The sequence below is a fragment of the Gymnoscopelus microlampas genome, assembly GCF_963454915.1.
Source record: "Gymnoscopelus microlampas genome assembly, chromosome: 8".
In the NCBI taxonomy this organism is placed as follows: Eukaryota; Metazoa; Chordata; class Actinopteri; order Myctophiformes; family Myctophidae; genus Gymnoscopelus; species Gymnoscopelus microlampas.
Window position 1 is genome coordinate 22042728 of NC_139945.1, and position 72089 is coordinate 22114816.

General features: G+C 42.2%; 6 protein-coding genes across 6 annotated transcripts in view; 5 read left to right on the plus strand and 1 right to left on the minus strand.

The window, feature by feature from the left end:
- LOC311049977 (retinol-binding protein 2-like) overlaps positions 1-2240 on the plus strand; it is a gene marked incomplete at both ends in the record, with an annotated part of 2971 nt that extends 731 nt beyond the window's left edge. Inside the window, 3 exon segments of the mRNA XM_084063943.1 lie at positions 555-733; positions 1066-1167; positions 2190-2240. Of these exon segments, the coding sequence (XP_083920069.1) occupies positions 555-733; positions 1066-1167; positions 2190-2240 (332 nt within the window).
- A 4917-nt stretch (positions 2241-7157) lies between these two features.
- LOC311049821 (coatomer subunit beta'-like) lies at positions 7158-30664 on the plus strand. The gene is made up of 22 exons (XM_084063684.1): positions 7158-7281; positions 8854-8991; positions 9488-9574; positions 9869-9995; positions 10211-10359; positions 11529-11675; positions 12302-12401; positions 12615-12757; positions 13894-14093; positions 14845-14955; positions 15212-15300; positions 15977-16083; positions 16709-16852; positions 17056-17186; positions 18585-18792; positions 21167-21277; positions 23105-23319; positions 23968-24060; positions 25610-25790; positions 26876-26941; positions 28114-29334; positions 30011-30664. Exons 1-22 carry the CDS (start codon positions 7279-7281, stop codon positions 30101-30103), a joined length of 3864 nt encoding a protein of 1287 aa, XP_083919810.1. The 5' UTR covers positions 7158-7278; the 3' UTR covers positions 30104-30664.
- Positions 30665-33267: 2603 nt separating this feature from the next.
- LOC311050512 (uncharacterized protein) lies at positions 33268-33828 on the plus strand (the record flags this gene model as incomplete). The annotated part of the gene is made up of 1 exon (XM_084064597.1): positions 33268-33828. The coding sequence occupies one exon, from the start codon at positions 33268-33270 to the stop codon at positions 33826-33828; it is 561 nt and encodes a 186-aa protein (XP_083920723.1).
- A 4171-nt stretch (positions 33829-37999) lies between these two features.
- On the plus strand, positions 38000-38740 carry LOC311051159 (proteasome subunit alpha type-6-like; the record flags this gene model as incomplete). The annotated part of the gene is made up of 1 exon (XM_084065577.1): positions 38000-38740. One exon carries the CDS (start codon positions 38000-38002, stop codon positions 38738-38740), a length of 741 nt encoding a protein of 246 aa, XP_083921703.1.
- Positions 38741-43098: 4358 nt separating this feature from the next.
- On the minus strand, positions 43099-49493 carry mrps22 (mitochondrial ribosomal protein S22). The gene is made up of 8 exons (XM_084064496.1): positions 49362-49493; positions 48219-48379; positions 47754-47918; positions 47522-47665; positions 47005-47088; positions 46319-46464; positions 45983-46091; positions 43099-43802 (listed from the first exon to the last, which is right to left on the minus strand). Exons 1-8 carry the CDS (start codon positions 49489-49491, stop codon positions 43710-43712), a joined length of 1032 nt encoding a protein of 343 aa, XP_083920622.1. The 5' UTR covers positions 49492-49493; the 3' UTR covers positions 43099-43709.
- A 17228-nt stretch (positions 49494-66721) lies between these two features.
- The window catches only part of LOC311050513 (uncharacterized protein), a gene marked incomplete at both ends in the record, with an annotated part of 11647 nt that continues 6279 nt past the window's right edge, over positions 66722-72089 (plus strand). Inside the window, 9 exons of the mRNA XM_084064598.1 lie at positions 66722-66777; positions 67375-67486; positions 68091-68202; positions 68973-69091; positions 69202-69389; positions 69540-69656; positions 69774-69909; positions 70564-70662; positions 71145-71269. Of these exons, the coding sequence (XP_083920724.1) occupies positions 66722-66777; positions 67375-67486; positions 68091-68202; positions 68973-69091; positions 69202-69389; positions 69540-69656; positions 69774-69909; positions 70564-70662; positions 71145-71269 (1064 nt within the window). The remainder of the gene's footprint in view (positions 66778-67374; positions 67487-68090; positions 68203-68972; positions 69092-69201; positions 69390-69539; positions 69657-69773; positions 69910-70563; positions 70663-71144; positions 71270-72089) is intronic.

Consider the following 72089-nt stretch of genomic DNA (forward strand, 5'->3'; position numbering starts at 1 on the left):
ATCGGGCGAATTGGAAAATGACATCCGTATGGAAATGGGTTAAAAAATACCATTTGGATGGATAAATAAAGAAGCTTCATTTAAAAGAGCGATGGAAAGAAATTGAATTTTCACATTAGGACAAATGGGATGTGAATATCTAAGCGGGGCAGTGGTGGGTGGTTTCTCTTTGGTTGAATGGGGCGGAGAAACCCATTTGGCCCATTCTGGCTGCAAGCGAGGTCATTTTTAAAGGCTAAATGAGACTGTCATCTGGGCAGTTGGAGAGGAATAGTAATAAGTAGCCAGCGGTGGCATATGCCAGCGTGTGTGTATGTGTTTCTGTCTGTGTGAATAATATAAAGCTAGAAGGGTTTCACTCATTAGGCAGTGAGTAAACCAGTGGGACATTTGAAAAGGCAGATGATACAGTGTCTGCAGCGAAACTACACGCCTAATGTGCTGTTGCGATTTTAATGACGTTCCCGCAAATTATTCATCATAATACCACTGTGATATGATCGTTAAACTCCATCCCTTCGTGTGTATGTGTGTTTGTATGTGTCTGCGTTTAGACATTGACTTTGCCACCAGGAAGATAGCTTCCCACCTGACCCAGACAAAGGTGCTCGTCCAGAACGGAGACAAGTTCGAGACCAAAACCCTGAGCACCTTCAGAAACTACGAAGTCAACTTCACGATTGGAGAGGAGTTTGACGAGTACACCAAGGGCCTGGACAACCGCAACGTCAAGGTGGGACCAGAGCCACACCCTTACAACAAATCCTAATTATGAACGGCTCCTTAGCGCCCAGTTCTGACGATGAAGCGGTTGCACGCCATCATTGCCCTATTTGCACGATACGGGGCCAACGCGGGCATAGGCCCTATGCCCGCGTTGGCCCCGTATCATGCAAATATTTGCCTTCAATCATCTGATGTTGTCTATGCATGTGTGTGTGTGTGTGTGTGTGTGTGTGTGTGTGTGTGTGTGTGTGTGTGTGTGTGTGTGTGTGTGTGTGTGTGTGTGTGTGTGTGTGTGTGTGTGTGTGTGTGTGTGTGTGTGTGTGTGTGTGTCTCCTACAGACTACAGTGGTCTGGGATGGGGACAAACTGGTGTGTACCCAGAAGGGGGAGAAGGAAAACAGAGGCTGGACACATTGGATCGAGGGAGATATGCTGCACTTTGTAAGAGACTAAGACATAATTATATCTGAATAGATACAGTATAATTGAATTGAAACTAACAGTTGACAGTAAGACAAAGGGGGTGGATTCGTATGGTGGTGATATGTATATGTATACTGTATATTAGGGTTGGGTGATTTGTCCAGTGGTGGAAAAAGTACTCAAATGTTTTGCTTAAGTAAAAGTATCAATACTGCAATGTAGAAGTACTCTGTTACAAGCAAAAGTCCGGAATTCAAAATGTACTTGAGTAAAAGTACAAAATTATTGGTATCAAAATGTACTTCAAGTACCAAAAGTAAAAGTACTAAAGTGTTTGAAAATAGCAGATCTACAAGCTCACAACGCGTCGCGATGCGACGCGTTGTGAGCTTGTAGATCGGCTATTTTCAAATAGCCTATAGGTATAATAGGGCTAAAGTTGTTGATGTATGTTTTATAATGTAATAATTTATATCTGCAAAGTAACTAGTAACTAAAGTTTCCAAATAATTGTAGTGGAGTAAAAGTACAATATTTGCCTCTGAGATGTAGTGGAGTAGAAGTAAAAGTACTGAAAATTGGAAATACTCCAGTAAAGTAAAAGTACCTCAAAATTGTACTTAAGTACAGTACTTGAGTAAATGTACTTAGTTACTTTACATTACTGGGTATGTCAAATTATTCCCATCGGCCACCGTCAGCCCAAATATCAGCGATTGCCAATTCAAGACACATTGCTGTAAATGCCGGCTTCAAAGGTTTCACAAGAATCAAATATTCATGTTTAACAATCATGAACCAATATTTGCATTATATTTCTGACCCAACCATAATTAGCTTAATAGTGTCTTATTCTACATTTATAGCCCATAACTGGCCTATCTATGAGATAGGCCACATTATGGCGTCATAAAGAACTGATAAGACCCAAGTGACAGTAGTAAAGTACAACTCGATGATGTAACTCAGCAAATAGAAGATTGAACCTGACGTTGGGCTTCGTATTTTGTAGTCTGAAGACGACTCCTTTTTTCTTTCAGGAAATGAGAGTTCTGGACAAAGTGTGCACCCAAGTCTTTAAGAAGAAATAATAAGACGGGACCGTTTTTACTGAAGCATATTTCTGTTCTATGATGATATCTATTTATAATGAAATTGTAAATAACTGTAATATTTTTTTCCTTTCTTTTGTGAGTTAATGTACCATAACAAAACTGATAAACCAGTTAATGGTCTAATCAAGGGCGGTGTCAACTTATTGTAAAAGCATCTGAGTCTCTCTGATCAGGGTTTTGTGGGTCAACATTATCTATCAAACAAGGTAATATTTAAGTGACTATTAACTACTTTGACAAACCTTTGATCAATGGGAGAACCGGCTATGTGCTGAGTTCTCTAAATACTCTGTATCAGTGGTTCTCAATCGTCTTCAGGTCAAAGACCCCCAAATTGATATAGGCCAAAAGGACTTTATGCCAGGGACCAACTATCGTCTATATACTGCAGGGAGGCAGATAACAGTGGAGAGAATTAAACCAGTGACCTGAATAGTCATTCTTATACCTTCTCTCACTGGGCTATCTTCTACCTGGTGAAACAATAGGGAAATTAAACTTCCTCATTTTTCTGGGGACCCTCTAGAACTCCCTCATGGACTCTTGGGGGTCCACAGACCCCACTTTCAAAACCACTGCTCTATATAGTATATGATGATACTTTCACTGTATGCCACTGTATCTGTGCTTTCAATAACTGACAGCTGTGCTGTGCTAATGACCAGGGCAGGCCTCTGAGCCACAGTCAGCACTGACATGAGAGAGAGGTCTGCAGACTGAGATCAATAACACATCCACAGCCTTTGCACAAACAGGCTTTCTGAATTAGCTCAGTAGTCGACATTCTGGTGCTCGTGCGGGTAGTCTCGCGTGGCCAGACTGTTGCCTCCCACAATTTTCAAATGTTTCCGGTCATACAGTCTGGGACTCGGAAGCTCTGATCATGATTAGAATATAAACCGGATGTGAAGCCTCCTCCTCACTTCCCTTTTGTCTTTACAGTCGCGCAAATGTATCCTAATATAAATACAAATCATCTAAGTATATTTAGCTTGCTGCTTAGCAGAAATAGAAATAAAATAATAAAATGTAAAGATATTTTAAAATATATTTCCGTGAACGGAAGTGCCAGCTTCCTCTCTCGGATTTCGGGAGTTGTAGTTCCAGACTCTATATAGCATTCAGAGATTGTGGAATAGTTGTCTGGCTACGTAAGACTATCGCACGGGGGACCTGGCTTCAAATCCTGGGTAGGACATGAAAGAGGGATAATAATGAATTTTCCTTGATATCATATCAAAAAATGCTGTAAACATCTTACCAGGCAGTCTTGTGTAATACTGGATAGATTATGATGGACTGGACATCAGCCAACTTGGTGCCATTCTGAATCTGACAACCCCTGTTATGAAACAAAATGGCAGTATTATATGGTAAATGGTGCATACTGTGCATAGCGCCTTTCTACAAAGCGCTTTATATGTGAGATGGGAACAATGATTTTGTGGTATTAAAGGTTTGCATAGTTTAAGTGGTTAAGATTTAGAGTGCACCTATTGAACCATCTCATTGTAGAGACCCAAACTGGCCCTTACTTCTTCTTAGGGTCAGACCAGTCAGGAGACAAGCTGTACAGCCAGTAGGTAGGTCATGTCAGCTTCCATGTGCTGTGAAGAAAAATACAAAATAAAATCAAGTGGTAAACTTTGGTTTAGATGTATCTGCAAGACAGACAAAACTAGGACGAACTGGCTTTGGAATTGTCACAACACAAGAAAACACCTTTTAAATAGCTGTTGAAAACCGTAGTGCAGTAAACCTATTTAGGCCAAATGTCAAGTTTAAAACTGGCTGATGTTTAAAAATCACACCTGTGTGAAGGTAGCGGCGCCTTTGATATATTTTGTCATAGATATGTGTTTCTACTAGAGAAACAATATTAAATCTCTGTAAATTTATTTCAAGGCTTCCAGTGGCACTAAATAGTGCCATTGGAAGCGAATCACATAATCAAATAAACTTTGTGTGTGCGTGTGTATACATTCATGACATCATAGTGATGTCATGAATAGTAACATAGTGATGTCATGAATAGTAACATAGTGATGTCATGAATAGTGACCAATCAGAACGTTGACGGACCTGACCAATCAGAACGTTGACGGACCTGACCAATCAGAACCTTGGCGAACCTGACCAATCAGAACGTTGACGGACCTGACCAATCAGAACCTTGGCGAGCCTGACCAATCAGAACGTTGACGCAAAAGCCAGGTATAGAGGGCTAATATCCGCTCTATACCTAAAGGTATAGAGCGGCTAGCGCCGCTAAAAAAAGAACAAAGGAAAATGAGAGAATCTAAAAACAAGTGACAGGTGAATAATGGGATATTCTAATCCTATTTAAAAGACCTTTTGGCAAATATGGTACATAGCCTAAATATTGAAATACACAGAGGGTAAATTAGGCCGTTTTTCCAGGGGGGCTTTGCAAATTGCACGCAAAACCTTTAAAGTCTCATTTTTTATATACTGATATTTACAAGGGCCCAAGAAACACATTACATTAATTATTCTGAACAATTAAAAAATACATTTGTGTGATGCCAGGTAGGCTGAAGATCACATTTGACACCATTATGATTAGCTATCATGCTTGTTGTTATTGCATTAGCAATCTGGGGGAATCCATCGTCAAATAAAAAGGAAAAACAGCGTCCTCTGCTGTTTTTCTATGAATCTGTTCTTGAGAGATTATTACATTACTGCCAACAGCCACCACCACACACACACACTCACATGAGAGTGTTTGTCACACTGTATAGCTATACATCCACATTAAACAAAACAATAGACCTTTTTCATGACAGCCATATTGACAAATAGTAGTGTAATGTTACTTGAGATCAATAACACAACCTCAGCCTTTGCCCAAACAGGCATTACTGAATAGGCTCTATGCACAGCAACCATATTGGATGGAATTTGGGCCCCTTCCTTACTTCCTTCACAGGTGTTACCAATGATACTAATGAAGGCTGTGTTCCATGTAGCACAGTGGTTCTCAAACCTTTTAATTTCTAGGACCCCCATGGTTCCATTTGTACACTCTCAGAGTTACACACCCACAATGGATCCCCCTCAAGTGTTTCCAGTGAGCCAACATGCACAATGTCAACACAGACTCTGTTTGACCAGAATGGAACGGAGCCTTAATTAGTAGCATTGGTAACACCTGTGAAGGAAGTAAGGAAGAGGCCCAATTTCTTTCCAATATGGCTGCTGTGCATAGAGCCTAGTAGTTCAGTAGTAGAAATGTTGGGTGTTTACACAGGGGGGAAACATGGAACAGAGGATAGGAGAGCCTAATCAGTAGCTATCATTGGTGACATGACACCTGTGAAGGAAGTAACATATTACACCACTATTTATGTCAACAGAGCTGCTGTGGAAAAGCTCTAGTGGCTTGTAGGTCAACTTTTTCTAAAATATTTGTGTTTATCTATTATAATTATGCCCAAAAATAGGACCTCCAGGTTGAAAGTGGTGACAGACAGGTAAAGGTTTTTGTTCGAACACTGGACCAACTTCTGAATTATTTATTTTCTGCAAGTACCCAGTGGTGGAGAAAGTACTACATTTCTTAACTTAAGTAAATGTATCAATAGTGCAATGTAAATATACTCTAGAAGTCCTGTATTCAAAATGTACTTGAGTAAAAGTACAAAAGTATTGGCATCAAAATAGGCTATACCAGAAGTAAAATAACGCATTATGCAGAAATGTCACAAGTTTTCAAATGTATAAAATGTTTGAAAATAGCAGATCTACAAGCTCACAATGCTTCTCCAGGCATCTTAGATCAGCTCTTTTCAAATGGTCGAAATGTATAGGGTTGAGTATGTTTTGTAATAATAATCAAAGTAACTAGTAAATAAATATTTCAAATAATTGTAGTGGAGTAAAAAATATAAAATATTTAATTTGCCTCTGAGATGTAGTGGAGAAGAAGTAAAAGTATTGAAAATTGGAAATACTCCAGTAAAAGTAAAAAAAATAAATTAAAAAAAACTCAAAATTGTACTAAACAACTAAAGTGCAGTACTTGAGTAAACGTATTTAGTTACTTTACACCACTGCAAGTACCGCGGTTCACCTGCGTGTGTCGTCCATTCCATTACTGTACTGTGTGTTTGTTTTACTGTAATAAACGGGATGGTACAGCATGTTCTAGTTCTCACTCACCTCGTCACCACCAGGCTTGGTGGCAGCACCCGTGGAAAGCCTGGTTTCTATTCTGCATTAACTAGTGTAATCCGGTCTAGAGCCCGCCCACTTAATCCATTTATTTGCATAGACTCCATACATGCAAGTACCGTTTCCGTATCCGCTCTGGAACCAGACCGGATCTGTGACACGCAACGTGAACCGATCCCAAGTCTAGTTCTCCACCGGATCTTGCGAAGGGCTCCCGCAGGAAGCTCCACAAGATTAGCGTTGCCATGTCTGCTTGTTATAAGGGACCTTGGGGTTTTCTGTAAAATTGCTTGTTGTGGCCTGCGGGTTGCGTTTATTTGGGGCTTGTTTTAAAGTGTAGTTGATTATTTGGGCTTGTTGCCTAATGCTGTTTACACAAGTGGTTCTCCAACATTTTCAAGTCAAGGACCCCCAAATGAATATGTATTTGTCTGCGGACCCCCATCTGAAAACATGTTATGCCAGGCCAGGGACCAGATTTGTGTTGTTAAAATGTTTCAAAAATATTTATAATTTTTTTTAAAAAATCTTCCAATATTTATTTGAAAATAGCAGATATGTGAGCTTGTAGATCGGCTATTTTCAAATAGCCGATGAGTTTAAAGGTCTCATGTGGCCCAGTCGCTTCTTTTGGGCTCGTTTTCCTAGACCCGGTAGCTACGCTTATTTCTCTCTCAAAACCTGGCAACACTCCATAGGATCATCCACGATTCCACGTCGCCAAAATATTGCCTCCGCAGAGATCGAGTAGATCAGGCCGACGTGTGAAGCAGGGAGGTCGGGCACTTCTATAAACACCACCCGCCAACGTGGAATCATGGTAGGTTCAACGAAAAGAACACAAACAATTGAGTCAAAACAGCTATAATCGCGTGAACTTCTGTCACGATCAGTGCATACACCCCGATTCTGACAGTGGAAAGGGGCTTTGATTGAGTGATTGATTGAAGACTTTATTAACAGTTTGCCCAGAAAAAGCACAGAAAGTACAGTTCTTTTTTAAACAATATATTTATTGGCATTTTCAGGTATATAACACAACAATATAGCATTGTAGTAAATGTCTATAAGAAATCAACAAACAAAAACAGAGCCAAAAGACATCACATAGCAATCATACATAACATACAGTTCTATACAAAATGATGCTAAAAGGATTAAACCCAAGAAAGCGCTATGGCTTGTTTCCATTTGGGGTCCTGTGTTCAATTCATCGAAACATTTAGTGATTGTTGTGTAGATAAACTGTTATACCTATCAGTCAGAAACAGGTTATTACGATTACATCGTGGCATAAGACGTATGGTAGCCTGTTCACAACAGCACAATACTATCAATGGTCATTTTGCAGTTGTATATCATGGGAAAAGTTACTTTTAAAGCACAAACAAACAGGCTTTGAATGTTTTGCTTGTCTTGAAAGATTGCAAATAATCAATGGTCATCTAGATCTGATCATTTGGGGATCTCATCTTAAACAAGCTCAGTGCTTAATGAGTCTCCCAGTTTAGTAGACCTTGTATTGTGAATGTGTACTTCCATGTACTGTTGTTCTCATGTCTTACTAAATAAAGTACATCAATCAATCAATCAGATGACCATTAGTTATTTGCAATCTTTCAACAATCTATTAAACACAGCTGCATTCAGGCAGCTCAAATGGTGAATGAATGAATAGTATAAACAGACACACCCCCTCAATTAACTATCTCCAGAAGAAGTTGCATAACATGAATTATATTATTTTCTTCTAGTTTGTCATTGCCCTCAAAAGGAATTCTTACAGAGACATTCCACACGTCCTTCCTAACACAACAGACCCTCAATGTGGACAAGTTACCGTGATTGTTGTAGGTGATGGATGAATAGGCTCTAGGCACAGCAGCCATATTGGAAAGAAATGGGCCCTCTTCCTTACTTCCTTCACAGGTTTTACCAATGATACTAATGAAGGCTCTGTTCCAGTTCATGTAGCACAGTGGTTCTCACTTCTAAAACCTTTTCAATTCAAGGACCCCCATAACTCTGAGAGTGTACAAATGGAACGGGTCCATTTGGTTCCAGACATTCTCTCAGAGTTATGTTACACACCTTTTTAAGGGGGCATTTGGAACCCCCTCGAGGAACCATGAGGGTCCCTGGACAACACTTTGAGACCCACTGGTGTAGCAGTGTTTCCAGTGAGACAAAATGCACAATATCAGCACCCTGACTCTGTTTGACCAGAATGGAACAGAACCTTCCTTAGTATCACTATCATTGATAACACCTGTCAAGGAAGTAAGAAGAGGCCCAATTTCTCTCCAAAGTGGCTGCTGTGCACAGAACCTATTCACTTTCGCCCTGTTTCCCCTCGCTCTTGTCTCATTCTCGGCCTGTCTCTGCCTGTCAGCCTCTGCGGCTGGACATCAAGCGGAAGCTGACAGCTCGGTCAGACCGCGTGAAGAGCGTAGACTTGCACCCCACGGAGCCATGGATGGTGGCCAGCCTGTACAACGGCAGCGTGGTGGTCTGGAACCACGAATCACAGGTGACTCAAAACAACACACATTCAGTCAGGCAGGTCAGCAAGGCAGCTGGCCCGAAGCTGTCCATGCATATCAGTCAGTGCACTCATGCACTGATATGCAGTCATTCGTGCACCCACGTCCCACATCACAAACACTCACATTCAGGCAGGCAGTTATTCTGTCTATTCATGCTGCATAATCTCATGCATGCATTCACGCTCACTGCACAAACTCGACTTTCTCACTCCTTCATTTATTCATTCACTCACTCACTCACTCACTCACTCACTCACTCACTCACTCACTCACTCACTCACTCACTCACTCACTCACCCACTCACTTCATTCATTTACTATCTCAAACATGCATTATTAGTAACTCATTTGCTCTCCATTCGGTCATTCACTCATCTCACTCATCTTCATCCATTTGTTCATGTCTTGAAGATTACCTGAGTCAGGGTGAAATGCATTCCTTCTGATGTTAATCCTGTGTGGATCCTCCTGTGTTTGTAGACCCTGGTGAAAACCTTTGAAGTGTGTGACCTGCCCGTCAGAGTGGCCAAGTTTGTGGCAAGGAAACACTGGGTGGTCGCTGGAGCGGTAAGCTTCATAAAAGCCTCAAGACCATGAGTACAGTCTGGATGTATCTCTGTACAGTCATGTTTTTGCTTCAGTCAGTTTCTAATGTGGTTTCAGTTGGTTCTAATGTAGCTGGCGTTCTATGTTGTACCAGCCTGATCTATATTCCAGTGATAAAAATAAAAACGTGTTGGCCATCAGTCCATCAGCAGTATGTTTTATATCAGTACATTACTAAATACTTGGACACAAAAAGCAAAAGTATGAACATCAATATAATTAATCTTTTCTCTGTGTCTCATTATCTGATCACAGGATGACATGCAAATCCGTGTGTTCAACTACAACACCCTGGAGAGATCTCACATGTTTGAGGCCCACTCTGACTACATCCGCTGTATCGCTGTCCACCCCATACAGCCCTACATCCTCACTAGCAGTGGTACAGGAAACAATCATCAACAGTACACAACTCGCCCTACAAACACTGTCTTTTTGAAAATCCACAGATTTGAGATGAGTTGTATGTGTATTTTTCATATTGTTACCCCAACTGTGTGTGTGTGTGTGTGTGTGTGTGTGTGTGTGTGTGTGTGTGTGTGTGTGTGTGTGTGTGTGTGTGTGTGTGTGTGTGTGTGTGTGCGTGCGTGCGAGTAGATGACATGCTGATCAAGCTGTGGGACTGGGACAGGAAGTGGACGTGCAGCCAGGTGTTTGAGGGACACACTCACTATGTCATGCAGATTGTCATCAATCCCAAAGACACCAACCAGTTTGCCAGTGCTTCCCTGGACAGGACGATCAAGGTACAGTGTACACACACACACACATTCAGGTACATTCCAATGCTCACAATTACACCTACACCCCTAAACTTTTTTCAATTTTTCAACAAACACACGTCACCTACTCAGTTGCATGCAACTATTCACGAGTAAAGACATTCTTATTAAGGCATGCGAAAGGCAAGTAACTAAGGGACAATCCACAACCAGGTGTGCGTTAAAGGATTTTAATGTGCGAGGTGGAGGCGACCAATAACCCAATGCAAAGTGGAGGGTGGCTGCCTCTGCAGAGTCATTCTAGTAAGTAGGTCGCTGGCTACGACCGAGCAGCCAAGGAATGATTCTAGGCCCTTTCAAAATGGGTGAGGTAAGCGATGGCTATACTACTGGAGCATCGCTGTCACATGTTATAAAGTATTAAACTTCAGTTTGATTTTAGAATAGTCTCATATATTTCCCTGGATAAGGCCATATGAGGCCTGTCTGTATGTATTTCTGTTCGTACGTCTGTGGTTCATGTAGTAAAATCATACAGTTGCACAACACTGTCAAAAAGGTAAACACATAACAGCGTATTTGCATTGTGGTCCATTAAAGTGAAATGTGTGTGTGGACCACGAAAAGGAGCATGAGTGGCTGACAAGTGCTGATGCATTGTATTGGAACCAACTAGTTTGTGGAAGTACTGCACATATAAACATCAAGCTGCTTAGTTTACTCGTTAATGCAAATATATTGGAAGGAAATAGAAGGGTTTTAACTGTGCCAATAACATTAAAGCTTTGATTGTTTACTGTTGTTTACGCTAGCTACCGCATACTGTAACTCACTGCAGGCCAGCTGCGGCTATGGTTAGATAGATACAGTATAGAGTTATAGGTTAAATTTGCTGCCGGCGTAGACATTTAGAACGTTCATTAAACTTTAGCCAAACTACATCAGGGTTGCGGTTATATTCTGTATATAAAGTTTATACATATATTGACCATAGTATTCATCCATTCCAGACCATTGTATAAGATATTTTAATGCACTAAATGTCCAATAGGTCTTACTGAAAGCGATTCCAAAATAAATATAGCATCCAAAAGCAGCAGCATCCAAAGCTCCTTGTTCAGCTGCTCAACTTGACTCAAAATGGCTCACACTGACTATGCACTCAAGGCTGTGTACCTTTGTGTGTTTTTAAGGTGTGGCAACTGGGTTCCAACACTCCTAACTTCACACTGGAGGGTCATGAGAAGGGGGTCAACTGTATTGACTACTACAGTGGAGGAGACAAGCCCTACCTCATATCGGGGGCAGATGACCGTCTGGTGAAGATCTGGGACTACCAGGTAAATAATGGACAGCATCATTATTTGCAAAAAGCACCATTTCCCTTTTAACCCATTTAGACCTGAGGCCAATTTTTTAAAAATTCTGACCTAAGTTTTCTGAAAAACTTTAAATATTTTTTCAAAAATTACCCAAAATGTATTTTGCTATATACTGTACATAGCAACAGGAACCCCAAAAGGGGTTCCCGTCTTGAAAGGTATGGTTACAAATAGGGGTTCCCGCCCTAAATGGGTTAAACTGATACACAATATTCAAAAATGTATTGCACTTGTCTAAGAGTAAGTATGTAACCTTGGGAACCGATGGTTCAATGGGTGATTGAACCTGACCTCCCCATCCCTGGGCGGACTCTCTAACCAGCTCTCTGTGCTGGTAAAAAAAAAGTAGTAGAGTAGGTAATACGGAGACAAAATCTCTATTTTAAAATAATGGACTGCAAGTAATGATTTTTCCTGAATTTGACACATACTGTAGTGTTTCAGTAATACACTGTGTATGTAGACGGAGAGATGTGTAAACGTATTGAAGTTCCCCACTGATCTTGAGGTGTATTTTAGCAACTTCTCTCCCATTCTCTTCTGGCTCCGTGTTGACTGACTCTGACCCATCCTCTCTGTATTAGAACAAGACGTGTGTGCAGACTTTGGAAGGTCATGCGCAGAATGTGTCCTGTGTCAGCTTCCACCCTGAGCTGCCAATCATACTCACAGGCTCCGAGGATGGTGAGTCGTAGGATTCATTGATTCAAGATTACTATAAATAAATAACTCAAACCCTGTAACTGCATTTACCTCTGCTGGGAAAGTACCGATACTTTCCTGCTGTTGGTTTCAGTACAGGAACATAAGATTAGTGGACTGCCCAGTCTTCTCTACTTTAAAAACAAAACTCAGCATATCTTTGTCTGCATTCTGACCTTATTGTCACATTCTCAGGCACGGTTAGAGTCTGGCATTCCAGCACCTACAGACTGGAGAACACACTCAACTACGGCATGGAGCGGGTGTGGTGTATATGTAGCCAGCGTGGCTCCAACAATGTGGCTTTGGGCTATGATGAAGGCAGCATCATCATCAAGGTATTCTGTGATATTATGTATTAGCTCTATATGACACATTTCCCAGAGGCAATGTTAAATTTGACAGCACATTTTGATTTAGTTTTCGTCATAGTCTTAGTCATATTTTAGTCACCTGAAATGTTTTACTTTTAGTCTAGTTTTAGTCGACTAAATCTACAGTTGATTTAGTCGCCAAAAAATATTTTTTGGCAGGCCGTGATGGCATCAAAATGATTTTCACTTAGTTGCATGCCGAAAATAGCCGATCTACAAGCTCACAAGTTGTGAGCTTGTAGATCGATAACAATAATATCACGATATTCGATATATTGCGATATCACGATATGTTGCATGAAATGTCACCAACGATATATCACGAAAGTCCTTGTATTCAATTCATAAACACATAAAATAGCACCAAACAGTTCAAAATCATCATTAAACAAATACAGAGTCGGAAAAACAACGTATCACGATCGATTATTTATCGCGGGAGAAAGTATCGCGATATCGATATATCGTCCAACCCTAGTATATTTAGTCATAGTTTAAGTCAGGGGTTTTCAACCGTGGTCCGCGGGGGTATTGCAGGTGGTCCCTGGCCATGCATTAAAAAAAAAAGAACTTACAGGAGTTCTTACTGTATGGTGTGTGTGTGTGATATGAAATGTGAGCTTACCATAATCACAGTAATCCTTAATCATATTCCATCATATTCAAACAAAATCACTGTATTTTATTAGATATTATATTGATATTATAGCTATTTTCTCCAGCTCCCTGCGGTACATGAACCCCCCACCACTATTGTGTGGGTGGGTCTATGATGGACCCACCATGCACAATAGTGGTGGTCCCCAGGTTGCTCTTAGTCAGGATGGTGGTCCCTGGGTCAAAATCAGTTGAAAACCCCTGGTTTAAGTCATCATAGTTTCGTTTTTATTTCGTTTTCGTAAGTGAAAAAAGGTAGTCGACAGACAATTTTCGTCATAGTTTTAGTCGACAAAGTCAACACTGCTCAGAGGTCACTGGAAGTTCACTTCCCTTCTCTCGTCTCTTCTCTCCTCTCCTCTCTCTTGCACCTTCTCCTCTTCAATTGAATCCCTAATGCCCCTTTCCCGTCCTGTCTCTGCCCCCCCCCCCCCTTGTTTCAGCTGGGCCGTGAGGAGCCGGCCATGTCCATGGACTCCAGTGGGAAGATCATGTGGGCACGGCACTCTGAGGTGCAGCAGGCCAACTTGAAGGCCATGGGGGAGGCTGAGATCAAGGACGGGGAGAGGCTGCCCCTGGCTGTCAAGGATATGGGCAGCTGTGAGATCTACCCCCAGACCATCCAGCACAGCCCCAACGGGAGGTGAGGGACCGGGCTAGATTCACATGCTGGTGGAGTGGGTTTACATAGAGAGAGAAGAAGTGTCATAATTATAAACTGTTGGCAATGAATATTGATTTTCACCCCTGCACTAAGCATCATAATTATAAACACCACAATAAAACAGAAATGTCGTAAAACTAATTTACAGTTTGTATTGTTGGACAACCACTTCAGAGGCTCTATACATCTACGTATGATAACAGTATGATAAGGTTGGCAAGGAATATCACTTCAAACACTAGCCATGCTTTGTATGGAGAATATAGGTTGCTGCCTTCAGGAAGGAGATACAGTGTTCCTACATACAATAAGGTCAAACTGAAGAGGTCCTTTGTCCATCAGACGACATTGAGGCTTAATCAGGAGTTATAAGCCAGGGGTAGGCTGAGTGGTGGACATTGCTCTTGTCTTTGCATGTCTTTATGTATGTATTTGTATTTTGTTGTTTTTCTTGTGTCATGTCAAATGTGTGTACTGTTATATGTTGCATACATGGCTGTTTCTGGGTCGCAAGACAAATTTCAGTGCAAACTGACAATAAAGTATTATCGTATCGTATCGTATCGTATCGTATTCTAGGAGCTCTGTGGAGAACTGTGTGTGTCTGTGTGTGTGCGGGGGGTTAAATGTGTTTGTGCCGATTGTGGATTTGATTGAGTATGTATTCGTCTTTGATCAATGTTCTCAATGTTAATTATTCTCTCCACCCTCTGTCGGTGTGTACGTTCAGGTTTGTGGTGGTGTGTGGAGACGGAGAGTACATCATCTACACTGCTATGGCGCTGAGGAACAAGAGCTTTGGCTCAGCTCAGGAGTTTGTCTGGGCCCACGACTCCTCAGAGTAAGTTCCTACACACCTGGACCAGTCCCAACCAACACATTAACCACTTGAACCCTAGCATCCCTAGTCTGGGGCTATAATGGCCGATCTGCAGGCTCACAACGTGTCGCAGTGCAACACTTTGTGAGCTTTTGCACACACTTTTGCAGACCAAGTATAGAGCCCTGGCTTACCCTGTTAGTAGTATACAGGGTTTAAGTGGTTAAACAAGTTACGCCACTTTCATTGAACACCTATAATATGTCCCGTTTGTTAGGTATGCGACCAGGGAGAGCAGCAACATGGTCAAGATATTTAAGAACTTCAAGGAAAAGAAGGCATTTAAGCCTGACTTTGGGGCTGAAGGTGAGTTTTACTTCCTGTTCTGCCATCAAGGATTGTAGGGCTGGAAGTGTTTGGTGCTTGCAGGCATGTTTATACATCTGGATTATTCTAATTAAACACCCTAAATCATTGGTTCTCAAAGTGGGGTCCGGGGACCCCCAGGGGTACTTGAGGGGGTTCCAGCGGGTCCCCAGCTAAGTGATGGACAGGAACTAAATGGACCCTTATGGGTCTGTAACTCTGAGAGTGTACAAATGGAACCAAATGGACCCTAACAGGTCCATTTGGTTCCATTTGTACACTCTCAGAGTTAAATTAACATTGGTTTTACAATGTGAATTGGGGTCCCAGAGGTATAAATGCCATTAAATGGGGGTCTGTAGCCCTAATGCATGTCAAACTGGGGGTCCTTGAAATTAAAATGGTTGAGAATCACTGCTAGAGAGCCGTAAAAACCTTCTCTTATTGGGGTCCCTGGCTTATTTTTTCAAATGGGGGTCCGCGGGGTAATTGGTGTCAATTAGGGGGTCCTTGACATGAAAACGTTTGAGAACCACTGCCCTAAATGGCACTGACACCCAGTACAGGGAGAGAGAGAGAGAGAGAGAGAGATAGAGAGAGAGTGTGTGCGCGTGTGGTGTGGTGTGTGTGTCAGCGTTATTTCCTTGCTAATCTTAACTATAACGATGTACCCCAGGTATCCATGGAGGCTTCCTGCTGGGTGTGAAGTCGACCAACGGTCTGGCCTTCTACGACTGGGACAGCACTGAACTGATCCGCCGCATTGAGATCCAACCAAAACATGTGTGTTTCACATTCTGTTGTTGCATATTCTGGAGACAAAGGACAGTTTAATGTCACTAGATGTTTGCGATTGGTGCGATTCTCAGGAAAAACTAGTAATACTGAGCATTATGTCACGCAAAGCTTGGCCAATGAAATCCGGATGTTACATTTGGAACCCGTTTGTGACCGGATTGTAGCCAATCAAATCCGGATATTACGTTTGTAACATGTTTGTGACCGGATATGGCCAATCAAATCCAAGTGTCATGTTTGTGATGCCCAATTTTAATATAAGATAGAACACATTCAACACAATATAATAGGCTATTTCTGAATTACATAAAGTGGAATAGTTTTTGTTTTCAGGGATGTAGATTTATCTGCAAGGTAAACAAAGCTCACTCTTTTAAGTGTAAAATGTTGTCGCATTTTATTTGATATAAGACACGAACAGGCTGTATTTCTTGGCAAGGGTGCTGACTAGGATTGATTAGATGGCAAGCATGACAGGAACACCTGGTGAATGCAATTAACTTCCCAGTAGGATAGAAAAGCCACAGTCCCTGTGGACCAGGGTTGGAAAAACCTTGCCATCAGAGTGTGTGATGCCACTTAAAACCGCCTGTCTTTCTCCTGTCTTAAGATCTTCTGGTCAGACTCTGGGGAGCTGGTGTGTATCGCCACAGAGGAGTCTTTCTATGTGCTGCGTTACCTGCCGGACAGAGTGGCTGCGGCCCAGGAGGCCAAGGAGACCATGACAGAGGACGGGATAGAGGACGCATTCGAGGTCTGAAAATCTCTGCATCCGTACATAATTAATGTTATTGTGTCTCGTAGTGTGGCTAATTGTTTTACTTATCTTAGATGGCGTTTAAAACTCTTTTGTTTACCTTGACCGCCTGCTGTCGCCCTCTCTCCCCTTTTCCTCATCTGGTTCTCCAATCTCTCTCCGTCTCTCTCTCCATCTCTTTGTCTCTTGTCGCCGCCCAGGTGCTGGGAGAGATCCAGGAGGTGGTGAAGACCGGAGTGTGGGTCGGAGACTGTTTCATCTACACCAGCTCTGTCAACAGACTCAACTACTATGTTGGGGGAGAGATTGTCACCGTTGCTCACCTGGATAGGTGAGTCTTTATATAGTCGGTCAGCAATTGAGTGTGAATGCAAGTATACAGAGAAGAACGTTGACGTATTGCATCTATGTTAGTTTTTACAATCACAACAATGACGTTATGAAACATTTAATAACTAGTTAATAGATTATGTGGTGTGATTAAGATCTCATGACTATAACAGCATGGTGTACTATATGCTCAGTCGCCCTATCTTTCTTCTCTCTCTTAAGCCTAAAATAGATCAGACTGACTCTCAGCTATCATCTATCATCAGAACAAATTAAGAATTAAGTTGAACCAAATATGCGGAGAGCCTCCCGTCTCTCTGTCACAGTTGGCCCATTCTGAAAGATGACCCAGTGGTGTCCTCTCCTCTATCAAAGACACCAGTTGATCTTTGTTTTCTTTATTTCAAAATGCCATGATGACTATTCTGTATCAACAACCGGATGATATATTTGCTGTGTGTAATTAATATTCACTGCATACTCAACTGTATAGTGATTGGCTTACTACGGCTACGGGTGATGGCCAAGAGCAGATCATGTTTTTTTTTATCAGGCCCTGCCTACGACCTCTTCAGTGAGGTCTGAAGATAACTGAAAATATGCCATACTACCCTACTACACTACTTGTTTTTATTCATCATATCCGCAATATATCAGCAATACAATTATGCCAGTACACATAGATGCATCATGAATAAAAATGTAAAAAAAAAAGAAACTAACAAGATACATACACAACTTAAAAACAACACAAAGGTTCAAGTATAGAAAATAATAAGCAAACCCACCCACCCCTCCCAGGAACAACCATGCCACGAAAAGCAAAGGCCAAACACCATGCATACCTGTGCAAAGTTACACCACTGTGTGAGGACAGCCTAAATCAAGCCCTAACCCCTGCTGTTTTTAACCGACTGTCTGACTGGTGTGTTTTAACCCATTCAATCTGGTAACATATCTCTGTCATTTTTTATTTCTTTGGCTATTATAAAATAGTAGCTCTAAAAAACTCATAGCGTGACGCTATGAGCTTGTAGATCTGCTATACATTTTTGCAAATCTTTGAAAATATATTTTTTAAAGCAAACATTTGTAAAATATTTTGTTCGAGGGGCCCCCAGAAACAAAGATTTGAGTTACAAATGTTCGCTTTAAAAATATATATATTTAAAGATTTGCACAAATCTTCAAGATTTTTCAAAAAAATAGCAGATCTACAAGCTCATAGTGCTGCACTCTGTGCTGCGCTATGAGCTTGTAGATCTGATATTTTTGAATAGCCAAAGAAATCTAAAATGACAGAGATGCGTTCCCGGATTGAATGGGTTAACTGAACTGTGTGATCTAACTTGTGATCTAATAGAAGTTAACTCGGTTGTCGTGTCGGCTGTACTTTTAGGACCATGTACCTGTTGGGCTACATCCCTAAGGACAACCACCTCTATCTGGGGGACAAGGAGCTGAACATAATCAGCTACTCCCTGCTGGTGTCTGTGCTGGAATACCAGACAGCCGTCATGAGGAGGGACTTCAGCATGGCCGACAAGGTCCTACCCACAATCCCCAAGGAACAGCGGACGCGTGTGGCCAACTTCTTGGAGAAACAGGTAAACGTGATCCTGCTCGTCTCTCGTAAGCCCCATGCAGACCAAGAAAAGCTTAAAGAATTAATTGGCTTTTATTTTACGTAATCTCTATGCAAATGAGCGTTTTAATGTTCATATTAGCGTCCAGAAGCTAGACAACAAAAAGCTTGCTTTTTTTTCTCCCTAGACCTCATTCTTCAAGCAGCTTTTAAAAGCTGCTGTGAAGGTCAGCTTTTAAAAGCTGGCCTTCAGCCAATCGGAGCACAGCATGATCTGAGTAGGCGGGGATTAGCTCATTCAGCCAGATCCAGACAAAAAAAATGTCAACTCGAGTCTCGCATCAATCCTTCGACCCCTCTCCCCGGGCAGAGGAGAGACATAGTGCCCATAGTTAGCCCTACTCCTCCTCCTCCTGTTCACTGACAGGCCCCATATACTCCATTCTACTTCTCCCCCAGAGAACGGTGGGGGGAGCGGGTGGAGGGGAGAGGCAGAAACGGGCTCTTTACCATACCATGTACTCTCCCTGGGGCAAAAAAAGTCCTGTGTCTACCCGACTTTCCTTTTTCCTTTTTTACTAAATAATCAGTGTATTATAGAATAATGTCGCTGAATAGCGAAGCTCAAACCATGAAATAAACAATCTCTCTGTCTACCGGCTCCGGCCGTGGAGGGAGCGGGACCCCGCTGTCTCCTCTGCTCCGACACAGCAGTAGTTGCGCGGGGAGACCAGAGGCGACAGACCCCAAAAAACAGGATGTACTGCAACATGCTTTTTTCTTTTTACTTGTTAATTTGTGTATGTAAAATATAGATTCCCTGTCAAATCTCCTAATTACACCAACATTGTTCTTGTGAAGTAGTTAGTTTGTGCTTTTTTATTAAGATTATTAAGTTTGCTTTTGTCCGGGTAGCTCAGTCGGTAGAGCTCTCGCCTTCAGACCAAAAGGTCATGGGTTCGAATCCCGGGCACCGCCAACTCAGCGCATGAGTAGCACGGCTTGGGTGCGGCAAGTCGTGCGGTAAGTACTGGGAGCTGAGGATAGGTGTGGCGCTCCACCTCAGCAATCCATCTCCCAGGGGTCTAGCGCATTGTAACAGGGACAGACTCCTGCGTGTTACTCGGCTGATACCGACAATAAGCCACCTCCCGACCTACTTATTATTAAGTTTGCTTTTGTCATTTCTGGCAGAGGGAAGCACAGTGGTGCTTCGTGGTGAGTCCTCAGACGGACTCCCTGGAGATCAGGCAGTGATAGCGTTCAGTTGTTTAGCAGCTTGATTATTAACGTTCTATTCATTTTTTTATGTAACTAAATATAGACTTATTTCTCATCTACAGCTGCTATTTTACATTTCAAAATGCCTGTTTTGTCACGGCCAAACAGGCACACCAGCAGAGACTTAAGTGACAGGTAACCTTGGACACGGCCAATTATCGATAAAAAAAAAAGCTACTCCTACTGTACTCCTGCTTATTTTTATGTTTGGTCTGCATGGGGCTTTAGTCCTTGCACATCTGTTATTTTTTTCCTTTGCCCACGATGGAAAGATGGGATTATGCACATGCACAAATGTGTAAGTGTCTATGAATGATTGATATGGTCAGAGCCTTTGGAAGCACAAGGCATCCAGATGTACTGTAGTTCACCCGCTAGGCAGGAATGTTGTCTGTTTTATATTTTATATGATCTTACCTTGATTTATTCATCTGTGGAAGGGTTTAAACTAGAGCATGCTCCTCTTCAGCCCAATGTTGGCCACTGAATAGCTACTCTGGAGTAGATTTGGGTCGATTTCCCAGTTTGTCCGGTCCGGTTAAAACTTAAAACGGTTTGGGCTCTCAGCCGACCAGCAACAACAAGGATACCAAATTTCAGGTGGCTGTGTTAAACGATGTGTGTGCCATGCGTATATTCTGCGCATCTGTGTAATAAGCTGAGGAAAGAGGTGAGCTAAAAAACCTAGGCAACATGTAAATGCTGCCTGGAAAAAGTATGATTCTACTTTATAAGTGTGACCCCAAGTGGTTAAAGACGGTATTAGCGGTCCGATATCATGCTCAGTATCATCACACTGGTTTGACAATGTTCGCACTATAGCCCAAATCTATTCTGAATCGAGGGAAAAACATGATTTATTCACTATCCAAACACAGATAGTGTTTCCCCTTATGAATTCAATGACAACTTTCTGTTTGCAGAGCTCCATGTTCATCCTTTATGCTACTGTCAGCACCACTGTCTTCCACTGCAGGGCTTTTGAGTCCAACATTATTGTCTTGCAATCTGTTGTTTGCTTCCTTGTTTTTTATTTTCCCTGAGCATGCATGTTGACAATGATTGATTGCAGTACTTGAAAACCTGTTGGTTGTGTCATTTGCTGTGTTGTACAGGGTTTCAGACAACAGGCCCTGGCAGTGTCCACTGACCCAGAACACAGGTTTGAACTGGCTCTACAACTGGGGGAGCTGAAGATCGCCTACCAACTGGCGCTGGAAGCAGAGGTCTGTACACATTGGCGCACGCGTACACACAAAATAAATCCCAACAGTTTTCTTATTTTTTTGACATATATCAGTGGCAGGGGTCGCGCTAGGATTTTAATCTGCCGGTCCCAATGTCCGGAAGGATTCAAATTTACCGGACATCTGACAAAAATGATAACGGTCATAATTATTTTTATGCATTAATGACAAGCAGGTGCGTAAATACAGCATAACACTTAGGCCTACAGCATTATATTTTGGATTGAGCTATTTGAACATGAACCATCATAATATACACATTTTATATAGCAGGGTCATCTTACACAAATACATTAATTACCTACATTACCATTTGCTCATGCTGCGTGCGTAATGGTTTCTCAATAATCAATTGCGTTTGTATGCATTTTCTAATCAAAGGGCACTGCACAAAATTGGGCATTTCAGATTAATCCTTCATAACGTGGCTGAGCTGACCTGTTTGGGCAATAAATTATAGACCACGACTCACTCACAGGAGGAGGTTATGCTGTATAGTTAGACAGAGGATGCCGTCCGTGCGTCTATTGGGACAGCCGTGGGAAAGTTGATGAGTAGTGAGAATCTTGTCGTCTCCTCATACAGCTATTCAGTTCAAAGTGGTAACGTTTTAACGTGTCCACTTCATAGAGTTAAAAATAGGTCCACGATTATGATTAACGTCATGTTTCACCTCGATGCCATAGTTGCAGTAGCCTATAGCTGTTGTGAAGAGTATTTACGCATCTGTGTTAGATTTCATCTTCAACCTGCACTGTTGTTAAACTGTAGGGCAACTTGCCAACTTTACTCACAAGTGCCCTTGTATTAGCCTAGTATCTGTGACATATTCTAACTCGTAAGGATACAACTTGTGTGTGACTGGCTGTTAAATACACAACTTTATATAATGTAACTTGTAACCGGACCGCGGACTGCCGAGACCGCTGTCTAGTCTACGCAGCAGCAGCAACAACAACTAGCTCTCTTCTTCCTGTTGTACCTTCACAATAAAGTGTCTCCCATTTACCGCCTAATGCAGCACATTTTACACTGGTTATTATTAACAGGAAATAGGTGTAACCTAACAGCGTGTGACAAACTCTGTTCTTGCTACCGCTCTCTCTCTCTCCCAGAAACACACGCACGCTGTTAAGAGAGAGAGAAAAAAAGAGCGGGCGAGAGAGAGAGAGAGAGCGAGCGAGCGAGCTTGCAAAGCAGAGGATTTGAAATGTGCCTAATTTTGCAGTGATAATCAATGAACTGCCGTGTCATTATCAACCGGTCAGGATGTCCGGAGAGATTTATTTTTTCCGGTCTTTGTCATAAAAAAACGGTCAAAACCGGCAATTATCGGACTAACGCGACCTCTGATCAGTGGTTCTTAAACTTTTTCAATGACCTTTTTTTGACAAGGAACTTTTGTCAAGGACCTCCCAAAATGATATGTATTTGGCCGCGGACCCCCATCGGAAAATATTTTGTTCCAGGGACCCCCAGAAGCAAAGATTTTAGTTAAAAAATGTATTGAAAGATTTGCACACATGTTCAAGATTTTTCAAAAATAGCAGATCTACAAGCTCATAGCGCGGCACTCGATGTCACGCTATGAGCTTGTATATCTACTATTTTTGAATAGCCAAAGAAATAAAAAAAATGACACACAGATGCGTTCCCGGTCTTTAATGGGATAAATACAAGACCTCATTTGAGTTACCTGCAAACATTGGCTGTGTGTCATTAACTGCTTGGCACTGAATTTATATTTATATCTTTGACTTCCCCCTTGATGATGATAATCCTCACCTTGGCACGCTGGCCCTGCAGTCAGAGCACAAATGGAAGCAACTGGCAGAGCTAGCCACTACGAAGTGCCAGTTTGCTCTGGCGCAGGAGTGTCTGCACCATGCCCAGGACTATGGAGGACTATTGCTGTTGGCCACTGCATCGGGCAACGCAGCCATGGTGGGCAAACTGGCCGAGGGGGCCGAGAAAGACGGCAAGACCAACGTGGCGTTCCTCACCTATTTCCTCCAGGGGAAGTGAGTGTCTGGCAAAATTAATCGGGTCAAGGGAGGGGGAGGAAGTGGTATTTTTATCCCGATTTTGTTGGATGTTACGCTTGATTTTATGTATTTATTTCCAGTGGTGGAAAAAGTACTCAGATATTTTACTTAAGTAAAAGTAGCAATACCACATTATAAACATACTCCGTTACAAGTAAAAGGCTGTGTTACTTGTAACAGAGTGTTCAAAATTTTACTTGAGTAAAAGTACAAAAGTATTGGCATCAAAATATACTTAAAGTACCAAAAGTAAAAGTACTAAAATATTTGAAAATAGCAGATCTACAAGATCACAACGTGTCGCGATGCGACGCGTTGTGAGCTTGTAGATCGGCTATTTTCAAATAGCCTATGTATGAAATGGGGCTAAAGTGGTTAATGTATGTTTTATAATATAATACTTTATATCTGCAAAGTAACTAGTAACTAAAGTTTTCAAACAATTGTAGAGGAGTAAAAGTGCAATATTTGCCTCTGAGATGTAGTGGAGTAGAAGTAAAAGTATTGAAAATTGGAGATACTCCAGTAAAGTAAAAAAAAAGACCTCAAAATTGTACTTGAGTACGGTCCTTGAGTAAATGTACATAGTTACTTTACACCACTGTTTATTTCCATTGCTTACAGACTGGACAAATGTCTGGATCTCCTCCTCAAGACTAACCGGCTGCCAGAGGCTGCGTTCCTGGCCAGGACATACCTGCCCAGTCATGTGTCAAGGTACAGCTGCCTGTGAATGCGTACATGTACTGACGGTATCGTTTTATAGGCGTCTATAGCATGTCACACAGGTCTGTTGCCATGGTGTAACGCTTCCTGGGATGTGCAGTATAAATAATCTGTCAAGCAAAGACCAAGATACACAGTATATTTTGCCTATATAGTGTACATGTTAGGGGTGGGACGATATGGGTATCTCACGATACGATATCTGTGGCGATATTAGGCCCTCGATAACAATAATATCACGATATTCGATATATTGCGATATCACGATATGTTGCATGAAATTTCACCAACGATATGTCACGATAGTCCTTGTGTTCAATTCATGAAGTCATAAAATAGCACCAAACAGTTCAAAATCATCATTACACAAATACAGAGTCGGAAAAACAACGTATCACAAGCGTAACAAAAATAATAATATTGATATTTTTCGGCAGTATATGGATTATTTATCGTCCCACCCCTAGTACATATACAGTAGTTGCTGTCGGGTGGAAACCTCATATGTCACCTTATTAAACTAATGGCCTAAGTCATTTTTTCAAGGTTTTCAGGAAAAATAAAAAACTGATCCAGAACAAAACTATATGATATTTCTTAATCATTTCACCCAAAATGTTTATAACAAATTATGACTATTTAAATAGAAATAACACTGTCTGTCAGTTATGTAACATAAGAGATTGAAATAGGTTTAAATAGGATTAAATCTGACTTAGGCCAAAATAAAAAGCAAAACAAATTACAAAATGGCCTAAATCAGTAAATAATTTGGCTTAAGTCACAAAAACATGTGACTTAGGCCAAACAAAAGGCCTATTTTGTCCTAAGTCACACTAGGGAGTTAGGCCATTATACTAAAAGGGGCGTGAACAGCATGATCCTTTTCAATTAGGAGTTGGGCCATTTTACCAGAGGTGGCCAGTGTCATGAGGACCTGACTTAAAATATCATTTCCTCAAAAAATGACTTAGGCCATTAGTTTAATAAGGTGACGATATGTCAAAATCTTTTCCAAACTTAATTTATGAAAAAGAATACATACAAAGTTGAAATATGGACGTATGATGTTTCTGCCCGACAGTGACGATACCTCTGCTGTCCGGCACGAACCATTTTTCAGGAAATGAAAACAAGTGGAGTTAGGAGGTTTTGTTCATCATTGATAAGAACAGCTGAATGGACCTCCAAGCTCACAATGAGGTTGGAGGTCAAAAGGGGGTGGAGCCTGGAGTCAGCAAAACCAGCTAACTCCACCCCCCCTTTGGTGGAGTTAGCTGGTTTAGCAGAAAGTTTGAGGATCCAATGGAGTTAGCTGCTTTTGTCAGAAGTGCTTTTTAATGCTTTTTTATTGTTTTTTGTTTTACCAAAACACAGACGTAAAGGGTGTTCAATGGCCCTGATTTATGGAAAAAAAATGCAAAAGCGTCAAAAAGGAGTTAGCTGGTTTCTGCCGGACAGATACAGTACTTATATTATATCGTTGCTAACTAGCTACATGATCAGTGACCCATGCGCCATCTCATCCCCTTTCCTCCAGGGTGGTGCAGTTATGGAAAGAGAGCCTGTCCAAGGTGAACCAGAAGGCAGCAGATGCTCTGGCTGACCCTACCCAGTACAGCAATCTGTTCCCAGGCCTGCAGCAGGCCCTGCTGGCTGAGCAGTACCTGAAAGAGACCCACGTCAGGGTCAGGCCTGCTGCAGAGTACCCACTCATTATGGTCAGTGCGGCATATTAGTACAGTAAAACATGTTTAACCCATTAAGGACTGAGGCCAATTTTGGGGGGGAAAAATGAAAATATTTTTTTTCACAATTTTTCAAAAATTGTAGATCTGCTATTTTTGAATAGCCAAAGAAATCTAAAATGACACAGATGCGTTCCCGGGCTTAATGGGTTACAATTCTATTGTGGAGCATTTTGGGGGTCTAATTGGGTGTTCAGTACAGCAGTGGTTCTCAAACTTTTAAATTTCAAGGACCCCCATAACTCTGAGAATATCCAAATGGACCCATAAAGGGTCCTTTTGTATACTCTCGGAGTTACAGACGTGTAAGGCTCCATTTGGAACTTCCTCAAGGAACCCTGAGGGGGTCCCTGGACCCCACTTTGAGAATCACTGTAGTAGAGCATTTAACTTTGGAGGTCTAATTGGTTGTTCAGTGACACATTGTCCTACATTGTCCTCCTAACCACATGAACCCTATTCTGGGATGAACATTCGGCAAAAATAACTGATCCACAAGGAGGGGGGGCAGGGACTCAGGACAAAGAAGTATATAGGGTTTAACCCATTGAGACCTGAAGCCGATTCTACATGTCTCCTAAATCTCAACAGTTTTCTGAAAAACGTATGTTTCTATATCAGTGGTGCTCAATCTTTTTCATGTCAAGGACCCCCAAAATGATATGTATTTGGCCGCAGACCCCCATCAAAAATCTTGTTCCAGGGACCCCCCAGAAGCAAAGATTTGAGTTAAAAATGTTCGCTTTAAAAATATATATATTCAAAGATTTGCACACATTTTCACGATTTTTCAAAAATAGCAGATCTACAAGCTCGTAGCGCGGCACTCGGTGCCGCGCTACGAGCTTGTAGATCTGCTATTTTTGAATAGCCCAAGGTGTAAAATAATGCTTTTTAGCTCGAATCTAAAAATGACACAGTTCCAGGTCTCAATGGGTTTAAGTGGTTAAATTAACATAGTGCTTAATGAAGTGATATACCTGCACCGCATTGTTTTGCATGATCAAATACTCATTTGAGATAATGACAGCAGCTTGGTTGTTGTGTTTATTCTTTAGCCCAACGAGGATCGTAATGTTCTGGAGGACTGTGCGGGCTATGTACCAACGGGAGAGTCTGCTGAGGTAAAGTCTGTCTAGCTTCTCATATCTCACCCATGTGTCCTACCGCTGAGAACTGACAGTCAAATTGGAACTACAAATGTCTTATTTGTTTTCTGTGTCTTTTTTGCTGGTGTCTGCTGTGTTTTTAGCATGTTTTAAAAGTGTATTTTGCATGATTTTCTGTAAAGCACTTTGCAAACCCTGGTTGTGAAATGTGCTATATAAATAAAGTGGATTGGATTGGAACTCCTTATTGGAATGCATTGGAGTTTTAGTTGTTGTTGTTTTTAACCTTTTATTTAATCGGGCAAGACAAATTAAGAACATATTCGTATTTACAATTGTGGCCTGGCAAAAGGCAAGGCCTTCTGAGGGAGACGGGAAAATGGGGCTAAAATAAATACATCAGGTTAAAAGCAAATAAAGCACAAAGCAGCAGTAAAAGAAAGGGCATAATCAATAGCTCTCGATTTTATAATGGCGATAGCTCATCGCAAAGCAAGGTTATGGTAACTTGGCATCATGTTTTAGATGACTCTTTTGGGTGAATCTTGCTGTTTGCTGCTAATGTTATGAGGGCAATAACACAAAAGAGGCCGTGATGTGATTATATTACGGCTATGGATGCTTAGGCCACTCCGCTTCATCTTGTGTATTATTGCTTAACTCTTTAAGACCGGGAACGCGTCATTTTTAGATTTCGTTGGGCTATTCAAAAATAGCAGATATACAAGCTCATAGCGCGGCACCGAGTGCCGCGCTATGAGCTTGTAGATCTGCTATTTTTTGAAAAATCATGAAGAGTTTTGCAATTAGATTTTTTTCCCCCTTTTTTTTTGCGGACATTTCTAACACAAATCTTTGCTTCTGGGGGTTCCTGGAACTAAATATTTCACAAATGTTCGCTTTAAAAAATATATAATCCAAGATTTTGCCATGAATTTTCACGATTTTTCAAAAATAGCAGATCTACAAGCTTGTATATCTGCTATTTTTGAACAGCATAAATAAATCTAAAAATGACACACAGATGCATTCCCGCTCTTAAAGGGTCAAATATACTATCACTTTAGCTGGTAAATATAGACACCCATTCTACCCGTTTGACTACTACTGTAGATGTTTTGTTCATATTTGATCGCAGCTGTCAACAACCTACTTGTGTGTTGTGTGTGTGTCATTTAAATAAACAGGTCATTGTTCAGGAGGTGATGGAGGGCGTGGCTGACACCCCCGCGGCAGCAGCAGCAGCTGTGGTAGAGCCTGCACCTTCAGAACCAGCAGCAGTGGAAGAAGAGCCCATGTCCGAAGACGAAGAGGAGCCTATTGAGCCCGTCACGGCGGCCGAGGAAGAATCCATCCCGGTGGACACGTCGCCACCTCCACCGGCCACGGTACTGACGGAGCATATTGAACCAGCGCAAGCAGAACCCGTCTCCTCTGAAGAGACCGCGGTCGAGCCAGATCTGGAAGCAGCAGCGGAAGTGGATACCATCGCCGTGTCAGAGGAGGCTCCGGTCAGCGGAGAACGAGACCTTTCGGAAGACGTCATCACAGAGGCTTCCATCGTAGAGGCCCCGGTCATTACAGAGGCTCCCACAGTGGAGGCCCCGGTCATTACAGAGGCTTCCACCGCAGAGCCCCCAGTGCTACCTCCCACCTCTACGGAAGACGTTGTATCTTCACTTGAGATGGGTGTCCAGGAAATGTCTCTGGCAACCGACACACCTCCCGTTGAAGTCATAGCGACAGAAACCATTGTTTCTGAAACGGTACTGCCCGTCGTGGAGACCACCTCGCCGACCATCGCGACAGAACGCACACAAACTGAGGCGGCACCGGCGGAAACCACAGCGACGGAGGATGTCCCAGTTACTGACACCCTAATATCCTTCACTGAGGAAACGGTAGCATCGGAAGCGCCCGTTTCTGAGTCGGTAGCGACAGATGTTCTCGTGGCAACAGACACCCTAGCGACGGAGTCGACACCCGTTACCGCTGAGGCAGCGGCGATGGTGCTTGTTCCAGAATCTGCAGCACCGCCTGCTGCGTTGGATGAACTCATCGCTCTGGAAGATCCGGTCAGTTTGGATGTGAACGAGCCGGTCCCTGACACTGTTTTAATCCCAGACCTGGCGCCCATTCTAGCACCAGCACTAGTCCCAGTCCCATCGGCAATACCGGTAATGGAGCCTGTGCCGGCCGAAGCCCCAGCCCCCGAGGAAGCGCTTATACTAACACCGGCAGTGCCAGAACCAATCCTGATGCCCTCGGTGGTGGATCCTCCAGCACCAGAGCCACCGGTACCTGAAGTTCCAGCAGCAGTTCCCTCACCGGGGAAGGCAATGGAAGAGGCTAATTCTGGAGGAGCTGAGGAACCACCAGAAGACCTAGAGATGGAGATGAATGATGAGGTAAAGCCTTGGCTCTCCCATATCGGCACGAAAAAACAAATGTCTTCTAAATCCCAACAGTTTTCTGAAATACGTATGTTTCTATATCAGTAGTGCTCAAACGTTTTCATGTCAAGGACCCCCAAAATTATATGTATTTGGTCGCCGACCCCCATCTCAAAATATTTTGTTCCAGGGACCCCCAGAAGCAAAGATTTGAGTTAAAAAGGTTTACTTTAAAAATATATATATTCAAAGATTTGCTCACATTTTCAAGATTTTTCAAAAATAGCAGATAAACCAGCTCATAGCGCGGCACTCGGTGCCGCGCTATGAGCTGGTATATCTGCTAGTTTTGAATAGCCAAAGTGTAAAACAATGCTCTTTAGCTCAAATCAAAAAATAACACGGATGCGTTCCAGGTCTTAAGTACATGTAGTTGTATGGTCTTATGCACCACCCTGTTCCACATTGAAGCCAGATTTATACTTAATTGCACGTCAGTGTTGCGTGTGAAAATAGCATATCTACAAGACGCGTTGCCCTCTCTCGATTGGCTATTTTCAGCACGTGACACTGGCATGCAACTAAGTTTAAATGAGATGATAAATGATACTTTGCCACGCGGCAGTGTGTTGCTTAGCTTAGACTACCAGGTTGTTCATAATGCAAACTGTGACTTGTTTTCCTGTTCCAGGGGTTGGATGATCTCGACCTGGACAACTTTGACCTGGACGACGATATCGACACCTCGGATGTCAACTTGGATGAGGACTTTTTGGACGACTAGGGAAAAGACATTTTTAATAAGATAATAGTTTCTTTCTTTTTTTTATCCTTTTTGTTTTTTTGACAAAGTGACCAAAGAACACAGTGTTGTCGTCTTTCCATATTTCTATATCAATGTGGACGTATTTGGAGGAGGGTGTTTGTTTTTAAGGCTTTTATGCTCTGTTTAGATTTAGAGAACAGTGACGGAAGGGAAAGGGAAAGAAAGCAAAGGGAACAAGGCAGTTGAAAGGAGTGATGACATGAGATACAGGTCTAAGGTTCAAGGTTTCTTTATTATTACATCTTGTGTTCGGGTACATAAGAATCCAATTATTTTGTTCTGCTTCCTCTGACATTATATCAGCAGAACGAAAGAATTGTACTCTTATGTACCCGTGCACAAGATGTAACCTCAGGTGGAATGTTTTTTTCCTGTGCCGTTTACAATACTACACAGTAAATTCCTCTATTAATATACTCTGAGAGGATACAATGTAAGGGTCCATTTGGTTGCATTTTCTCTCTGAGTCACAAATCAATAAATGAACACTAAGGATTTTACTGTGTAACTGGTTAAGGATGTGTTGAAAGAGTTTCAAGGTGCTAGGATTCTTTTAGGTTATGGTCATGAAATCTACACTGTAGAGAATATTTTAGAATGCATGGGGTTGAAATAATCACTGGGAGCTGTTGTCCACTTTGTAGTCAGTCAACATTGTGTGTGCGCACCTGGAATTAGATTGGTATATCACTGACCATTCATTTACACTGCCACTCTTAAAAAGCCTTTCGATGTTTGGGTAACAAATTGTATGAGGTTGTAACAGCTGTTAAGACCAGTGGTTAAATGTCTGACACTTTAAAACTGCTGGATGCTGCTTCGATGCAAGAATCCTTTCAACTGTAATCATAACATCAGTTGAAAATGTGACATAGCAAACAGTTCTGCAATGGGGAATGTTTTACAGTTTTGTATGAGATCCTGTAGCTGTCTGCAATATATTTAATTTGGCATGCTGTTTTCCATTTCTTTCTTCTGTTTTGTTTTTACTGCATGGTACCTCTCTTCATTCTTATACCTCAGAGAACACCACTGTTGACTAGGGGTACGGTGTTGTCAACTTGTTGAAGACTCATTCATTTCAACATTCCAAATTGAAATCTAAATGGAATTGAACTTGAATTGAACCATGAACTTGGTAAAATACATGGTGAAAATGTGTAATTAGTAAGCTGTGTTGGAACCTTTGAACAATTTCAGGATATTATAAAATACAAAATAGAAGTATTCCATATTTGTGCCAGTTAGGGCACAATACATAAGTCTTGGGCATTTGAAAAAATAGGTCTCTCAAACAAGCCAATGTTTTTTTGTCATCACAAGTTTGTTGCACTTTCTCTTTTACTCACCAGGGACCATAGGACAATAGGGCAACGTTTAATTCAATATAATTGTCTCCTCCTGTCCTCAAAGAACCTAGGAACTTGAGATTGCGGTCATCACAATCTGCTGCCTTTTAGTGCCTTTCCCATTTGATAGGAAATCTACTTTGTTATAACAGATTTGAATAAAAGTGCCTTATGGAGCTAGAACATTATTTTATGGAAACTGAATGTGTCTGGGCTATAAATGTGAATGGAATGATTTTCGTTTCAATTAAAAAACGGATACATTGTTAACGAGGCCTGGTAGTGTTTTTTCTTTGAGAAGATCAATAAACAAGACATACTGTTCTACACAAAGATGTTTAATATTATGTACATTAAGTTGCTGTGCCAGGAGAACTTAGCTCTAATTCAAAGAAGAATGGGTGAGAACAGAAGGTAGTCTGCATATCTAAAGAACCACCCGACCCATCAACTTCAAACTCTCTGCGTAGAGGTCCGAGGGAGTGATGTGCAGAGTGGGAAGTTGGTCGGTTGCCTAGAACCGACGTGCATCAATGAATCTCCACATGCTGTATATGGAGAACTGAAGAACGCACAGAATCTCTGTGTGATCGATGTCAGTGCTATGATATCATTTTGATGACATCAGGGATCTCCATATATGGGCATAAAAGGGACAGAGATCTCAATATAGTGTGTTGAGTACATTGTGTGTCCATTGAAGAAGAAAGGTACAGCGATGGTCCCTGTGAAGTCCCGGTATCTACTGTGTGAAGTCAACGTGTCAGACCGCAACAGCTTGTTGCTGCTCTGTAAGGACTCCATCGCACAGGCGGTCAGGGGAGCGGTGGCTCAGACCCACGGTGACTACGGAGCAGCGCATTGCAGCATTAGATTCTCTGTGAAATATCTTAATGCCCTGACTGGAATTGTATTCCTGCGCTGCCCGAAAAGCCACTACAGACTCATCTGGTCTGCATTGCCTTTCATCACCAGTTTTGAAAATCAAGGGCAGAAAGTGCCGTGTTTCCTGAACTGTTTGCATGTGGGAGGCACAATCAGAACATGTCAGAAGTTTCTGGTTCGATACAACACCCAGCAGCTCCATAGAATGCTCCCTCAATGTAAAAGTCAAGAAGAAATGCAAGAGATTTGCCAAGCAATACTAAGCTGCTCTGCGAGTTTGTTTATTAAAGGATCAGAAGCTTCTGAAGATTAAGTGGGAAGTGGGGAAGAAGGAGAATGACCATCTTGTCTACAGGAAGCACATCCTGGTTGTTTCCAGTTTCGCCACTTTTTGTTTTCAATCTCAACAGAAAGGAACTTAGTGCAACTGCTGTGCTGACTTCTATGGCTACTGGAGATGAATTAGGCTTTATACAGTACTAGCTTTTTAGACTTTTACCCCAAGACAACTTTCTCCCATGGTAGACAAATAAAGTGAACCTTCACCTAGAGGTTGACTATATGGGCATAGAAGGGACACAGGCAGACAGATACAGAGATCTCCATATCTGGGCATAAGACACAGACATGGGTGTATAATGGGTTCTCTGACAACAGGTGCAATGGATATCATAACTGGAGGGGTATGCGTCCCATAATCAGCTACTATACAGTTCCCCCTCCTACTCCAATTAGGCAACCTAATATAGTGATGATGTCATATCCTAACCATCACCATCTCCTTTATTTGGTTAACTTTGACCACCACCTCACCCATATCCCAGAAGCTGAGTTTGGCATTTTGTTTTGACAGGGATTGTGTTGTTCTCACTTCTGTCACTTTGCCCGATGACGTCTGATTCAGAACAATGTTCTTGTTGCTCCCACAAAGTTGCCTCGTCTAGTACCTACCAGACACTGACTGAAATGGACTTTGAAAGAGGTATCTGGTCTGCAGCCATGGATGGAGACCTGGATAGAGTCAGGAAATTGGTCCGGAAGGGCACAGACCCCAACCTGAGAGACATGTCAAATTTCACTGCCCTGCACTATGCTAGTCGCAGTGGCCAGCTTACTGTATGCAGGTTCCTTCTTGAGAGTGGTGCATGCGCCTCGCCCCAGACGCCGGGGGGTGCAACACCGCTCCATCGAGCAGCATACTGTGGTCATCTGGACGTGGTTAGGCTCCTGTTAGAACACAGAGCAGATCCTCGGCTATGTGATGATGACGGAGCATCCCCTTTACACAAGGCTGCAGAACGCGGTCAGGAGGAGGTATGCAGGCTGCTCCTCCAGCACCGTCCCTCCCTCCAGGTTCAGGTGAACAAGAAGCTCCAGCTTCCTTACCAGCTTGTCAAAGAGGGTCATCTGCAGGACCTGTTAAAACCACCATCCGTGACACAGGGCTGATTTACATCTGTTTGTGTGCATCTATATGCTGAACTAAGTCTGGATTGGCGGGGAAATGATATGCCATCAAGATATACCCTACCCAGCGGGCAAGAAACTTCATGAAGAATTATGATTACACTCAAACTCAAAGGGAAGAAGTGACGGTCCTGCATTTGGTCTCTCTTTTCAGATTTGAGTATCATCTGGTGGTGTAGATTTTAATGTTTTAGTCCCCCCCCCCATTTCCCCCCTATACTGCACCACTATTAAACACAAACCGTAAACTAAATTGATAACTCCTCCAAAACCTCCCCAACATGTTCAAATGTTAAGGGGAAAAAAATGTCCATGATCATTATCCACAGGGGGATGGTGGCACAGTATATGTACGGAATTACAAATCAAGTAATTCACTGGTGAAGCTGAGATCATTGATTCAGGACCCAAAACTGCATTTTACAGGACAGTTAACTCAATCTTTGCTAAATCGTTTTGGAGCAGTTCACATTAATCTAATGTATGTCTGATGGCATACTTTGACATTGCCAGTCATCTTAACATTTTGTTTTGGTTAGAAACTAAAGATCAAACACTGCATTTAAAAACAATACAAATGACAATGACAACATATACATTTAACAATCATTGTTTTTGTTTTATTTTTATTTTTTATGAATGACTACAAACACAATCACAAGGCGTGTGGGCCTACACTTCAGTACGTGCGTGCATGTCTGTCCAGAGCTAATCTCACAAACCACTGGACCGAATATCTTTGTTGTGTGATGTTGAGTGTATACAGTACGCCTAGTCCATGCCTACTTCAGACCACAGCAAGCTTCTGGTTGGCTGGTGCTCTGTCTCACCACAGTGACAGCGGCATAGTTGAACATTTCTCAACTATGACGCTTCGCTTTTTGTTCCCGCCACCTCGTGCCGCAGTGGGGAACGCGGCAGTTCAGTGATGCTTATATGTGATGGCTGACTCAGCAGCCACACATAAGAGACTAATGTATGGTAACTCTTCCTTTTGGTTTATATATTTAGTGTGTTTATTTTAAGCTGGATATTATTGACAAGTTGAAATTACATAATTTATTGTTTGTTTTTCTAAGAGTTTATTTGCATTTGATTTGACTGAGTTTCTTTGAGTTACCAGTTCTGTGGTGCTGACTAACTGAGGTGCTAACATACATGGGCATGATGGGCTGGCCAAAGCAATGGGGATCAGCTGCTCCAGATCTACAGCTAATCGGGAGAAATTGGACTGCACCACAGTCCCTCTGTACCATGGGGTGGGGCAGGGGTTTTGAGTGTGTGTTTAATGGTAGTCTTTGTCTTTTCCCCCCTTTTTGTTAACAGTGGTCTGACCCGTCCCTATATATATCCACCTCCTGTGTCATTCTGGTTAGTTGTCTCCGCCAGGCCGAAAGGCATGGCGAGAGAGTATGTTTTACCTTCCGTCCGTGTGTCCGTGTGTCCGTGTGTTACCAGCTAATCTCTGGCACCGTTGGCCCAGTCGCTGCGAAACTGTGCACACACACTCCCTGGATGCCAATTCAGAACCTCTGCCTCAAATTTTTCACATGGGCCTGTTATAGCGCCACCTGGGGGCCGATTTGTGCAAAACCCATTTTTTTACATTACTCCTACAGATTTTATCCAAACGTCATGCAAATCGGTACACAGCATCTCTATAGTCATGTGATCAACACTGATCTGTCCGATTTCCCATATTCCATCCTCATTGGCTAAGGTTTGCTTCCAAAGTTTGCAGGATTGGTCCGTTTTTAACAAAATGCCTCAAATCATGAACGCAGCTTACGATTTCCGTGAAATTTCACACGCACATTCCCACTAGGCCAAGGAAGAAATGCCACCCTTTTTCACATTGGCCTGTTATAGCGCCACCAGCAGGTCTAATTTAGCAAAACACATTTTTGTAACAAAATGCCTCAAATCATGAATGCAGTGTCCGATTGAAGAATAAATGGCACCCTTTTCACATTGGCCTATTATAGCGCCACCAGGAGGCCACAATATCGTACCTGACCTGGCGGAGACCTGTGCTCCGAGGAGCACTTTCTCTAGTTAAGTTTTCAGTTCAGTTGTGTTGTTCAGTCCCAGTTTGTTTTGTTATTTAGCTTAGTTTCCTTTGTGTTGAGCACATTTGTTTTGTTAAAACATTAATTTGCAACAACGAAAAAAGAAAAGAAAGAAAAAGAAAGAAAAAAGAGAACAATGTTTTAAAACCAACAAAGTTTTCCCTGTGTCTCTCCTTCCGACCAACTCGGTCCCTGACAGATAGAACATGTCATGTGACATAAAAATGGGCCTTTTGCAGACGTGGCAGACGTGACATGTCCATATATGGACAAGGTGAATGAAGGGGCCTAAAATATAGGTGTGAAGGCTGCAGCCTGAACATCTAGGGTGCGTTCGGAAATATAGCACTGAGCGCAATGGCCAATATTACAAACTAATAGGCGAGGGCACTCCCGGTGCGCATTTCCGAACGCACCCTATATCTATATATACAATTTGAATCCTGCGCCATGTCGGTTGTCAGTATGTACGAACGTTGTATGTGGCCAGTGTGACGTAATCTGACATCACGCCAGTGTGACGTAATCTGACATCACGATGAGACGGTCGTCCCGAATATGGACACAACGCCAGTGCGTCTCACGACAGCATGACATCACGCATGACATCACATCCTACCTATAAATTCTAGGATGCCGTCAGATCGCACCAGTTCGACGGCTTCCATAGTGGGTTTTGGTCATTGGAGAGGTGATGCACGTCACCTCTTTCTGAAGTGGGTACTTTCAAAGCCTGCCGTGGATTTAGGAGAGCACAAAACTCTCTCTCACACTGTGAGGTGCCTGTAAGGTGGCACTGCAAAGTGAACGACGCGTCACGCTAGACGTTCGGGCCGCGTAGCGGCCCGAACTTCTAGTATAATACATTACAAAAGATTGTGCATGCACCTTTATTGTCACTACGGCATGCCTCTTTAAGAGCTAGTTTTCTCTACAATACAGCCTCATTACAAACAGAATCATGCAAATAAGCGTGAAAATATATGAGCATATTTGAGCAAGACTATATGATCAAAATCAGAATACATTTTATCTTCACAACACTGGTTTACATGTGTAAAGAAGTGGGTGAAATTCTTGATTTGATCAATACGATGTCAGAGATGGAGGGAGGCATGCCATTTTGGACCCTGTCTTGTTCAGTTAATCATTGTGACTGGTTCATACCCAGGCATTTGTTTTGTATGTTAATGGCTAATAGTTATTGTACACATGGAATAGTAAGCAAAGCGCCTTGGGAACCAATGGTTCCTGAGCCATGTGGCCCATAGTTCAGGAGTCTATCTCCAGTTTCTGGAGCATGAGGCAGCTTGATGTACAGTATGAGTACTGTACACCCCCTGGACATGACGCTAGTCATGTCCAATCCAAGCCAATCCAACCCTTGATACTGAGTGCCAAGCAGGGAGGCATTGGGTAGCATTTTATAGTCTTTGGTATGACTCGGCCGAGGGTTAGACAACGACCTCCCAGTCTCAGGGCGGACACTGTAACCACAAGGCCACTAAACTGGTCACACATGGAAAACCCAGCCATTAATTGACCAAATGGAATTGACCAAATGGAATATAAGCCCAGTGGGAAAGCGTTAGTCTTATAATTTGTTTTGAAGTTTTTTTTAAAATATTATGTTGGCGATATTACACATTTTATGCGCTTAAAGGATAATGCCTGTTTGGCTCCCTTCAGCAGATGACAGTAAAGTCTGTGGAAGTTGAAGTTGGAGTCCAGACCTACATGTGTGAGGCCCAGATTATTCACCTTGCACTGCCTTACTAAGACAACCTCCTTTAGGGCCATTGTATTGTACATATTTCCAATAGAAATCTTGGGGCGACTGTTAAAAAGGCATCTCAGGCTGTACATGTTTGTCGATATCAAGTTGCCATGGTTACCTGATATGTCAAACCCAGAGTACTTGGAACCCTGTGTAACTCCCTATTTGGGCAAGGCTGACATCATCATTTCATGATGTGAGATTCGAGGCAAACTCAGCCTAAAAGCTATAAGAGAGAAGGGTTCTGATTAAACCTGTTTACATAAATACTTTTGGATGAGAAACTTGAATCCCTTCGGTGTCTAAAATGTCTCGTGGATTAAGTGCCGGCTTTGATCGTCAGATCACTATATTCTCTCCTGACGGTAAACTTCACCAAGTCGAATATGCTTTCAAAGCTATAAGCCAAGGGGGTCTCACGTCCGTAGCAGTCAGAGGGAAGGACTGTGCGGTTGTTGTAACACAGAAGAAAGTACCGGACAAGCTTCTCGATGCCGCCACGGTCACCCACCTCTTCCGCATCTCAGAGAATATTGGATGTGTGATGAGTGGCATGACAGCTGACAGCAGGTCCCAGGTCCATCGGGCTCGCGCTGAGGCAGCCAACTGGCAATACAAGTACGCATATGAGATCCCAGTGGACATGCTGTGTAAGAGAATTGCGGACATCTCACAGATCTACACGCAGAATGCGGAGATGAGGCCCCTGGGCTGCTGCATGATAGTCATTGGCATCGATGAGGATAAAAAGCCTCAGGTGTACAAGTGTGATCCGGCGGGCTATTACTGTGGCTTCAAGGCCACCTCTGCCGGGGTCAAGCAGAGAGAAGCCACCAGTTTCCTGGAGAAGAAAGTTAAAAAGAAATTCGACTGGACCTTTGAACAAGCCATTGAGACGGCAATCTCCTGTCTATCAACGGTCCTGTCCATTGATTTCAAGCCCTCTGAGCTGGAGGTGGGAGTTGTCACGACGCAGGACACCAAGTTCAGGATTCTGACGGAGTCTGAGGTGGATACGCATTTGATGGCCCTGGCAGAGAGAGACTGAGATAGCTGAGACCAGTGTTGCCAGACTCTGTGACAGAAACAAGCAACTAGGTCTAGGAAAACAAGCCCAGAAGAAGCGACTATGGGCCACATGGGCACTTTAAACACACATCAGCTATTTGAAAATAGCAGATCTACAAGCTCACAACACGTCGCATCGTGACGCGTTGTGTGCTTGTAGATCTGCTATTTTCAAATAAAATCTTGGGGGAAAATTACAATAAGCAGACCTGGGAACACTGGCTGAGACCTGTGTCACCTGTGATGGAGCAACATAGTGCATGATGGGATATGCAGTTTCCCCTTGGAGATTAGCGACGTATTTGTTTGCTGTATATTTACCTCTGTTTCACTGAACAATAAAAGGTTGTGAAAAAAGAAAAGAAAGAAGAAAATATATTTGGGGCTAAATCCAGGATGTTGAGCAGACACAACATTAAAGTCATACTGTGTAACCTTTTCAAGTAAACAAGTTATTTTTTATATTATCTGTCACTGATGTTGTTTCCCACAATAGCCACATAAATTCTCTAAACCCCATTTCTAAAAAAAAAACCTATTGTCTGCCCCCGACACTTACCCAATGAAGTAGGCAATGGAAATGTGCATCTCTGCTGAACTACGTCTGGATTGATGGGGAAATGATACGCTATTAATATATTACCATACCAGTGAGCAAGAATCTTCATGAAAGGGCATCCCGATAGTCAGGGTGCCCTTTAGGGTTTGATACCTTGCTGCATCCCCTACTCTCTCCCTGTGTTAGCTGTCTTTCAAATTAAGGTTTATAAGACATGAAAAGAAACTAAGAAAAAACCCGGACTGAGAGGGAAGTCATGGTCCACGTGTCATCTGTGATGTGGAATAGGATCTTTTTTTTTTCTTAATACTGCAAAATGCATTTAACAAACTAGGGATGAATGATATTGAAACTTTTGTTGATATCCGATAATTTGCATGGTCAAATTGACCGATATGCGATATGCATTTTCCAGTAAGGCTTACGTACACTTATTATACAGTAACAGTAATACTGGGTGCAGATGCAGAATTCTAACTACCTGATGTATTAGGCCTACTGATGCACATTTTAGTTCAAACTATGTAAATTAATGAATTTAACATATTTCCAACTTGTTGAAATATTGTTGACCCCTCTGAAAGCTTCTCCCGAAAACAGATTTAATCTGCAGTCTTCATCATCTCAAAGCTTTTTCAGCTTCACATTCAAACATAAACATTATAAAATAAAATATCAGGTAAGGTTATATCGATTCGATACAGATATATCGGTGCATCCCTAATATAGACCGTATATAGGTATCAAGCTGAAAAGCCTTTAGTGATGAAATCTGCAGATTCAATCAGTGTTTTCTGGAGAAGTACCTATTGTAGCCCAGGCGTTTCGGGCCATATTTTGATGAAATCGTGCACTTTACGATACAAGCATGAAATTTGGCACACAGTTAGAGCATGCCATAAGGAACATTTTTGGCTATAGGGCCATCGCAGATTTGTCCTGTGGTAACCATGGCAACCATTTTCCAAAATGGCCTCCATCTGCTGTTATTTTACCAATAACTCCGGTGCTAGACCACCTAGGATCCTGATTCTGGTGACTAATCCTACATTTTCAAGTATGAGGAATACAGTGGTACTATTTAGAATTGTGCTGTGGTAACCATGGCAGCCATCTTTCAAAATGGCCACCACCTGCTGTCATTTTACCAATAACTCAGGTGCTACCAACTAGGATCTTGATTCTGGTGACTAATCCTACATTTTCAAGGATGAGGAATACAGCGGTACTATTTACAACATGCTACTACCTAACTACATATATCTGGCATTCAGTTAATTAAATAATAGTAAACCCATCAAAATATGTAATGGTGTAGTAGGCCTATACAGTACATGTTTTCAAACTGACACGTGAGAGTCAAGAATGCAGTACTTCACTGTTTCTTTTATTAGTAGTAGTATTGCATAATTATTTTCAATGGACTATAAGACACAACAAAGGCAGAGTACTCATGAGTCATAACCTAATGGCATATAGACCAATTATTTGTTTACCAACATTGAGACTGGACGCACAGGTGATTGCAATCAATTCTCAACCTGTTGTTTTGGGGTGCGCTGATTTCAGCACACCCCAACCCCCTCTTGTGTGTTGGCTAGTGAGGCGCGTCCTAGCGAGACCTGATAGAATGGGTTTCATTGCGCGCATACTGGTTCCGTGCAGACTGGTTCTTATCAGTGTGACGTCGTCTGTTAAGGGGTCTATTCAATAAAGCCAGATAATCTACACAATGTTAGTTGCACAGTCCACCACAGTAGCAAAGGGCAGTACACTGAAGTACTGCCTTAACACATCTGCATTGTCCACTGCATCCCTTTTTGCAACCACAGCGGAGGAGTTCCCGAAAGGCCAGGCTCGCTTCTGTGTTTTCCAGTGCACTTCCCATCCTCCTGTCAAAATTAGAATCAGCTTTATTGTCAGATCACAGGTTTACAAGTGTAAAGAAGTGGATTAAATTATTTGTATTCACCCGTCTCCTTCCTCTTCCGCCCCCATTCACCTGGGGATGGGATTTCAGGGGCTGCAACCATCGCCTGTCCCCAACAGTGGCCAGCTTGGTAGGCTGCCCTCTTTGTATGTTGAGTCAGTGCAGCTCGTGTTGGGGGGAGTCCATCAATTGTTCTGCCCATCTGGGTGAATAGCTGCTTCCGTGCCCGTTCACTGATGCCTGGCCGCTAGTGCGGTCATAGAGCAATACCACAAATCGCTCCAGAGGCTCCATCCAGTCATGTATTTTCTGTGGGATGGCAGCTAAGGAACTGAAGGCACGTGTGACGTCACCATAGGTTTTCCAGGTCTTCCATGCCATCTTCTTGCCTCTGCCTCCAAAAGATGACACTGTGTCACATCCAGTAAAGGCATGGAACATGGGTAAGGCTAAGCATCGATCTGGGCCTAATGCCCTTGCCATCTCATGAGCTGCTAAGTTACGGAAACTTTTCCCTGTTCCAAAAGCAACCCACAGCTCAGTCAAGTGGAGGCGTTGGGCTGACGTTACTGCCAGGACCAGCACATCCGTGTCTACTGTGCGTATTGTCACCTTGCTATACCCTTCCTTCACAGCATCTTCTAGGTGTAATATGACGCGAGTATCAGCCTCCTCATGTACTGTAGTTAGTTAGGTAGTTACTAGCATGTTGTGAATAGTACCCCTGTATTCCTCATCCTTGAGAATGTAAGGTTTAGTCACCAGAATCAAGATCCTAGGTGGTCTAGCACCTGAGTTATTGGTAAAATGACAGCAGGTGGTGGCCATTTTGAAAGATGGCTGCCATGGTTACCACAGCACAATTCTAAATAGTACCACTGTATTCCTCATACTTGAGAATGTAGGATTAGTCACCAGAATCAACATCCTAGGTGGTCTAGCACCGGAGTTATTGGTAAAATAACAGCAGATGGAGGCCATTTTGGAAAATGGCTGCCATGGTTACCACAGGACAAATCTGCGATGGCCCTATAGCCAAAAATGTTCCTTATGGCATGCTCTAACTGTGTGCCAAATTTCATGCTTGTATCGTAAAGTGCACGATTCTGGCCCGAAACGCCTGGGCTATTGAGGGGAGGATGGAGTGTGAGATCAGCTTTACTGCACAATTGAGATCAATTCTTTTTTGATTACTACATTGGTCTCATAAACTGAAAATAAAACAGACAATTGTGGCTCTGCGGAAGTCTTCCATTTCGTCTCAACTTCCAAACCTGTGGTACACAATTGATCTTGGAAGAACACCATCACTGGAGCATCACCTATAAAGGCCTTTACATAGTGTTGAAACCTTCACGTTTCAACAATGGCTTGTTTTGTTTCACAGTGCTACAAAATGTGATCTAGTCAATATGTGTGCCATTTAGGGCGTGATGACACAAGCCCTGAGCATTAAACATTAGTCTCCATTGCCACCAAAACAAAGTTTTGGATCCATCTCAAGTTTGTTCCTTACCTCAAAGGGATCCTAAGAAAAAAGGGCAACTTCACACTGAATATAATAGTCTTTTCCTGTCCTCAAAGAACCCAGGAGGTTCCATAAACTAAGCATATCTTCAGATTGCAGTCATCACAACCTGCTGCCTTTTAGTGTCTTACCTACAGTATTTGATAGGAAATGCACGTTGTTGTAACAGATATTATAAAGTGCCTTAACTAGACATATATGTAAACTGGATGTGGCTGGGCTATAAATGTGAATGTAATGATCTTGTCTCAATAAAGACATCTACATAGATTTCAAGGCCGGAGTTCTTTGAAAAAGTAAAAAAAAACAAAAAACAAGACATAATACAAAAACACGTTTAATTTAGTTATATACATAAATTCACTGTGCCAGGAGGAGTGGCTTGGCTCTGAAGTCTAAAGGTGCTGCAAGTGATATTTCTTGTTAAAATAAGTGTTAAATAGCTCTACATTCCAATAGCAGGCATTGCAGTAGTTTGTTCAGTAACTGGGGTCTCCCCGTCTCTCCAGCTATTTAGTAAACAGAAGGGAAAAAAAATCTGTTCAGGATATCAATTTCATCCAATCCGGAGAGTTTTATAGTGTTCCAGTTCCGTTTGCTAATTTGTTACTTTTTGTTTTAACCACAAAATACCACAGCACCTTTAAGCACATAGTTGAAGTACACAGCCCTATGATATTCTCCCACAGAAAATGAGTTACTGTATATGCATGGTACACGTATATGCATGGTACACAACGGCAATTCTGCAGTTCCCTTGCGCATTTGACGATGTACTGTACTGTATGAACATTGTTCCATTATACACAGTGAAAAGACAGACTGGTCCATAGGGTGTTGTTGGACAGACTACCACAGATCCATGGACGGTTCAAACGTACCCAGGAAATTGACATTCCTAAAAAGAAAATGCCTGTCTGGGGCTGGTCCATTCACGCAGCAGTGCTCTCTGCAGGTGTCTGTTCGTAGGTCTGCAGAGCCAGCTCGATGAAGCCCGATCTCTGAGACTCCTTCTGGGCGTAAATCTGCAGGGAAGAAGGTCATAAGGTCAGCACTGTGCGAAGAGTTAGTATGACATATGGAATTAAGCTCTAGATAATTTGATCTGAGTACCGGGTTCTAAGTAGGTATTAACCCATTAAGACCGGGAACGCATCTGTGTCATTTTAAGATTTCTTTGGCTATTCAAACATTTCAGATCTACAAGCTGTAGATCTACAAGCCGCGCTATGAGCTTGTATATCTGAAATGTTTTTAATAGCAAAAGAAATTTAAAAATGACACACAGATGCGTTCCCGGTCTTAATGGGCTAACTTATGGGTTGTACAGAAATTCTAAGCAGGTAAATAAATACACAGGGGGGTCCATTTATTCTGACATTTGAGTTAATGAAAAGGAACCTGGTCAGCTCGTGACAAGGTTATTCATCAGCTGGTATGTTGAACCTGTGTGTCAGTAACTTCAGCATCAACCATGACTAAATGAGGGGCCCTACACTACAGGAACTCTGACGGATATAGCAGAAATACATGCACGCACACACATCCCCTGTATTGCTAACCTTCCCACATCAAATGGCTGTCATTCTCAATGTCCCATCCAATTTCTCTGAGGCCAGGGGTCAACCTATGAGCCCTAATAGGAACTGATGTGCCCGGGGCCTGGCCCCTGAGTTCCCACACTAAAAACACACTCAACCTCTAACACAGGAAATCTCATATGAGATGGCCTTGACGTGACCCCTCAAGAACCACACCACTCTCTGTTAATAATATGTGTGCTTTTCGGACTCATGTGACCTTTACAACGCATAGATTGAAACGCAACTGGAGGCTGCAATAAAACGATTCAAAAGTTATCATGAAAAATTAAAATGGTTAATCATTAGTATTAATAGTACTTAAATGAACTCCATAGTTTGTCAACACAAAGACGCCTCAGGAGCACATTGTACTGTCATGAAACACCAAACTGCTCTAGCCTATCGTCACTGTTGGGCAGAAACCTTGTATCTCCACATTTCAACCTTTTTTCATGAATGAATGCCCTATTTTATATTTCATATAAAAATACATTATATGTCACAATAGTGTAACTGATCTACAAGCTCACATTGCGTCTCATCACAACATGTTGCGCTATTTTTTGGAAAATGTTCGCAGAGATTCGGCAATTTTTTAACATTGCAATCATAATGACACGCCCAAAACAGGGACACCAGGAAAGACACCCGGCTAAGTCTGTCCGCGGGTTTTATGAATATTTAACCAATGAAAAGTATTAAAGGGTAAGACCACTTTGGTAGAGGTTTTTTTAATAAAAATGTCAACTTCCTGTTGATTTTACTATTTGAAGATCTGGATCCGGATCCGCGGATCTAGTCCAGGTTTTCTACTTATTAAAAATGGCAAAATCAACAGGAAGTTGACATTTTTATTTAAAAAAAAAACAGTACTGGGTTTGGTGATGTTCTATATTGTCTGAATCAACTTTGTTTGCGTTCGTTTATGTGCTAAAAGAGTGACTTTGAGAGCTGTTTTACCGTACAATGTAAGACTTGTAAGTCAATGAGGAGCATATTTTGAATTATCAATTTCTAATCAATGGAGCAATTATTTTTTATTTCTTGCCCACCTTTGGAGTTACATCATGGCAAGGTAACTACACAACCCAAACCTCTACCAAAGTGGTCTTGCCCTTTAACAATAGCTTGTGACTACATTTTGGGCCCAAATGCTAAATGACACAATATTGTCAGATGAGCAAAAATCTTCATATTTTGTGTCATAATACAAGACACAATAGCAGTGAATATCAAGCATTCATGGTACCTTGAAAACATGATTTCATTGTTATGAGATAAAAATTGAATCATGTGGATCTCGGGATCACATGGGAATGGCATGGCTCCAATGTGGTCTTGGACTTCATCTGGCCAGCCTGTGACATCAGTCACCTATGACGTAATCCATTAAGTATGACTCCAAATTTAGGCAAGGTTTTAGTCCAATCAGAGCCACATTGTTTACCATTGTAAAAATGTACGTTGAAGATTTTCAAAAAGTCAAAGAATAATGTGAAACCAATTATTAGTGGAGGTACTTCTGTGGCCCACTGGCAGTGTGCACACAAGACATGATGGCACTGATTGGTTCAGCAGTTATACAACGACAACAGGGTTTTCTTATGCGTTTGTGTGCTCACCTTGAGCAGGTCTGTGCCAGTGGCCTGCTGGCTGGTAGCCTCCTGGGCTGACTCACTGTGAGGATGAACCATGTGGAACAGAGACACCAGGCTCACTGCATCCTGAAGCCTGGGGGACACATGGGTGTGTGTGTGTGTGTGAGGACAAAAGCAGGACAATAGCGCTAGGACTTATAGTGACTTTACACTCAGTGTTAATTTAACTCCCAGAGTGTAGAACTTTAGTTACATTTGTACTCTCTTCGTAGTTACAAATGGATGAATTAACATGAAGACGTATCACCATAGCTGTCCTCCACAACATGGACAGATTAGCTACACAACACCCAAACTCACAGATCTCTCTGCAGCGTGTCTACGATGAGTCCATCCGCCCTGCGTGCGTTGACCAGGTACCAGGCCATGCCCCCAAAGTGTCTGCTGGAGCGCAACAGCTCATATCTGCCATGCTTATCCAGGTCTTCATAGGTGGCCGCATGTACCTGAACACAAAGCGCGCGCACACACACATTTACTGGTACAACGCATAACACCGACTTCTGTGTACGTTTCTCCAGTGTAAAGGTCCTTACACACCGGGGGCGATTTTTTTTCATGCGAATAATATGTTTTTTTTTTTAAAACCTTATAAAGTCAATGCAAGCTTCCACATCAGTTTCGCGGAGCGAAAAAGCGTCTTTTATTTATTCGGGCCGAGTCCGAGTTTTGCGTATATTCGCATAATCGCCGGTGTGTAATGACCTTAAGTCTCTCGAGACAGACTGTCGGCTCAAGTTTTCGAATGCTTCCGGCTAACAGTCGCCGTAAATAAAGCAGATGTCTCACCCATTTGCGTTAAATAAGTCCTTAAAAAAGTTATATATATATATATATATTTTTTAAAGATATTTAAAAATATATTTGCAGGAACAGAAATGACAGAAAGATGCACAGTTACTACCTGGGTTACACTGTCTGATTCTGACCCCAGCGAGGCAAACAATAATTGTCAAAATATAGGGAGAGAATCAGTGCCATCTTACCCTGATGTAGTCCGCAGAATCTGGCTCAAACTGGACCAGACACAGGTCCAACACGTCTGTGTGACGCTCCTGGGAGAACACCAGCTGATGGGAGCGAGAGAACCACGGAGGGATGATGAAGGAAGAGGAGACAAGAAAGAGATAATAAAGAGTCAATAATAATCAAACATTGTCCCTCCATAAACAGAAGAAATCGAGGCATCTTTCATCAGACAAAGACTAGCTCTTAGGAAGTAAGGACATTAAGTAGATCCAAAATAAAATGAAATTTAGAAAAGGGTGATGGGAGAGCGACATTCAGTTCCATAAAAACAACATTGCATATCGTCGCTGTCTGCCGGAAACCTTGTATGTGCATTGAGCAAAACCGGAATTTTCCAACTTTCATAAAAAGTTGAAATATGGTTTCTACCCGACAACATCTATATACTAGAGCACTGTACCACTGTATAGCATAGAGTAGCATGGAGGGATAAGGACAGCACAGTTGATTAAATCAAACTTTCCCATCTCTCACCTTGAGGTTCTCCTCCTTGAAGATGGCGGGCGCTGAGAGTTTGCGTCCCTCCTTGGGAAAGTAGACCTGGATGAGCCTGTCTCTCTCCTCCCACACGGCCTTCCTCAGGGTCCCGCTGGGCTCCCGCACAACGATGAACCGCTCCTGCCGGGAAAACACAGCATGAATCTAGCTGGCAATGGGGAGTCAGACCAACAAGGCACTGTACATAAGACAGACAGCATTTCCCTACCCTGTGTGGGATGTTGTACGTAATGTCAGTGAAGACATATCTGGCTGTGTCCATGCCCTCCAGGATCGGGTCCACAGACAGAACATCATCAATTGGTTTCCTCTCAGGCAAGACAGGAGGCCTTTTCAGTAGCTTCTTTGCCTGTTCAGTCGCCTGCCTGGTTGCCTGGGAAAAGACACCATAATATTGCTTAGGATATTCAGATCGCTCTGCAAGTCAGTGTGGTACGTGTGCGCGTGTGTGAAGAGAGAGAGAGAGAGAGAGAGAGAGAGAGAGAGAGAGAGAGAGAGAGAGAGAGAGAGAGAGAGAGAGAGAGAGAGAGAGACAAGACACACACACAGCAAGAATATCTAAAAGATTATGAGTGTGTGTGCACACCAGTATCATCTTAGTCCGTGTGAGAGGGAGAGATACAGATCATTTAGACCAACAAACAGTGGATACACAGGCAGAGTGACGCGGTACCTCTTCCAGTTGCACATCAGTCATGAGTTTGTATGTGGGCGGCTTCAGCTCCTGTTTGACGGGCCGGAAGACTTTCTGCAGGTCCAGGCCTGTTATCCTGGTGAGGATGTCTTGCACCGCTGGGTCCATGTACTGTGGCTTTGCATGTTCGTCTAAGGGGGCTGGAGGACACATTCTAGTTGAATTGCTTGTGCAAGTGAAGCCATGTATACATAGTATGACGGTGCCGCTTGTAAAAAGAAAAAGAAAAAACAGATCTACAAGCTTACAAGGTGTTATATCACAACACCGTGGTTAGCTTGCAGATCTGCTCTTTTAGGCAAGCGACACCCTTGCAAGATGGTACATGAAATACGATGCATATATGTTACTGGAAGAGAGCTAAAAGACCGAATTTACCCAAACATCCTGCTCTGGTCATCACAAACGTCATCACAAATTGACACAGGGAAGCACACACTTATGGGGCACACAATTGACAGGTGCTTGTGATTGGTGCGGGGTAATGAATCACTCCATCTGCCAATTGTGTGCCCCAAACATTTGTGCGTCCTAAAGGAAGTTTAGATATATTCAGTCCTGCATTCATTCCCAGGCCCCTCGCCCAGACAGAAAGTCGTCCGTGTGCAGCTCGTGGAAAAGTGGAGATATTTGACTAAACACACGTTTTCTGGCAGAACTTTCAAATGGATATGAAACTAGAGGACAATATCTGACTCCAAGTCTTAGGAATTCATTATTGGGTGAGTACAGACGGAGTTTAGAGCACTTTTACGGCCGCGCAGATCGTCACTACACAGCGCGTCGTCCAGACTGATCTATGACTGTGTATTTGGAATACATGAAATGTATGTAAGATCACAGACATTCTAGGGCTTGCAAATCCCTGAGCTTGTAGATCTGCTATTTCTGAAAAATCCCTGGCATCCCATTTTTTGAGATGGGGGTCCGCGGCCAAATACATATCATTTTGGGGGTCCTTGACATGAAAAGGTTTGAGAACCACTGATATAGAATATGGGGGTTGTGATCATAGAGTTAGGCTGTGATGCTAACGTCACACACGCTGCAAGGTCAGTGGTAGGAATGAATGAATTACAATACATTTATCATGCAGACAGTTTATAAACATACAACTCTTACAATGGTCGGGTGTCGTTCCGCTACACAGCGTCCTCCTGCTGAACCTGACGACAACGTGAGTCCGTTTATCGACATGTTTTACCCGAGAATAGCTTCGGAATAAACACCGTGCTGCACCGAGCGCCGCCATGATTGTTGTTACCTCACCGAGGGTACGAGCTTTCAACTTACAGCTGCATGATGGGACATGTAGTCAATACAGCCAAGCCCGTATTGGCTCGACTCCAGTGGGGGGAAAAGTACTCAAATGTTTTACTTAAGTAAAAGTATCAATACTGCAACGTAGAAGTACTCTGTTACAAGTAGAAGTCCCGAAAATGTACAAAAGTATTGGTAAATGTACTTAAAGTATCAAAAGTAGAAAGTACTCATTATGCAGAATGTCCCCAATTCACAAGTTTTCAAATGTATCAGAATCTTTTGAAAATGGCAGATCTACAAGCTCACAATGCAGCTTTTTTCAAATGGCCGAAGTGGTTAATGTATGTGTTGAACTGATAATCGGCTGATTGTTTGACCAGATCCAAAGCCACTATGAGAATATGCTTTAGGCTGTGGAAACCAACTATTGATGAATTGTATTGATGCTTATCTCTCTGGAAGGAGTTAATGTCTCTCAGGGTCACTGATGGAACTCAACTCAACCAATTAAGGCATGTCCAGCCTTTTTATACTGTTGGCTGCTGCCCTAATGTCACTAAGGTAATGTCAGGCGGTGTCAGGCATATCCATATACGGAGCGGGCTATGTCAGTCAGTCATGCCCAAATCTGGGACTATGATGTCAGTCCGGGACGTTTTGGTTATCTCCATATATGGAGTTCCGGGAGGGGATCTCTGATGTCAGAGCTAGGTATGCCAGGTATCTCCATAGCCGTCTAGGAGATTCTATGATGTCAGACTTGGGGAGGTTGATTGTCTCTATCTATGGGGATCTCCATATATGGGAAGGTTAGGATCGAATAGGTCACTAAAGGTCGGGAAGTCATTCATCCCCTTATATAGGTTTCTGGGCATCCTGCCATGGTCCACCTTGCGGTGTTATCCATCTATGGCTATTGGCTGATACTGGCAAATATGCCCTGAATGTTCTTTACAGCTCCTATTGGCTCCACTGCAGTGGTGGAAAAACTAAACGTACTACTCACATTTTTGAGCGGTGTAGCCGCTCCTATAAGTGGGTTTGGGACCCATCCATAGCGAAAGTTTTTCTTTCCGTCGTGAAAATGTCTTTCGCTGTACTGTGATTGGCTGATTGGCTGTGACGTATTGTGATTGGCTAGCGAGACGCATGATGAAATGAATAACTCATAAATATCACCACTCACTTAAAAAAAATCACACCCAGTGTGAAGTGGGCGGTGTGTGGTCATCACGACATGACTCACTTTAAAAAAAAGGATAAATGACTTTTTTTAAAGTCCATACTGCTATTCATAAGGCTGCACATGTGTTTCGCTAGCCAATCACAGTCCTGAATTTGCAAAGTCAGCCAATCACATTACAGTTAGTGGTGATGACACTAGCTGTAATGTGATTGGCTGATATGAAAAAAGTATCGATTTGCATTAACAATGGAAGGGTTAGGGGGTACACAAATTTTTGGGTCGGTGTCCAAAACTCACTTATAGGGGGCGGCTACACCGCCCCAAAAATACTTTTTTTTAAAAGTGAGCTTCCATCACTGTGATGACCACTGTTGTTTTTGAGCACCGAGCGGTGCAAATATACAAGTGTCACAGCAAAGGGTCTGAATACTTATCTTTGCAGGACGTGCTGTGATGAACACATGATGAAATTAACTTAAAACTCATAAATAGCAGGGTGTGATTTTTTTACTTAATTAAAAGTATCAATACTGCAATGTAGAACTACTCTGTTAGAAGTAAAAGTCCAGAATTCAAAATTTACTTGAGTAAAAGTACAAAAGTATGGTATCAAAATGTGCTTAAAGTATCAAAAGTAGAAAGTACTCATTATGCAGAATGTCCCCATTTCACAAGTTTTCAAATGTAAAAAAATCTTTTGAAAATAGCAGATCTGCAAGCTCACGATGTGTCACGACCATGGCAGGAATTTCAGGGAGGCCATGAAGGCCATGGCAGTCGTTGCCCCCCAGTATGGCCTTGTGCCCCTCAAAAAAATGGCATGCCCTGAGGCCACAGTGGCCTTAACGCCCCAGCTGACTGTACCACTTTCTTCTCTGTCTCTTTCTTGTCATGTACACCAGTGTTTTTTGTTGAGATTCTGAATTCTTAACTCCCTGAGTCCCCATCTTTAAACCAATCCAGTAACTTTGGTGCAGGGCTGAGCATGGATCAGATTGTAAATACCATAATTTATTTATTTCACTCCAGATAATGAACATAATACATTTTAAATCATCCTTAACCCTTAAATTCAATTAATTCTTTCAATGGACTAAAATCCTGTTTTATTTGATAGCCTTCCTGCCCTGGCATTTGGCCTTTGTGCCCTCAAAAAATTGACAACACCAAAGGCCAAGTGGCCTTTCACCCTAAAATGACGAAATTCCAGGCCTGGTCACGACGCAATCTGCTTTTTTCAAATCTGAAGTGGTTAATGTATGTCTTGACTCTTGTATTAATAATTGAAATCTAACGAAGTAACTAATAACTAAAGTTAAAGTAAAAGTACAATATTTGCCTCTGAGATGTAGTGGAGTAGAAGTAAAAGTACAGAAACATTGTACTCAGTCCTTGACTAAATGTACTTAGTTATACTTTACACCACTGGTACTCAATACATTATTATACAGCTTCTATTTATTGTCTCACTCCCATAAAAGGAGTTCTCAATGCAGCTACGCCCAAACATGGAGTGTGTTGTGTTGTCTAACCTCAATGTGTTGTCACTCATGGCATCAAACAAATCAGTTAGCTCCATATATATGAGCACAAAAGGGGCATACCCATATACGGGCAGATACTGATGACATCAGGGATCTTCATATATGGGCATAAATGGGTCAAGGACAGGACTGACAGAGAGAGAGATCTCCATATATGGGCGTATTTGGTCGGATCGGTGGTGCTGTGCAAGTGCCGCGTAGCGGCCCGAACCTCACAGGGGTCTTCAACGGGGGTCCGAGACTCCTAGGGGGTCCTCAGAGATATAGAATGTTATAGAATTAACCACTTGAACACTAGCATCCTTATTCTGGGGGGAACATTTGCCAAAAATAGCAGATTTACAAGCTCACAACGCGCCTACAACGCATTGTGAGCTTGTAGATCGTCTATTTTCGGCGAAGAGGTTTGATGTACAGGGGGGGAAAAAGCAGACCAAGTGTACAAGTTTAAAGGTCAAGTATTGAGGGTTTAAGTTTTTAAATGTCTGAAAACACACATTTAACATGAATCCAATATGTATTGGGGGTCCCTGCTTCAATCCCTCTCTCAGCTAAGGGGTCCTCGCCTGAAAAACGTTGAAGAAACCTGCTCTAGAAGACAAAACTCAACAGTTAACAGACAAAATTCAATGTATAGGCTAAAATAAATACACCTGTAGTGTAGTCTCTAGGTGTATATGTTTCTCGTGCCTTTCTGTTTGGTCTTATACCAGCCCAGACCTACCACCACTAATAATAATAATATTAATAAGGATATTCATAATAATAATACTATAATAGTAATAATAATACATGGGAAAAAATATGATACAATAGCCTACTTGTCTGATCAGAAAGAGAAACAATAGGGCAACTTGGCCACCAGATGACGCTATCCTACCAAATATAATGGTGCATTAGTAGTAGCGCCTACTACTTCAAGAATAGGATGAGTTTATTGCCTCCATTTCAGTTATTATTCTGTCCATTCTGAAGGGTCCACATTTTTGTAGGAATGTTTACATTAAAGTTTTTAGTTTTTTTTTTTCTATCCTTGAGATGTGACTCAACGGCTTGTGCTGGTTCATTGTCATCACAGCCTGTTCTTGAATTGTCTGATTACAAGAAAAGCTGTCTGGAGGTTAGGAATGTTGTCAACACTACAGTTCACGTCTATCCCCTCAATACACTTTCACACACATAGAGCAGTAAACCTGCATGGCTGCATGGCTAAAAGTTCATTTGCACACAGATGCATTGAACATAGTATTATTTTAGCGAGATTGTACTTGTTCAGTAACACTCAAATTGTACTTTGCCATTAGAGTAATGTTAAATTAGCAAATATAATAAATAACTAAATGTTGTAATGTTGTTGTTTAAAAAAAAAAAAAGTTTAACTACAACAGTGTGTTTAATACTGTACCTGTACATCTAGGAGTTATTGGTCTCCCAGACAACTTATTTATACATTTTTGTGTTTTTATTGATAAGAATTCTATGATATCATCTGCATCAGTCCTCTTATTTAAACCAGGACATGTATATATATTCATGTACACAAATGAAAAAACAAATACAAAGAAATAAGATAATATATATATAATATATAATATGGCAGAAATGGTACAATTACATTTAGATGTTATCAGCCAGATAAAAACATGATAAACTACAACTAAAAAAGGATAATAATGGAGTTTACTTATTTTATGTATTTATTATGATCCAAAAGAAAATGTGTTAATATCTGTGTATTCGTTTTTATGATTAATTATTAGTTTATTACTTCCAAAATACAACACAAATCTAGAGTGTGCCATACTCACAACCTCTTCAGTTTGGTTGTGGTTTGGGACCTGTATTGCATTCAGACCTCCTCTCTGTCCTTGCTTGCCGGTCTCTCTTAACTGTCCTCTCTGGGCAAAGAAAAGCAAAAAACTACATGTACAGCACTACAACGTGTCTAGCCACTGCATGGGTAAATTCATGCAAATAATTGTTTGTTAGAGAAAATAACAAAGCACAAAATCATTTGTTCTAATTCTATATTCATTCAGTTGACTTGCTGTTTGGCTCTTTTTGTCAGGAGACGTCATGTCTGCACTCTTTACCCAACAATTTAATTGAATAATTCCCTTTAACTTGAATTTTGAATTCATGAATTGTGTATTGTGACAAAAACAAACATTACAACTTTATTGCATGACTCTTGGAGTCTGATGTCCCTTTGATGTGACCTTAGATCATCCCTGGCTACTGATTGTCCATCTTGGTCACCAGTAGGCCAGTGGTTCTCATTTTCATGTCAGAACCCCCAAATAGATACGTATTATGCCGCAAAGCCCCATTTGGAAAGATTTAGTTGTTAGATTAGATTCAGTACAGAATGCTACATCTGTCTATATTGCAGGTGTAGAGAGTGAAACCTATTATCTGAATAATTCTTATATTGTGTCACTGGACTAACTTCTTGTGGTGAAACAATAGTGAAATTAATTAACCACTTTAAATGCATGTTATTATAGGCAAAACTAATTAAAAATGTTCAAAAATAGCAAATCTACAACCTCACAATGACGTGATGTGACGTATTGAGCTTACTTGGACCAGCTATTTTGTTGTATGGTCGTGTTGCCCACCAAAAGTAAACAATTTTGAACATTTCTAAAAAAAAAATATTGCATCATCATGACGTTATCACATCATGTTTTCCAGTCGAAAATAATTCATTTCAGTGAGCGACGTGGTCGTAAAACACAAAGTATAATTAGAGTCTCTGCCCCCCTCCCTCCCCATCAAATCCCCAAGCAACAGAGCCCCCACCACACCACCCCAGAGAGTGCATCATTAATAAAAGCTCATGTGCCACATATAAACCCTTCCTCCAGGATCTGGTTTCCCTCACTAGGTTCCCCCCTGGCTCCCCGCTAATCTGCAGGAGGATTTAGATATTAGGCAGACAGATGGAGGTGTGGCCCGGACCAGTAATGAGGTGCGCAGTGGCATCGGGGGGCCCAGGGGCCAGACACTGTCGGAATGATGTGTGGATTGAGCTGTAAGAGACCCCGACGCAACCAGATGTACACAGCTGTCTCCCTGCTGACAGAACCTAATCCTTCCAGACCAACTGAGTGCCAGGCAGAGAGAGAGAGAGAGGGGGGGAGAGAGAGAGAGAGAGAGAGAGAGGGAGGGGGGTGAGTGCAGGGGAGTCTGTATATCTGTGTTCTTACATGGCTATGAGGATCATTGTTTTGCAAATCCATACCTCCTTATTAATTCTCTTGAAGTGGTAAAGCGACAACATGAACGCTAGCGTTCCTATTCTGGGTATGTCATATAATAGGTGAACGTTCAGCAATAATAGGCAAACATTCTGCGAAAATACTTTATTACAATATACAATATACAATATAATTACAGGATAGCTTGACATAACTTATAAATTAATCTGCACCAGCTCTTCATTTGGATGTCTTTGATATTCAGCTGTGACTCTCAGAGAATGATGTGTGTCCACTGCGCCGGCGTTGCCATGTTTTTCATCGGAATCACAGCAGCATGATTAGACCCAAAGTGCAAATATCCTTGTTATCTCTCTCACTTTCTCTTTCTCTCTCTCTCTGCCATGCCCCCATGCACACTCGTTTTGCATGAAATACAGAGGCTGGACGGACTTCAATTGGAAGTCATTCTGAAGTGTCACTTGGATTCCACTCCGAGTATGAAATGTGAAATGCCTGCTGTTGAATTGGAATTTCCGTTCACCTCCTGAACTGAGATTGAATTGACCCTGAACTGGAGCTCATACAATGGATCCACATGGACACACATGCACGCACGCACGCACACGCACGCACACACACACACACGTGCACACGCACACGCATACACGTATGCCAATACACACACAACACCATAACCAAAAGCAACACGCGCAATTCCTTTTCTCCTCTAGCGACAGTGGATAGGTTGAGGGTAAGAGTGTGTGTCAGCGTGACTGGAAGCAGCAGGAAGCTGAGAGGTGAAACCTGAGTGGTGAAGAAGGGCTGGGAGGGTGGTGGAGGGGGCTTAGGGGGCGGTGGTGGGAGGCTAGAGGGTGAGTGGTGGTGCAGGTGGAGGTGGGGGGGGGGTAGTGGTGGTTTAGGGTTGGGGTAGTGGGGACACAGGGGTATATAGGGGGTGGGTGTAGGTGGGGGGTAGTGAGGACACAGGGGTATAGGGGGTGGTGGTGAGGGGTAGTGGGGGGTAGTGGGGACACAGGGGTATAGGGGGTGGTGGTGAGGGGTAGTGGGGGGTAGTGGGGACACAGGGGTATAGGGGGTGGGTGGTGGTGGGGGGGGGCACTTGTGGAGCAACTCAGCACATGTTTATTTAGCTTTCTGCACAGTGGACGGAGAGCAGGTTCAGGCCAGGGTGAAGCGGAAAGGTGTGTGTGTGTGTGTGTGTGTGTGTGTGTGTGTGTGTGTGTGTGTGTGTGTGTGTGTGTGTGTGTGTGTGTGTGTGTGTGTGTGTGTGTGTGTGTGTGTGTGTGTGTGTGTGTGTGTGTGTGTGTGTGTGTGTGTGTGTGTGTGTGTGTGTGTGTGTGTTAGAGAGTGAGTGAAAGAGAGAGCCAGGAGGGAGAAAGGAGGTAGAGAGAGAGAAAATGTGAGATTTCTGAATGTCAGATACATACTGTACACTGCTCAAAAGAAAGGAGCAGTCCTAACTTACTGTGCATAAATCATTTTGTTAAAGTGCAAAGTTTTGGTCAACTGACCTTTGAAAAGTCGTGCTTTCTGAAAAGGTTTGCCCATAACAGGGACGTCATGTAGAAAGGGGTAAACCACAGTACTTAGAGCCCAGGGCTCTATCTATACTTAGCCTTTTTCCCTCTACACAAAATCTCTTTGCTGAAGATTGCTGATTTACAAGGTCCTATTCATTTAAATGTATTTAAATGTCACTTGTTTGTAAACTTGACAGCATTGCAAAAGAGGGTAAAACCTCAAGGTTCTTTTCGAGAAATAAATAAAGCTTTCAATCAATCACTTTAACCACTTTCAACCAGCTGTGCATTCTGTATGGCATTATAGACAAACAAAAAACGGTCCACAAGCTCGTAGATCATCTATTTTCACCATTTCTGAAATTGTATCAAACGGGGCATGAGTGGTAAATAAAATAGACTATTCCTTTCTTTTTAACATTGGCTATTCCTCTCCCACTGTTCACACATGTCCAGTTAAAGCTTTATCTGCTTTATCTACAAAGTTACGTGCAGTGGTTCAGTTGATACTGAATGTTAGTTTAACTCTGTGTACAAATGATCCATTTTTAATATATAAAGTTAATAATATATCAATATTCCCAGAGTAATCATTATCATAGAGTGTTTGTTCAATAACAGGGGTCTCCCCATCTCTCCAGCTCTTTAGTAAATACAAAATACATTTCCAGGACGGTATACCAATTTCATCCAATCAGGAGAGCTCATACTGGATACAAGATAAACACCAAACATTGGAAATGATGAAACAAAGGTGTCCCACCTAACAAGGTATTTTCTGTTTACTAAAGAGACGGAGAGACCCCTGTTACTGACACTACAACAATGATTACTATCAGAATATAGAGCTTTAAACTCTTTAACAGACTTTTAGTTTTAACCAAACACCTTGTAAAATGAGGAGTTTGAGTGTTCGAATGAGATGTAGTGGAAGCTGTAGAAGTGTGTGCGCGTTGCTTGCGCGTGGATGCACCTGTGTGAACGGTTGTGGCTTGGGAGTGGACCCTCAAGGCCATGCGAGTTAACCCCCCCCCGTCCACCCGGCTTTGAACAGAGAGGAGTGAGAACAGGAGAGACGTCAGGAACGAGGACGCGGGAGACATGCGAGAGATATGAGAGCTAGATGATGGGAGGATGTAGAGTTCACAGTGACATGAGCTCCAAGGACCTGTGTGTGTGTGTGTGTGTGTGTGTGTGTGTGTGTGTGTGTGTGTGTGTGTGTGTGTGTGTGTGTGTGTGTGTGTGTGTGTGTGTGTGTGTGTGTGTGTGTGTGTGTGTGTGTGTGTGTGTGTGTGTGTGTGTGTGTACTTGCACTGTATTATTATACTTGTGAGGACCAAATATCCCCACGACAGGGGTCATCAATACGTCCATATATGGACAAATGTGTCCCTAACAACACACATCCATGTCCATGGCAAATCTTACATAGAAAAAAAGAAGAGATTTTTATGCCTTTAATTATTGATAGGACAGTAGGCTGACAGGAAACAGGGAGAGAGAGATGGGGAGTGACCAGTAAAACAAAGGCCATCTGGCTCAGGACTCGAACCCGCGACACGCTGTCAGGCTACATTGATCTCAGGTGGCCGGACCGCTACGCCAGCCGTCCGGGCCGCAAATCTGTGATTAAAAAAAAAGCAATGCTTTAAAAATAAATAATCCTAATGTTATTATTGCGTTCATGTAATGTGCGATCAGCAATTACTGTACTGATACAACCAAATATTGTAATCCCAAACATTGAATAGTCTTGGACCATGCTGCATTGATGCCTGTATACAGCCAGTATACAGCGGCTGACTTGCCAGTGTCCAGGTTTTTTGTTAAAATAGGTAGTACACTGATTTAATTAATGCAGAAATAGTATACTTTTAAAATGTTTAGCACAGGGCTATAGGTCTATGTGTTTCTGGCAATAATACTCTGCGCTAATTTTGTATATCTGTGGCAAAAAAGACAATTTTGAAGAAAAAAGCTGGCATGATGATGACCTACAAGTATAGTAGAATTTAAGAGACAGACATTGTGATGACAGTTTTTCCGGGTCCTTACAACAGAAATGGTTGTTTTAAAAAAGCGTTATAGGATCAATGAGGAAAAGATTCAGATTGGGGTTAGGATTAGGAATTTAACGGTTATGTTCAGTGGTTAGGGTTGCGCAGCGGTGTTGTGCACTGAAAGTGTGTGTGTGTGTGTGTGTGTGTGTGTGTGTGTGTGTGTGTGTGTGTGTGTGTGTGTGTGTGTGTGTGTGTGTGTGTGTGTGTGTGTGTGTGTGTGTGTGTGTGTGTGTGTGTGTGTGTGTGTGTGTGTGTGTGTGTGTGTGTGTGTGTGAGAAAGCATTAGACAGAGTGAAAGTTGAAGTGAGAGCAGTGTGAGAGTTGATGTGCTAGAGTTCACCTAGGTACTGCGACCTCCAATGACCTTTCCCCTCTGTTTATGTTCACTGATTCCTACCTCTCTAACCTGCATGCATACCATGCTCTATATACACACGTGCACACACACACACACACACATACATGCATACAGACACACACGCACGCACGCACACACACACACACACACACACACACACACACACACACACACACACACACACACACACACACACACACACACACACACACACACACACACACACACACACACACACACACACACACACACACATCCAACTGATTCTTAGTCTTTTGAATAACACCTCATTTAGTTTTAGTCCTATTTAAGTCATCTGAAATTGTTTTAGTCTTAGTCTAGTCTTTGTCGACTAAATATCAAAAATGTTTTTAGTCTTAGTCTTAGTCAACAAAATTAACACACACACACACACACACACACACACACACACACACACACACACACACACACACACACACACACACACACACACACACACGCGCACACACACTTGCATGCAATACATAATCATTAACACTCAAATCAAGCAATATCAGCAATATCATCATAAATCTTATATAATACCCAAGATTCGAACTCGAAGTCTCCCACGTGAAAAGCCAACATCTTAACCACTAAGCCAAAAGGATATCTCTATCGCTCAGAGGAGATATTCGACTTTCAGTCCATCAGGCTGAAGTTGTGAACCACTCTGTTACACTTATTTTAATGGATTACATTTTATTTTAACTAAGGACATAAAACTTACTGATTGTAGCTTTCATTTTGGTTATGTTTCATTTAAGAGTGGCTGTGTGCCAGCATGTATTAAAGCAATAAGCCTCATGCGGCCGTGGTGTTACAGTGATTTTATAACAGATAAGCAATGTTTGCCTAAAACATACCCCCTTAGCTGTTCTAAACCGCTTTCAACCACCGCCTCAAAGCAATAAGCTTTAATGAAATGGTTACCAAAGATGGCAACATGCGAATCATAGACATATTAAAACAAATAGTTTTTTCTTTCTTTCTTTTTGCCGAATTGGTTCCCAGATTGCATCCAGACAGACACCCATTTAACTGCACGGAAGGTCCTGAATATTATACACAACCTATTCAAGTATTTGTAAATGTGAAATGAATCAATGTTGAGCAACTGCTTTGCTTTATTTGATTTATTGATTTATTTGATTTGCACAGCAGTTATATAAACATAAGAATAATATGCTCTTTCTATGGGAAAGTTTATAATATTAGTTGATGTGCCGGTGAGGTGAGAAACCCTGGGGGGCTTATGCAAATACCTCACCGTTTACATTACGTATGAATTGATTTATTTAAAAAATGCTTACTTCTTTCCTAAAGTGTTATCCGAGACTGTTTTAGTAAATCAAAATTCACAACAAAATGGGACATTTTGAAGCAATTTGTTTGGCAAAGACAGAGATACCGATCACAGTTCACATGTGTGTTTATTGTAGAGCCATTATTTTTGTTCACATCGATATTGGCAATTATGCAGCCAATGTCCCAATGTTTTACCACGTTCAACCTGGCATACCTATTTTGGCCATGTAATTTTAGGAAAACATTTTAAGATGCGTTGTGAGATAGTATATATCCGCTATTCTTTGACACACTTTGAATAAAGGCCTTTGCAGACAGGGTGCGATTTTTCGCACGGAAAAAAACGGACGATATCATTTTTTAAAAGAACACATGGTTCATATGACGTCATGCACACCGGCTCCGAATTTGCCGTGCAGCCCGCTGCTGCGGCGGTGCTTTTTTTTTCTTCAATCGAACCCAGTTTGATTCGTGCGTCTTTTCGCATGCCGTAAAAACTGATTGACCAATCGCACCCTGTCTGCAAAGGCCTTAAAGGGGAAATCCACCCATTTTCAATATTTAACTATGTCATTAATATAGCATAAAGGAGTTGTGTGGAAATAAGAAAAAAGTTCCCCCCTTTCTGTGTTGCCTTGAACTGGAGGATTGATTTTGGGTTTAACATTGCAAATTACAACATGATGAGTCATCATGTTGTAATTTGCAATTTTAAACCCACACATATATTAATGACATAGTTAAATATTGAAAATGGGTGGATTTCCCCTTTAAGGGTTGTGGTTTGAATAAATACAAATATCTACTGTATATCTTCTCAAATAGAAACAAAAATAAATCAAGGTTTTTCAAATTGATATCAAGATTTTACAACATTTCTTTCAAAACATCTGTAATCAGTGATCTAGGAATCTCATCAGATCAGGATCGGCATCAGACCCAAAAATCTGCCATTGGTCGGGCTGTAGTTTATGCATTTTACAACGCTGTGGGTCAACCAATCATAATCAGGACCATAAGTATCCATTATTTTTACAAAACTGTATAAGAGCTGCCCATGCTGGCACAGTAAAACCTAAATGATGATTGCTAGAAATCCCCCTCTTATATGTTTGGCATCGTTATGAAGATGCCATTACGAATGAACAATAGAGGGTGCAGCACTTAATCAAACTAATAGTTAATAAAATATAATCGATTTGATTAACATAATATTTTTTTCAAGATATAGTCCGATTTAGTTAGTTATTTAAGATAATCTATTAGAATGTTCACATTTATTCATTGATATACATAAGAAAATCCAAAAATATGTGCTCCTCGATTATTAGATGAATCGAAGTAGTAATCAATAGAATCATTTCTGAGAAGTTGGCGTCCGCTGGCCTAGCGGTCCAGGTGCATACCACATAAACTGGTAATCCAGCATGACAGCGTGTGGCGGGTTCGACTCCCGTTCCCGACGACCTTTGCTGTGTGTCTCCCCCCCATCTCTCTCCCCATTTCCTGTCAGCCTACTGTCCTGTCCAAATAAAGGCATAAAAGCCCCCCCCCCCCCAAAAAAAAAGAATAATATCTAAGAAGCTAATCGATAGTTTCAGCCCTGATTAACAGTACAAAATGGATTATTTTCATTCTCATCAGTTAGCGAGTGAAGTTGCGCGCGCGCGCGCGCACACACACACACACACGCACTCACCTCCTATCCCCTCCCCTCCGTACCTCGAGCTGAAAGCCCACACTGAGCACAGCACCTCCTCTATCAGTGCTGCATTTGTTTCCAACTAAAGCGCAGGCCGGCTAGGTTTACATGCAACGCGAGAAGCAGCGAGCGAGCGCACGCCTGCAGCCTCTCTCTCACCTTGTTATTTCATGCTGTTTCTATCATTTAAACTCCGGGGGAGGCGCACACTGGGGGCGCGTGGAGGGAAGGGGGTGACAGAGGGAGCGTGGCTCTGATAAGGTAGCTAATACCTTGGTTTTCCAAAGGGTCAGAGGTGGGCTCCAGCTAACTGGGTGGTGATGGATGTGAGGTGGTGGGTTGGTGGGTTGGTTGGTAGGTGGTGGGTTGGCTGGGTGGGTGAGGGAGGTAGGCGGTGGAGTGGAAGGGAAGGGGTTAAAACAGGGGTCTTCAACGTTTTCAGGCCAAGGACCCCCTAGCTGAGAGATGGATGAAGCAGGGACCCCCTACTCTATATTGTATAAAATTGAGTTTCAGATTCAAGTTTTTTTTTTTACTTAGTCTTCTCTTTTTTCCCTCTACACCTATAGCCTCTTTGCCAAAAATAGCCGATCTACAAGCTCTCAACGCCTCGCAGCGCGAGGCGTTGAGAGCTTGTAGATCGGCTATTTTTGGCTAATGTTCTCCTCAGAAAAGGAATTCTAGGGTTCAAGTGGTTAATGTAAAAAAAACTTTGGCGGACCCCCTATAGTAGCTCTGAGGATCCCCTAGGGGTCCCGGACCCCCTGTTGAAGACCCCTGGGTTAAAAGAGAGAATGGGTCGGTGACGGTCGTCTGCAGAGCTGCCTCAAAAAGCAACAGGAAGTCCACTGGGATCGGTCCCCTGATCTGCCCCAGCAGCAGTCCGAAAAACAAAGCACACGGCTCACAAACTGCCACATGATGCCACACATAATCGCACGCACGCAGATTTCGCGCAAACAAACACAAACACACACCATATAGCCTACTACTGTATACAGTATAATCACACACATGCAAATGTATGCACACACATATTCACACTAAAATACTCAGTGTTCATTTAACTATGAGAGGGCAGACAATAGAATCAAAAACATTCACTTGTTCAATAAAGAATACATTTCAGTTAAGGACCTTCTTTCCGTCATTTGATGACTGAAGAAGGTTCCTAACTGAAAGGTTTATTTCACTTTAACCCTATACCTTTACTTTGTTGACCGGTGTCCCCCTGGGCTCTCTACACTTGGTCCCCTCCATTTTTCCCTCTACACCAAGACTCTTTGCCGAAAATAGCTGATCAAGCTCAGTGAAAATATAACACGTCCAGAATAGGGATGCTATAGGGCTCATGCTATTAAACAAAAAAGAAAGTAAGAAGTGGCGACAATGCTTTTTAAAATTCTTTTATCTGAACATGTATAGGCCTACTCCACCAACTCACCTGTTACTAACATTGTATCCAGGTGTGCAAGAGACCTTTGATTAACAAATTGTAACCAAATTGAGCCTTATGGGCCCATTTCACTCTCAGGGTTAAATGACCCCCAGGAATTTACAGCGTGCAGCCCCGAGTATTACTATAATTGTGAGGATGAAAATGTTACAACACAGCATGCCACTAAATATAAATTATGTCTAAATCTAAAATCTGTATAACCATAAATCAAATTACTACACTACACTTGTGGCCCTCACAAGTATAGCAATTAAAGTACGCACGCACGCACGCACGCACGCACGCACGCACGCACGCACGCACGCACGCACGCACGCACGCACGCACGCACGCACGCACGCACGCACGCACGCACGCACGCACGCACGCACACACACACACACACACACACACACACACACACACACACACACACACACACACACACACACACACACACACACACACACACACACACACACACACACACACACACACACACACACACACACACACTCGCACACAATTACACACACTTGGTGCCATTCAATCGGGTTGTTGATTGAGCCGGCCTCTAATTTTAGCCGCAGTCTCACAGCTCCTGACCAGCGGGTCTTGCCTGGTGGGTCCAAGGCGGAATGAACAGGAAGGAGAGGTGATTAATCGCTGTCATGTGTGGCACGACACAGCAGCCAGCCGCAGGGAGAGGCACCGTGCTGGAAGTACAGTTAACACGCAATGGCCTGACTACTGCTGCTCTTGTTGTTGTTGTTGTTGTTGTCGTCAGGACAGGGGAGAGGCGTGTGTGTGTGTGTGTGTGTGTGTGTGTGTGTGTGTGTGTGTGTGTGTGTGTGTGTGTGTGTGTGTGTGTGTGTGTGTGTGTGTGTGTGTGTGTGTGTGTGTGTGTGTGTGTGTGTGTGTGTGTGTGTGTGTGTGTGTTGTTGTTGTTGTTGTTGTCATTGTTGTTGTCAGGACAGGGGCGAGGCTTGTGTACGTGTGTGTGTGTGTGTGTGTGTGTGTGTGTGCTTGTATAAGTGTACTTGTGGGGGGCAAATGTCCCCGCAAGTATGCAGTAGTAGATTTTGAGAAATAGACATAATGAGGTCCTCACAAGAGAAATTGTTGTGTCACCTACTGTACATATCGCACACACCTACAGTATGACACACGCGCACAGTGAACTTGTGGCTCGTTTCAAAGGTTATGCAACCAGTGTTCATATGGTGCCAAGTTTACATGGTTACATAACAAACTGACCACATGATCACAGATACAGACTAGAAAAAGTGCTCCTCGGAGCACAGGTCTCCGCCAGGTCAGGTACGTTATTCTGGCCTCCTGGTGGTGCTATAATAGGCCAATGTGAAAAGGGTGGCATTTATTCTTAGGTCTTTCACGGCAATCAGACACTGCATTCATGATTTGAGGCATTTTGTTCCAAAAATGTGTTTTGCTAAATTAGACCTGCTGGTGGCGCTATAACAGGCTAATGTGAAAAGGGTGGCATTTCTTCCTCTGCCTAGTGGGAATGCGCGTGTGAAATTTCACGGAAATCGCAAGCTGCATGCATTGTTTGAGGCTTTTTGTTCAAAACGGACCAATCCTGCAAACTTTGGAAGCCAACCATAGGCAATGAGGATGGAATATGGGAAATCGGACAGATCCGCGTTGATCACATGACTATAGAGATACTGTGTACTGATTTGCATGACGTTTGGATAAAATCTGTAGGAGTAATGTAAAAAAATTATTAAACATCTAGAGCTCTGCACTCCTGAGACAATGCTTAGTTAGTGTTTAACTAATACATTATTAAAGCATCAATCCAGTGCGCCTGTCCAACTTGGGAGACCCCTGTCAGCCTAACACGAAGCCATGCACCACATGGAAGTTTTGGAACAACCAGTATCAGAGGCAGAGTCTCCTCACTAATCCTACCTGCCTATGAGCACTCATCCTGGGCATAGAACTGACCGATAAAGGCAGATCTACAAACACACCACGTGTGGTCCATAATATGGTCGCATATGAAATCATGCATTAAGTAACTATGGAATAACATGCTTAACTAATGATATAATACTTTGGTTAAGTAGTAGTTACTTCAACATGAATTGATGATGAAGACAAGGAATTCATGATGAATTAATGATGAATTAATGCATTAGTTAATCATGAATTAAGCGCTTATAACGTGTATGCATTTATCCCTTATGAGCAAGTGTTACCAGATATTCTAACAACGTTATTGACAAGAACAACTTGGGAAAGAATTGGGTCCCAAGCCTGATCGATTGAGTACAATCTTCTCCAGGGTTGGACAATTATCATTTAGCTGTTTAATAATACAAAAACAGGGAAATATGGTTATACGTTTTTACAATGATCTCAGTCAACACAATTTCATGACATCATATAGCTGCATTTGATCCATTTGAAGAAGTTACAAGTTATGCTTGCATGGGGTCTGTCGTCACGTCGTATGTAGGTGTTAAACCTTTCCCAACACAAATGTAAAAGTGCACTACTCTAAAAAAAAAAAAAAAAAAAAAAGGAATTTCAATCATTATTCAGCAATCTTATCGCAAGAATATTTTCCAAGAATATGTTTTTATCAACTACAGTACAATACAGTAGGCAGCTCTGGCAAAAATCTTATCTGATCTGAATGTCAATAATAGTAAAAGCACTTCAAAAAACAAGTTATCTTGTATTTCCAGAGACATGGCCTAATCTCACCAAGTTATCATGCTAGTTGGTGGAAAGGCATTTTGGGGACACCATGGACTGTATATAAGGATGGTGTCTTTCACCATATTTTCACTCTCTTGAGACCAACAGCAAAGATAACAACCATGAAGTGGCTTGTTGTCCTCTGTGCCCTGGTGGCTCTCTCTGAATGTCTCCACAGGTAAGAACCAGCCATCTCTACAATCTCTATTGTATAATATGAATGATTGACGATTCAAGAGTTTTTATTTGTCACTCACTCTTATACAAGTGTGCACAATTAAATGTTGTGGTGATATGCTCCACACACGGTGCTAACAATATTTAATAACAGGGAATAATACAGGTTTTAAAAGTAAAGAAGTAAAAACAAGAAAAACCTTTAACAGCAATAAAGAGGGCATGTACAGAATATGATGGGAGGATACATTATTAATCTGCATACATAATGTATACATACAGTAGTGCAAAGTACAGAAATTGAATTATTGTAAGTTTGATACAAATCTTGCCATTGGAAATGATAAGCCGATGGAAATGATAAACCATTTAGTTTGACCTTGTCAAGGCTATTCACACTAAGTCATTCAGACATTAAGACATAAGTCTAAAAGTAAGGGGCTGTTTCCTATCGTGAAAATAGTATGAATGGATGAAAACAGATTATAACCTCTTCATCTATTTTGCAATGCAATATTAGTGCATTGCAGTTGATGAAGAGGTTATAATCTGAATTGGTGCATGGCATTATTACTGATTGTTTTCTCACTGTGTGTAGGATACCCCTGATCAAGAGGAAACATCAGCGGAAGTCTCCACATGAGTACCTGAAGAAATACTACCCAAATGCTGAGTTCCAAGCCTCTGCGCCCTTGACCAATGATTATGAAGTAAGTCCAGGCCAGCAGAATGTCGAACTTTGACATAATGTGCAATTCAAAAAATTACATATACAAATTACAGATTGGCCGTACAACTAAGAATGAATTAGGCTTTAGTTTGTCTCATTATCTAATGAATAACAGTCAGGTCGACATTGTAAGCCACATTGTAGAAGCGGGAGACACCTTAAATATTGTACTTTTTACTCTACACACCACAATAATTAGAAAAATTTAGTTACTAGCTAATTTGCAGATTTAGATTATTATTACAAAACATCTATTAACTAATTAAGGCCTATACTTGGACTATTCAAAAGCTGAAGTATCGCAACACAATGCAACGTGTTTTGAGCTTAGACAATGAGTAGACAATATGCCATTTTTGAAAGATTTAGAAAAAAAATAATCTTTTTTAAAAAAAAGTGGCATTCTGCATGTACAGTATAGGCTACTTTTACATTTTGTACTTTATGTACAGTACAGCAAACATTTTAATACAGGACTTTTACTTCTACATTATGGCATTGCTACTTTTGTAAAAAAAAAAAAAGATCCGAGTTCTCCTTCCACCTGTTACGTTACCTCATCTATTTCTGTGTGTCATCTCCAGATGCTCTACTATGGTATCATCTCCATTGGCACTCCTCCCCAGTCCTTCACCGTTCAAATTGACACTGGCTCTTCCAACCTCTGGGTGTCCTCTATCTACTGCACCGCCTGTCGTGAGTACTGTGAACTAAAATAAAAATACTTTATTTATCCCCGAGAGGCAATTCCTGGCAAAGGACAGTAGGCCTACAGACAGTCAGGGGTGTAGGTCTGTCATAAGGGGTGTAGGTCTGTCATAAGGGGTGCATAAACTGATGCGGGTGTCAGCAATGTGTTGATGTGTGTCCCTGAGCAAGACCCTTAACCCCTAATTGCTCCCTGAGCACCGTAAAATGGCGTTCACTCCTGGTAGTTATAGGATGGGTAAATGCAGAGGACAAATTTCACTTCTGTGCAAATATACAGTGACAAAGAAAAAACACCCCAAGGAGTGGGGACTATTCTATGGTCTAACCCCTGCACCACCCCTTGGCCAAACATACAACATTATTTTTTATTTTTTCTATATTTATTTTTGGGCTTTTATGCCTTTATTGACAGGACAGTAGGCTGACAGGAAATGGGTAGAGAGAGATGGGGAGTGACATGCAGCAAAGGCTCGACCCCGACTCGAACCCACGACACGCTGTCAGACTACACTGAGCCTAGGGGCCTGGACCACTACGTCAGTGGTCCAGGCCCAAACATACGACATTCTACCGGCATTGTAGAACGAATATTTTAAAAATGTCTTGTTACTGTTTGTTAAACAGTTCAGTTTGTATAAGCATACTGTACGTCACACTTGTTTTGTTATTCCAAGAATAGGTCTGATTTACTTTGTCCAATTTACCTTCTGTAATATGCACAGACCTAACACAAACACGCACAATATGTTTTACAGAGGGCAAGCAGAAATTCAACCCACAGCAGTCTTCCACCTTCAAGTGGGGCAGCGAGGCTCTGTCCATTACGTATGGTTCAGGCTACATGACTGGATATCTGGGCATTGACACTGTTGAGGTAATTGAAAGCAGCCAGGACCATCACTTGGCAAATCTGACAGTTATCTGCATATTGTGCCTCTCCACCATAAGTAGGAACATTTATTAACCGCTAACTTTGGTTTCCAGATTGGTGGCATTTCAGTGACCCAGCAGACATTTGGAATCTCCAAGACGGAGGATAACGAGGAGTCCACGGACGGTCTCCTGGGAATGGCCTTCCAGTCCCTTGCCGCTGACAATGTGGTGCCTGTCTTTTTCAATATGATTCAGCAGAACCTGGTGTCTCAGCAAATGTTCTCTCTCTACCTGACCGGGTACTGCAATAGTATGGAATAGTGTTTGTATGTTTGTGTACAATGGCAAATATACTGTATGTACAGTATAATACATGTACATATATATACTGTATATTAAAATGCAATTTCCTCTGATACTAAAATATGTTTCTTCCCTGCTCCCATTAGCAACGACCAGCAGGGCAGTGAGTTGGTGTTTGGTGGTTATGATGAGAGCCACTTCTCCGGACAACTCGTCTGGGTCCCCTTGACCTCTGCGACCTGGTATGAGGTCAAGATGGACAGGTGAAAACACATTCCACTCTACTGACACTATTCACTTTTTAAACGCTGACAGCAGCAACACCTTTTCTACACACAGGATACTCCTATTAATTCTGCTTCTGCTATTGCTCTCGACAGTGTTACCATCAATGGACAGACTGTGGCCTGTGCCGGTGGCTGCAGTGCTATCATTGACTCTGGCACTTCTCTCATTATGGGCCCAAGCAACGACATAAACAACATCAATGCATGGGTTGGAGGCAGCACCACCAGCGTGAGATACCTGCATTTTCATCTGTTGCCTTTTTTATTTTCCAAATTTAGAATACATAGAAGTGATCAAAAGGACCTCCTGAAGATTGACCTCCAAGGCTCCTATTAATTATGCCTCAGTATGGGTAGGAATGGTGGATTTTATGTGAAGATGCTCATTTCTGGAGCAGTTCACCTATTTTAAACCATATCTTCATACAGTATAATTGGTCCTCACAAATGCTCATTAATAGATTGCACAAATTCTATCTACTCAATCTGCATTATTACTGCTTATTGATGGAATGTGGACAGTTCAGAAACTTGCCATACAAATTATATAATTGATGGAGATTCTAAGCTAATAGAAACTGCAGCCTTTCTCTTCCCGGAAAGTTAGCTGGCCGAAATATAAGAGATTAAAAAAGGGGGGGAAAATGTAAAAAGAAACCCTCCTATTCCAATGATGCCACTGGTCGACAGGTTTCTCAACAGTCCAAAGCCCTACTGAGACACAGACCAAGTAAACCAAAATGGTGTCATGATCTTATAATGAGCATTAGTGAGGGACAATTCTATGAAGATAGGTTCGAAAAACTGGTCCTTTAAGCGACTTAAAAAAAAAAAAAAGTACCACCACAATTGCTGCTAAAAACACATACCATTCTTCATACAGAACACCGTGAGCTGCCAGAACACCCAGAACCAGCCTGATGTGACCTTCACTCTCGATGGAAACGCCTTCACCATCCCTGCCTCTGCCTATGTTATGCAGGTCAGTCTACACACTCTAATGCAGCGGTTCTCAAACTATGGGTTGCGACCCAAAGTGGGGTTGCGGGAATGTGCCGTTGGGGTCGCGCAGTGGCAACCAAATAATATGACTTTTTTTTTATCAAGAAACGGTAAAAAAAAAAATTAAAGTGTGGTTGTCGCCACCAAACAAACTATTGGCTTGACTCCTCACACACACACACAGCTCCGCCCCCAACAGCGACCCAGAACAAGCAGCAACAAGACAACGCACACAAGCCCTAACTGAGGCACACAAACTGATCTAGCTCTGTTCTATTTACTTAGGAATTATGTTCAATATGAGCGGGTGGCTTAAAAGAGCTCTCTGATGGGGTCGCCAAAAGAAATCCCTCATAATATGGGGTCGTGGCATAAAAACGTTTGAGAACCCCTGCTCTAATGTATACTGATGCTAAAATTAGAACTATCAAAAATGAAATACACATCCTCCTCTCTCTCTAGTGGGGCTCTGGTTGCAGCACTGGCTTCGCCAGCATGGGCAGCGGCGGCGGTGGAAGTGACAACCCCTGGATCCTGGGAGATGTCTTCATGAGGCAGTACTATTCCGTCTTTGACGTTGGCGCAAAGTACGTTGGATTCGCCCCGGTTGTGTAATCATACCAAGCAACCCAATGGATAATCAGTAACACTATGACTTCCTGTTTCGGCACTGTAGCCTATGATTCATGCATGGTTGTAAAGTACTTGCACAAATGGGAAACTGTCTGAGTTGTTATCGTAAATGTAATGTTATGTCTAATTTTGAACAAAATATGTTGTAGCAAAAAAGGAAATAAATAGATTTATTTTCTCATCTATCTATAAATGCGTGTGTGTGTGTGTGTGTGTGTGTGTGTGTGTGTGTGTGTGTGTGTGTGTGTGTGTGTGTGTGTGTGTGTGTGTGTGTGTGTGTGTGTGTGTGTGTGTGTGTGTGTGTGTGTGTGTGTGTGTGTGTGTGTGTGTGTGTGTGTCCGCATATCTCGAGAACTGACTCAACTTCAAACTTGCCATGTATATCGCGAAGAACCTCTGTCTGACTGTCTGTGTCCCTTTTATGCCCATATATGGAGATCCCTGATGTCATCAATATGACATTACAGTAGTGACATCATAGATTAGCCTCCAAGTAGAGCTCTTCAAGGGTCCAAAATGACGGACCCAAATCCTGATGGACCCGTGAACCCTAAATGACAACAAGTATAACAGGTACAACCGGTGCTCTGACATCTGGTCCAACGGGTATTGCATAACTGGAGGGACATGCATTCCCAATTGGCGTCATAGTATTGTGATGTCCAAGAATGTGTGTGAGGTATTGTCTATACACACACATACACACACCCATACCATATACCCCGCACCCCTATGACACACTTTGAACTTGTGGCTCATTTCCAGTGTGGGTAG

Coding starts and splice junctions, on each gene's coding strand:
- LOC311049821 (XM_084063684.1), top strand. Junction 8,992..9,487: donor TCTGGAACCACGAATCACAG/GTGACTCAAAAC, acceptor CTGTGTTTGTAG/ACCCTGGTGAAAACCTTTGA. Junction 26,942..28,113: donor CAACGGGAGAGTCTGCTGAG/GTAAAGTCTGTC, acceptor TTAAATAAACAG/GTCATTGTTCAGGAGGTGAT.
- mrps22 (XM_084064496.1), bottom strand. CDS start 49,491: ATGGCGGCGCTCGGTGCAGCACGGTGTTTATTCCGAAGCTATTCTCGG. Junction 48,380..49,361: donor CGGAACGACACCCGACCATT/GTAAGAGTTGTA, acceptor TGTGTCCTCCAG/CCCCCTTAGACGAACATGCA. Junction 47,919..48,218: donor CTGATGTGCAACTGGAAGAG/GTACCGCGTCAC, acceptor GTCTTTTCCCAG/GCAACCAGGCAGGCGACTGA.